The sequence below is a fragment of the Prionailurus bengalensis genome, chromosome B1 (genome assembly GCF_016509475.1).
Source record: "Prionailurus bengalensis isolate Pbe53 chromosome B1, Fcat_Pben_1.1_paternal_pri, whole genome shotgun sequence".
In the NCBI taxonomy this organism is placed as follows: Eukaryota; Metazoa; Chordata; class Mammalia; order Carnivora; family Felidae; genus Prionailurus; species Prionailurus bengalensis.
In genome coordinates, this window is record NC_057344.1 from 18,915,587 (window position 1) to 18,987,675 (window position 72,089).

Below are 72,089 nucleotides of genomic sequence, written 5' to 3' on the forward strand. Positions count from 1 at the left end.
CTTACACTCACTAGGCAACTACTTTTCTTTCCTTTTTTCTTTTTTTGCAGTTCTAATTGTTTTATCTCAAAAAAGAGGCTGTATTTTCACATTTATGTATCACTTTTGTCCTTTGAATTTTAACAGTACTTGTTCAGAGTGTTTGTTGTATGAAGTAATTGATTTCTCCTAATGACATTTGACAATTTTCTACAAGAAGGGAAAATAAATTACCTTTTTGTTTTCTTTGAAATATCTGTTTTATCTTTTTAAAAAATCTTATTTTTGTAAAGAACCATAAACAGAAACCAGATCATTGGAAATAATCTGGCTGTCGTGTTCCTTCTTGTGGAAATAAAAACAAGCAAAGCTTAAAAAAAAAAAAGAATAAAGTTATAATCTTTACATTGGAGTTTTTTTTAATAATTTTTTTAAATATTTATTTTTGAGAGAGAGAAACAGTGTGAGTGGGGGAGGGGCAGAGAGAGAGGGAGACAGAATCTGAAGTAGACTCCAGGCTCAGAGCTGTCAGCACAGAGCCCAACACGGGGCTTGAACCCATGAACCTCATGGCGTGAGCTGAGGTTGCACACTTAACTAACTGAGTCACCCAAGTGCTCCTACATTGGTTAGTAAAGTAAGGCCTGTTGGTTTTGAATTCAGCAATGGTTTTGCAAAGGTAAGTTTCATTGGTTTTGGAAATTTACATTAGGTTGTGTACACTGGGATCTCCTCACTTGCAAATGACCTAGCCTAGTTCACTTATCCTAGTCCACTTCCTAGTGGATTCTAGTATATACATGAAAGATTCTTACATTTTCCAGGCACTGCAGCAGTCAGGTAAGCCAGTCCTCTTGTGTTCCAGATGAGGAAGCAAAGAGCCAGAGGGGGTTAGGTGCTCGCCAAGGTCTTATAGATGCAAAGACTTCCAATCCCCTGACTCATGGTGCTGCACTCATCCTGCTTCCCAAGTCAGTGTCTGTCACACTTGCTCACCTCTGCATTTTTAATCACCTACCAAGTATAAATATAGCTAAAGTTGACAAGTCCAAATTTGAACTAGTTTATTTAATTTTGTGTATGTGTTTGAATCTTGATTCATGTCTTCCATCCATTTTATTATTTATTTTATTTAATTTTAATTTAATTTTATTTTATTTATATTCTCCAATTAGTTAACATACAGTGTAGTCTTGGCTTTAGGAGTAGAACCCAGTGATTCATCACATGTAACACCCAGTGCTCATCCCAACAAGTGCCCTCGTTAATGTCCATCACCTGTTTAGCCCATCCCACCACCTACCATCCCCCCAGTAACCCTCAGTTTGTTCTCTGTATTTGAGTCTCTTAGGGTTTGTCTCCCTCTCTGTTTTTATCTTATGTTTCCCTCCCTTTCCCTATGATCGTCTGTTAAGTTTCTTAGATTCCACATGAGTGAAATGTCTTTCTCTGACTGACTTATTTCACTTAGCATAATACACTTTAGTTCCATCCATTTTGGGCAACTACTTTTCTGCCCTTAGTGTAATCATTTCTCAATTTTGTTTCTAATTTTACCGTCTATGTGCATTACTTAATGATTTTCTCTCCTTCATATCTTTTCTTGTTGTGGGTTTTTCTTGTATCTTTAAGGATCTTAGAAACAGTTTATAATAAAAAAAACAAATTTTGGTTTCTGCAGTATCTCTTTTTCTGCTGGGTTCCTTTCATCTATTTGATTTTGTTCCTTTTCTGTTACACATTTGTCTCACATGTCAACTGATCCTTAGCTTTCCATTCATAAATAAGCATTATGCACTAGAAAATGTTTGGAAGTTCAGTATGTGAGTGGGCTTGTGGGCAAGTGGATTCCTTAGTAAAATGATCTTTTTCTTGTTGGGCATCATTGAACTCCAGTGTCCAGAGTAGAACCTCCCCCTTAGGGGTTATGTCTGACTGAAGCCTTCTGGGGACAGAGCAGGAAGGTGCTCACTTCCATTATGTAAAATGTATATTCTCACTTAATTTCCTAATTTTAGCCTCATATTTCACCCAGTCCACCATGACACCTGGTGTTCTGATGAGGTCTCTTCTGTTAAAATTTTCCAGAAATGGAAACCTAGTTCTCTTGCCTGGAGACCTGAGTATATGACTTCTTTGCATCTAGACTTTCAACCAATCCCCAATTTTTAGCTTCACATCTTCTGATCTACCAGGTGACTCCAGGTTACAACATTTTCTAAGATTCTTTGGGTGAATCATACTCCTTCTCTTCTGAAACTTAAATTTCAGTTTTCTTTATTTTACTAAATCAATTACCACCAGTCTGTTAAATTCATAAAAAATATTCACCTTCTTATCTCCTATTACCACTTCTCCATTCTTTTTTGTGCTTGTGGGTTTATATATATTTAATTTCCTTGCTCTCCTTTTAGTTGATTTTCTTGAGGGAGAGCAGATAACATATGTACTCAAACCACGATATTTAACCAGAATCTGAGCAGGGATAGTTCAAAGAAAATTTCATGTAAGATTTTCCCTTTTTCTTCCATCCTTTTTCTAGAGGCTCTTTAATACTTTTATTATTTATAACTTGTGTATGTGTGTGTATGCACTAAGATGGAATATTAAAATTTTTCCAGTTCCAGAGTAGTAATATTGACCTATTATTTTAGTAGTCAAACCAAACTTTAACATTAAACTATGTTTGGAAGATATAACGATGCTCTTTTAAATGAATCAATAGAGAATTAATATATTTCCACTGGTAGATACGATATTTTGCAGATGATATATTGTGGAATAGATACCTTCAACAAAAAAATGACAAACTTGTAGAGTTAAGTTACTTTTATACACTTTTAATCTAATAAACTCAGTTTATTAAGATTTTGGGATTTACCCATTGCTAGTCTGTCCTTTCCTCCCAAAGCGTTTGTTACACTGCCTCATTTTGTTGTTTTCAATTAATGAAGTCCAACTCTAAAACCACCATTTCCTCAGGTGTTAGCCTCCAGTACTATCCTCCCCACTGTCATCTTCATTCTGTCTGTTCAACTTCTCTTTTCAGGGCCATCCCAAGTTAAGGTTATTAACCTCACATCATGCTTCCCCTTGCCCACTCATTTTGTCTGGCTTGGGTAATTCCAGTATAAATTGTTTTGGTCACAAAACTAACTCCTCGCTCAAAGCATACCTTCAATCTGCTTTTTGTAGTCAGCAGTCCATCCTGGAAGGCATTTTGGAATCTTTCTGTGTCTGATGACACCTGCCTCTGCCATATCAGAACACTGCCTGCAGCTCTTGATCTGAATTGCAGTGAGGCTAGCAAGAATGGTTTTCTTGGGTCACCTGGGTGGCTCAGTTGGTTAAGCATCTGACTTCAGGGGCGCCTGGGTGGCGCAGTCGGTTGGGCGTCCGACTTCAGCCAGGTCACGATCTTGCGGTCCATGAGTTCGAGCCCCACGTCAGGCTCTGGGCTGATGGCTCAGAGCCTGGAGCCTGTTTCCGATTCTGTGTCTCCCTCTCCCTCTGCTCCTCCCCTGTTCATGCTCTGTCTCTCTCTGTCCCAAAAATAAATAAACGTGGGGAAAAAAAATTAAAAAAAAAAAAAAAGAAAGAAAAAAAAAAAAGCCTCTGACTTCAGCTCAGGTCATGATCTCGTGGTCTGTGGGTTTGAGCCCGCATCGGGCTCTGTGCTGATAGTTCAGAGCCTGGTTCAGATTCTCTCTCTCTGTCTCTCTCTCTCTGCCTTTCTCTCTCTCTCTGCCCCTCCCTCCCTCACTCTCTCTCTCTCAAAAATAAACAAACATTAAAAAATGTTTAAAAACTTAAAAAGCAAAAGAGTGGTTTTCTCTTCTTTGATTGCCCATGTCTCTTAATTATTTTAAAGGTGAAAGAGAATGGTAGGTCTTAAAGTACAGAAATAATTTTTCTCTAGTTTGATTTTAAAATATTAGTTCTGGGTGCTTTAGGACCATTTAGCTGGAAATATTGCTTCTAATTAGAGTGTATTTCCCCCACCATAAACAGCCTAGAGAACTCCTTAGGGAGATGATCTGTTGTGGAAAGAGTGTATTTTTTGAAATCAGATTGTTGTGGGATTAAAATGGGCCCCATCTCTCACCAGCTGTGATAAAGTAAGAAACTGTCTTTACCTATTTATCTGTACGACATGGATCCTATCTCCAAGCGTTGTTGAAAGGATTAAATGAGGCTATGTACTTAAAGTCCCTGATATGATAAGAAGCACTTCATAAATAGTGGCCATTTTATCATTTGTGTACATACTGAAGTTTTCTAGGATATTCTGGGATTATATCCTCTATAATTCAGTACTGCTTTCCTATATTTAGTCTGATAACACTTCCCTAGGATGCTGAAAAAATATTTCAGGACTGCCTGAGCCCTGCTTAGATACTTTTCAGCTGTTAAGGCTCTTAATAAAGAAGAAGCAGCTTATATTTTTAAAAAGAATTAGCTCATTTATTTTTCCAGTTTACTCTCCCTGAGGGGAGAGCCCACAAATCTTCCCTCATCTACAGCTCCAATAACCACGTGATAGATCAGTATGTCGAAGGCTAGGAGGGGGGCTAGGGATTTGGCAGAAATCAGGGCTTCCTGTTTTCCTATGTTCCCAGACATCAATCATCATATAAAATCTTTTTTCTTAATTGAAGTATAGTTAACATACAGTGTTAATTGCTGGTGTACAATATAACGATTCAACAATTCTATACATTTCCCGTGCTCATCGAGGTAAGTATACTCTTGATCTCCTTTATCTTTTTCTCCCATCTCCTCATCCATCTCTCATCCTGCAACTACCAGTTTGTTCTGCTTTTCATTGTCTGGGATTTTTTTGTTGTTTATCTTTTTTTTTTCTTTTTTGTTCATTTTGTGTCTTAAATTCCACAGATGAGTGAAGATGAGAAGATGAAATTATATAGTATTTGTGTTTTTCTGACTTATTTTACTCAGCATTATACCCTCTAGGTCCATCCATGTTGTTGAAAATGACATGATCTCATTGTTTTTTATGGCTAAATAATATTCCATTGTATATATCTATACCACACCTTCTTTAACATTTTTTAATGTTTGTTTGTTTGTTTGTTTGTTTGTTTGTTTAGAAAGACAGAGAGTGCAAAACAGGGCAGGGGCAGAGAGACTGGGAGAGAGAGAATCCCAAGCAAGCTCTGGCAATGTCAGTGCAGAGCCAGACACGGGGCTCGATCTCACGAATTGTGATATCATGACCTGAGCCAAAATCAAGAGTTGGATGCTTAACTGACTGAATCACCAGGTGCTCCATACCACATCTTTAATCATATATCTATGAGGGGACACTTGGGTTACTTCCACATCTTGGCTACTATAAATAATGCTGCAAATACATAGAAGTTCATGTATCTTTTCGGATTAGTGTTTTTGTTTTCTTTGATGAAATATTCAGTAGTGGAATTACTGGAACATGTGGTAATTTTATTTTTAATTTTTTCAGGAACCTCCATACTGCTTCCCACAGTGGCTGCACCAATCTGCATTCCCACTGACAGTGCACCAGGGTTCCCTATTCTCCACATTGTCACCCACACTTGTTATTTCTTGTCTTTTTGATTTTAGCCACTCTGACAGTGAGGGGCTATCTCGTTTTGATTTGCATTTCCCTGATGATTAGTGATGTTGAGCATTTATTAATGTGTCTGTTGGCCATATGTGGTCTTCTTTGGGGAAATGTTTTTTTCAGGTCCTCTGCCCATTTTTAAATCTATTATTTGTGGGGTTTATTTTGGTATTGAGTTGTATAATTTCTTTACATATTTTGGATATTAAACTCTTATTGGATATATAATTTGCAAATGTCTTCTCCCATTCAGTAGGTTACTTTGTTATGTAGTTGATGGTTTCCCTTGCTGTACATAAACTTTTTATTTTGGTATAGTCCTAATAGTTTAATTTTGCATTTGTTTTCCTTATCTGAGGAGACATACCTAGGAAAATGTAAGTATGGTCCACATCAAAGAAATAACTGCCTGTGTTTTCTTCTAGGAGTTTTATGGTTTCACGTCTTGCTTTTAGGTCTTTAATCTGTATTGAGTTTATTTTTGTGTATGATGTAAGAAATTGTTCCACTTTCATTTCTTGTTTTGGTAGTTCACTTTTCCCAGCACCATTAGTTGAAGAGAATGCCTTTTTTCCTCCATTATACAGTTTGTCTCCTTTGTTATTAATTAATTGACCATATAAGTGTGGGTTATTTTGGAGCTCCCTATTCTCTTCCATTGATTAATGTGTCTGTTTTTGTGTCAGTACTATACTGTTTAAACCACAAAATTTTAGTAATTTATCTTTAAATATGGTATTGTGATACCTCTAGCTTTGTTCTTCTTTTTCAAGATTCCTTTGACTGGTATTTTATGATTTCATACAAATTTTAGAATTATTTGTTCTAGTTCTGTGAAAAATATTGTTGGTATTTCAGTGAGTAAAGCACACGATCTGTAGACTGCCTTGGACAGTGTGGACATTTTACAAATACTTGTTCTTTCAATCCATTAGCATGGAATATCTTTCCATTTGTTAGTATCATCTTCCATTTCCTTCATCAGTGTTTCATAGTTTTCAGAGTACAGGTCTTTCACATCCTTGTTTAAGTTTATCCCAATTATTTTATTTTGGGTGCAGTTGTAAATAAGATTATTTTCTTAATTTCTCTTTGTGCTAATTTTTTATTATGTGTAGAAATACAACAGATTTCTATATATTCATTTTGTATCCTGTGACTTTACTGAATTCATTTATCAAGTTCAGTAGCTTTTTGGTGGCTTCTTCAGGGTTTACTGTATAGAGTATCATGTCATCTGCAAATAGTGAAAGTTTTACTTCTTCCTTAGCAATTTGGATGCCTTTTATTTCATTTTATTTGTCTTATCGCTTCAGCTAGGACTTCTAGTACTCTGCTGAATAAAACTGGTGAGAGTGGACATCTTTGTATTGTTCCTGATCTTAGAAGAAAAGTTCTCAGTGTTTTTACCATTGAGTACAATGTTAGCTGTGGGTTTTTCATACATGGTATTTGTCATATTGAGGTATACTCCCTCTAAACCTACTTTGTTGATAGTTTTTATCATAAATGGATGGCCTACTTTGTCAAATGCTTTCTCTGCATCTACTGATCATAGGGTTTTTATCTCTTCTTTTGTTAATGTGATGTATCAAGCTGATTGATTTGTGAATATTGAACCATCCTTGCATCCCTGGAATGAGTCCCACTTGATGTGGGAATAATTTTTTGAAATAGATTGTTGGATTCAGTTTGCTAATATTTTGTTGAGGAATTTTGCATCTGTTTATCAGAGATAATGGCCTGTAATTTTTTCTTTTGTATATTTTCATCTGGTTTTAGGATCAAGGTAGATTCCTTGTAGAAGGAATTTGAAATCTTTCCTACCTCTTGTATTTTTTGGAATGGTTTGAAAAGATTGGGTATTACCTGTTCTTTAAATGTTTGGTAGAATTCATCTGTGAAGCTCTGCCATTAATTGGTCTGTTCAGATTTTCTGTTTCTTCCTGATTCAGTTTTGGAAGTTCGCATGTTTCAAGGAATTTATCTATTTCTTCTCGGTTGTCCAATTTGTTGGCATGTAATATTTCATAATATTCCCTTAAAATCCTTTGTATTTCTGTCGTGTTCAGTGTTATTTCTTCTGCTTCATTTCTGATTTTATTTGAGTCCTCTCTCCTTTTTTGTTTAGTCTGGATAAAGACTTCTCATTTTTGTTGATCTTTTCAAGAACTAGCTCCTTGTTTCATTGGTCTGTTCTATTCTGGGTTTTTTTTTTTCCTCCATTTTATTAATTTTTGCCCTAATGTTTATTATGTCATTTCTTCTACTACCTCTGGGCTATGTTTTTTTTTTTCTTTTTATAGCCCTTTTAGGTGTTTGGTTACGTTATTTATTTGAGATTTTGCTTGCTTCCTGAGGTAGTCCTGTATTGCTATAATCATCCTTCTTAGAACAGATTTTGCTGCATCCCAAAGATTTTGGGCCAGTGTTTTTATTTTCATTTGTTTTGTGATTTCCTTGTTGATTTCTTACCCAACCCATTTATTGTTTAGTAGTATGTTATTTAGCCTTCCCATACTTGTGTTGTTTCCAGATTTTTCTTGTAATTTATTCCTAGTTTCAAACTGTTGTGGTTTAAAAAGATGCATGATATGATTTCAGTCTTTTTAAACTTAGACTTACTTTGTGGCCTAACATGTGATCTATTCTGGAGAATGTTCTGTGTGCACTTGAAAAGAATGTGTACTCTGCTGTTTTTGGATGGAATGTTCTGAATATATTTGTTAGGTCCATCAAGTTCAATATGTCATTCAAACAAGCTTCCTTGTTGATTTTCTGTCTGGATGATAGATGCATCATGGATGTATTGATGTAAATGTGGTATTATAGTCTGCTATCACTGTATTACTGTGATTTTCTACCTTTGTATCTGTTAATAGTTGCTCTATGTATTTAGGCACTCCCATACAGGTTGTGTAAATATTTATAATTGTTATATCCTCTTGTTGGATTATTCCCTTTATCATTACATAGTATCTTTCTTTGTTTCTTGTTACAATGTCTGTTTTAAATTCTATTTTGTCTGACATAAGTATTGCTACTCTAGCTTTCTTTTTACTTTCTTTTGCATGGTAACTGTTTTTCCACCCCTTCATTTTCAGTCTGCATGTGTCTTTAGGTCTGATTTGAGACTTCGAGTCATCATATAGATCAGTCTTGCTTTTTTATCCAATCAGTCACCCTATGTCTTTTGACTGGAGCATTTATTCCATTTACATTCATAGTAATGATTGATAGGTATGGGCTTGTTGCTTTTTTGTTATTTATGTTATATGGTTGTTTTTGTAGTTCCTATTGTTCCTTTCTTCTCTTGCTCTCTTCCCTTGTGGATGGCTTTTTTTTTAGTGATATGCCAGGATTTTTTCTCTTCATTTTTTGTGTATCTATTACAGGTTTTTTTTTTTTTTTTTTTTAACGTTTATTTATTTTTGAGACAGAGAGAGACAGAGCATGAACGGGGGAGGGGCAGACAGAGAGGGAGACACAGAATCGGAAACAGGCTCCAGGCTCTGAGCCATCAGCCCAGAGCCTGATGCGGGGCTCGAACTCACGGACCGCGAGATCGTGACCTGGCTGAAGTCGGACGCTTAACCGACTGCGCCACCCAGGCGCCCTCTATTACAGGTTTTTTATTTGTGGTTACTGGTAGGTTCATATGTAATATGTTATGCATATGGCAGTCTATATTAAGTGAATAGTCCCTTAAATTTGAACCCATTATGAAAACCCTAAATTTTTACTCTCCAATGACTTTTATGTATTTGTCATTCTTTGTGTCTTTTTATTTTTATAAATTCCTTAACTGATTTTTATGGATGTAATTGATTTTACTCCTTTTGTGCTTTAGCCTTTATACTATATACTAGGTGTATAAATAATATACTTGTTTATTATGTGTGAATTTATCTTACAAATGTTTCCTTTTCATAATTTTCTTACTCATAATTATGGTTTTATGTTTCCACTGAAAGAATTCCCTTTAATGATTTCTTGTAAGGCTGGTTTAATGGTGACAAACTGCTTCTTCAACTTTTGTTTGGTGAATTCTTTATTTCTTCCTATACTCTGAATGACAGCCTTGGTGGGTAGAATATTCTTGGTTGCAGTATTTTTGGTTTTGTTTTTGACTTCTAATACTATGAATATATTATGCCACTGCTTTCCTACAAAGTGTCTTCTGTGAAATCAACTCATAGCATTATGGGGCTGTGTAACTTTTATTCTCTCTTGCTTTTAAAATTCTCTATCATTACATTTTGTCATTTTAATTAAAATAATATTACATAATTATTCTGTATTTTGCTGTGAAAATCCTTGGGTTGATTTCGTTGGGGATTCCCTTTGCTTTCTGGATCTGGATGTCTGTATCATTGCCCAGATTAGAAGTTTTCAGTGATTATTTCTTCAAACAAATTTTATGCCCTCTTCTCACTGTCTTCTCCTTCTGGAATCCAAATAATGCAAACACTATTATGTGCGATGATGTTGCTGACTTCCCTTTAACCTATTCTCACTTTTTATTATTCTTTTTTCTTTTTGCTATTCAGCCTGCTTATTTTCCGTTATTCTGTCTTCCAGCTCACTGATATGTTCTTCTGCCTCCTATAATTTGCTATTTATTCCCTCTAGTATCTTTTTTTTATACATTTCCGTTATTGAGGTATTCATCTCTGATTTTTTCTGCATTTGCATCTCTTTGCTGAAGATCTCACTGAGATCCTTAACTCTTTTATCAAGTCCAGTGAGTCTCTTTATGACCATTACTTTGAATTCTTTACCAGGCATATTGCTTTTTTTTTTTTTTCCTGTTTCATTTAGCAGTTGTGCTGTGCTTTTATCCTTTTCTTTTACTGGGGACATTTTCCTCTATCTCCTCTTTTTGTCTGAGTCTGTGTTTATGTATTAGCAAAGTCACCTACATCTCCTGATCCTCAAAGTATTGGTTTATGAAGAAGTCCTGTGATGCTCTATTGCATAATGTCCCCTGTTCACCAGAACCACACCCTTCAGCTATGTCTGCTTTGTGTGTTGTGTGCACCCCATTGTTGTTGATGAGCCACAATTGTGTTTCGTCCTGTAGCCTGGAATGGCCCACTTTGTTTGTTGCTGGTGCACTGAGCAGGGTTTGGTCCCTGTGCTGTTAAGGGGCCAGTCTGGGGCTGCTGTGGTATGATAGTAGGTAGTGTCAGCGGTCACAGCAGATGCCAGCCCCAGGCCAGTCTGCCCAAGCTGCAGTCATACCAAGCTATTGGTGCTCTCCCAGCCTTGTCTCCTGAGAGGCTTTTATTGGTAGGCAGAGCCAGCAGTCAGACCAGACCTTGCACCCTTTTTTTTCTGCTGGAGCTTCAGTCACCCCACCCTTCAGGGCTCTCTCTCCATGCTTTCCCCTAAGAGTGGGTGGGACCAGCAGTCAGACCAAATGCCTACCCCCACTCTACCTGTTGGGGCTTCAGTTGCACTGGTATATGTTGTTATCTTTCCCTCTCTCCAGGGCAGTTGTCACTAGAGTGATGGCAGTCCCTGCTGGGCTGCTTGCAGGAGGAGATGGGCCTAAGCCACTTTGGAGTGACTTCTGCCAAGTGGACTAGGTTGGATGGAGTAGATCTGAAGGAAAATGCAGGGGTGGTGTGCACAGTGTTAGCAAGATAGGTGGAGGGTGTCTGCGCCGGTTCCTGCAGGTGTCCAGCTGTCTAGGACGGCGGGGGGTGGGGGCGGGGAGAGGTGCCTGCCTGCTCTTTTGTTCTTAGACAGGTTTTCTAAACATCTGTAATCCCACCATGTGTTCTGAGATTAGTAAATAAACCTCCTTCACGTATACCCCAAGTGCTTTTCTCAGACTGCTGCTTCGATGCTGTATCTTCCAGGGGGTTGTTTGTCATCATGTCTTTAATGGTGTGAACTCAGTTTCTTATTGCCCTCTGACTCTTCCAGGGCTAAGCCCGCTGATTTTTAAAGTATCTGGGGTTAAGCCCCACTAATTGTCAAAACTCATAAAGTGAAGCCCTGATGATTTTCAAACTAAATACTCTGGGGACTCATCTTCCCGGGGATGCCTGGTGTGGGGTTTGCTCCTTTCCCTTTCCATGCTTGTGGTGCCCCTCCCATTTGAGGTCTCACTGGAGTTTGGTTCCTGTCTCCGCCCCTCCTACTATTTTCTCTGTGGTCTCCTGTCTGTGATTAACTGTGGGAAGTCTGTTCTGCTGGTCCTCAGATCATCTTCTGGGTTAGTTTCACTGAGGTAGTGTTCTCCAGGTGTTTGTGAGATGAGGTGAGCTTGGGCTCATCCTACTCCACCATCTCCCCAGAAGTCCTTATATACAGCCTTGAAGTTTTTCAGTTTAGTGCTGAATATTGGGTTCTGGCTTGTCAGCCAGATCATATTTCACTAAAAGGTTACATCTTCTGATTCCAGTATCTAGGACATCAAGTGAAATCTGCAAATCCCTGTTCAGAATGTAACAAAAGTGAAGATGATCTTTTCCCAAATGGATCATCATGATGATCATAGTATTTGGAGAATAAAAGATAGAAATAAAAGCAATTAGCCGATGTGTATGTGTGTTGTATATGTTTAATTGAACATTAGGTATGTCATTTTTCAAAAAAGACTCTCATTTCTGAAAATTTTTTTCTCCCTCAAGATTGAAAGAGGAATAGCTTATTTCCCTTCAGGACATAATTTGTATTTGGTATTTTAAAATAATAATACCTTTTCAAAAAAGTTGTGTGTGGATTTTTTTGTTTTGTTTTGTTTTGTTTTGTTTTTAGTTTCTCAGAGAAAAGTCTGTGCTCTGGAATTAGATTAACCAATACTATTTTTGGTCACATCCTTATATCTGTCTGTGGTACATCTGTGTTTTTATAAAATACATATTTGGGGCGCCTGGGTGGCTCAGTCGGTTAAGCGTCCGACTTCAGCTCAGGTCACGATCTCGCAGTCCGTGAGTTCGAGCCCTGCGTCGGGCTCTGGGCTGATGGCTCGGAGCCTGGAGTCTGTTTCAGATTCTGTGTCTCCCTCTCTCTCTGCCCCTCCCCCATTCATGCTCTGTCTCTCTCTGTGTCTCAAAAATAAATAAACGTTAAAAAATAAAAATAAAAAAATAAAATATATTTAAAAGGGAAAATACATTTACTTAAGAACCTAAACTGTCTTTGCCAAGTTGAACACTTGCTGTGTTCTCATTAAATGTTTTCCTAATTTCTTTTAGGGGTCTTCGATGTCCAACTTGTCTGTCCAGACAAGTCCAGATTGTTATATTTTTCACAGTTGTGGTCATTGTGGCACGTATTTGCCTCCCTGTCTTCTTCAAAACTGCTGCCTAGATCTTGGCTATAGTGTAAGATTTATTGTCTTTGAGCTGCCTCTGCTTCTGAGCTGCTGACGCCCATTAATCAGTTTGACTTACTGACCCTGGTGCTATCTGGAACTGTGTGCTTATATTAGATAGGTTGTGGCTGGAGTCCATCCATTATATTTCCAGGCTCTAACTTCTCTGTACGATCCCAGCTTAATCATGCTGGCAAATATCACTCACATATTGTAGAACCCCCTTGTATCCCTTATAGGGATACAACCCCTTCACTTAGCTCTGAGGGGTTCTATAAGGGAAAGTTCCACATGGGCTTGGATTATACATCTGATAATTCAGAGCTAAATCTTTAAAAGCTTCAGATGTCATTTACAATCTGTAGGCACTGCAGAACTGTATATTTTAAATAGAGACATATCCTCTGATGGTCTTCTTAAATCATGGAAAGCTAAAACAATGAAACCCAAGTTCAGTGTATCTTTGCCTTAGATAAAAAAAAAAAAAAAAACAGATTTGCATGGTTGCAATTCACCTCATTCACCTGTGGTGCATTGATTCTGACATCTAATTAAATTGATCAGCCACAATGATCACTAAGGCAATTGTTTGCCAAGCATCACTGGCAAAACAAATTTAGCTTATACTTGTGATGTACTCCATTGTTTCTATCCAGAAGTGGAAACAAATAAGGAACAGGAAATTGAACATAATTTGAATTAGGAAACTGAACACAATTCTGTATCATAATTTGTACATGTATAATAACCACTGTGCATTTTCTTGTTCCTTACTTTGTGAGTCTCCATAATATTAATTTCAGGAGGCTTGCCATTTTCACAGTTAATTCAATTTTGCCAATGTTTTCTTTCAAAAAAATGTGATATTCAATTTAATTGTCTTTAAGAAAAGACTAGAATGGTCTTTCAACTTCTAACATATGTTTTTGTTAAAATCAATCTTTATTAAAGCAAATATCATTTAAACATTCTTTTGCAAACATTTAATTCAAATAGTTTAAATAATGTATATTTAGTTTGAATATTTCATAACAATACATCAATACTTTCACTCAGATTCTGATAACATATGTAAAAAATATTCTTCAAAACAATAATGAAACTCCAGAAAAAGCTGTCAGTAGAACTAAGGATGACTTTTTGGCTTCAAGTTTAACATAGAAACTAGATCCAATGGTGAAACCCAAATAATTAGCAGAAATTAAAATAAAATGGAGGGTCTTAATTTTTCTCAATAATTTTTTTAAAAGTCATTAGTAAAACAGTAAATTTATTCATGGGCATTTGTATTCTGTCCTTGTGTGAGTTAAGAAAATATGTGTGGGGGCATGTGATATATATATTTTTTCTAACGTCAGAGTAGTCAAGATATGCTTTTTTATTCAGAAACATATACAATAATTGTCACAAAAAATAGTCACTCTCATTCATCAAAATTGTCTTTATGTGGCAGGAGAATGTTTATGCATCTCTTCTATAGTCTTTCTTCCTTTTTTCCTTCAATAGGAAGGGGTCTTTGTTAGAAAGAGTGAAGGGGCCAGCCAAAGCTTCGTGGTATAGCATGCATAATTCCCAAGACATATCTTATGGGTGAAAAAGTGTCTATTTCTTCTGTAGCTGTATGTAATTTTTATTTTGAGAATCTCATTTCATTAGGTAGCAGACACATTCATTCATTAAAAGTTTTCTCTGGGGCGCCTGGGTGGCGCAGTCGGTTAAGCGTCCAACTTCAGCCAGGTCACGATCTCGCGGTCCGGGAGTTCGAGCCCCGCGTCAGGCTCTGGGCTGATGGCTCAGAGCCTGGAGCCTGTTTCCGATTCTGTGTCTCCCTCTCTCTCTGCCCCTCCCCCGTTCATGCTCTGTCTCTCTCTGTCCCAAAAATAAATAAACGTTGAAAAAAAAAATTTAAAAAAAAAGTTTTCTCTGACACTTTGGGTACCCTCTTTCTCCAGGGTGAAACCTAGATTCTTGGAAGCATTCTCTGTGTCAAGTCTATGATGTGAAGGAACCTCTTGTCCTTGGTCATGATCATCCCTGCACATTGTTATCTGCAGAGCTATGCATCTTCTCATTTGGATTCCCTGGCTACCACTGAACCCTCTCTTCTCTGCCTGTATAGCTCCTTCAGCTGTTTCTTCGTCCCCTGTTGGTAAACAGAAGTATTTGGCTATTTAGCCAGTCCTCTAGAAGCCTTAGGCCACCACGTACAGATCCCCATGAACTTTGGGTGAGAGAGCTTTAACACAGCCTACGGACATCTTACTTTGTAATTTCTGGGGTATTAGATGGGCTGCTCTTTCTCTGGACTCAACTGATGATTAGAAGACCCCTCTGATCTCATATTTACCAAATTTAACTGGGATTTCTATTATATTACTAGGAAGTAATATAATAGACTTTGTGAGTCTCCATAATATTAATTATGGAGGTAAGCAGAGGTAAGCATGGTAAGCAGAGGAGTAGAAACAAGGGGAAGATGGAGGCGGTGGGAAAGAGCTGGGTCAGAGAATGGCAGGGAGGAGTGGCAGTGTCCCATAGACATGACTCCCCATGCTTGTTCATGGGGGACTAGTCTCTATGGGCAAACAGTCTTCTTGAGGGGAAAAGTAGGGTCATGTTTTATAGCATCTTCAGGACTCAAAGGTTTTTGTGTGTGTGTGATTTGTCTTAATTTCTTTTCCTTTGAAAATTTATACCCTTCCTAAACCAGCCAGTGTAACTAAAGAAACTGAGTATACATGTGTGTATACAGACACATATACATATACATATATAAATATGTAAATATGCTGAACTCTTCTTTCCAAATTAGGTATTTTTAAAGTAGCTGATTCTAAAAAATAGGTCAAAATTCATAAAATTCTATATATTATGTATTGTTTCTATAGACTTATTACCCTTGACATCTTCAAGCTTCCTGTCTACCCTTATTCTAGTTTCAAACTCATACACATATACACATAGGTTCTAGTCACCCTGATTACTTCATGTTATCTCCTATATCAAGGACTTCTGTCTAGAACATTCTTCCCTTCTACTCATAATCAGTGCTTCACTTGGGCCATTTCTATTCATCTTTAGATCTTCATTATGGGTGATATGCTCAGGAAGTTTCCTTATCCTTAAGTTTAAGCTAAGAAACCCTTACATGTGTGTGCCCATAGTATCCAATAGCAGTTTGTACTTTATTGTCATAACATGTATAGCATTGCCTGTAACTGTCCAGGTTCTCAAAAAGTCTAAGCTCTAAGGGAAGGTTTTATGTTTATTTTGTTAACTGTTCTAATCTTGTGCTCAGCACAGGGCTTGACAGATGGTATAATTTTTGAAAAATAAATATTGAGCATAGGTGAGTCAATGCAAAAATCAGAATCAAAGAATCTAAGCAAGTCCTAAGGAAAGTTGTATTAGAATAGGTGATCTAATGACATCAAGAAACTGGCCTCAGAGAATGGAAGTGTCCAGGTCTTAGACATGAAGGACAACTTCTATTTTGTTGTTTACTGAATAGAATATAGTCAACTAAAGGTTGTATTGGTGGTTTAAAATACTTATTAAATCTAGGCCATATAGAAGATGACTTTACAGACAAGTAGTGATTTGACTGGCACCAGTTCAGTTTATCACATGTAAGTAGTTTGGCATAACATAAAAATTATATAAAGAGGATGAAAGCATTTAATAATTTGGTAATTATAAAAGAGACAGTGAAAACGGTGTAAAAATAGTTTTACTACAGTAAATACAATAAACATTTCAGTAACAACCAAGTGAAACCAAAAGAAACCTTGTCTAAAAGGTGAGAAAGGAAATTGAATGTCCACAATGAATAAAACTTCAAGTAAAATAAAAGAATGAAACTAATGCTTAATTAGCCCTTCATATAATTTCATCCCCATCCAAGTTGTGCAAATAATCATTTATTATCCTGTTGTCGCAGATAAGGAGGAAAGGTGCCAAGAATTTATTGCAAATAGAAATGGTATAACAAAAACCATGATGACTTACTGCATTCTTATCAAGTACCAGTCCTCATGTTAAGGGGTTTACAGTCATTATCTAGTATTAGCCTACTAATTATTCAATAATCTAGAACAAGGTTTTAATAAGGCTATTAATTGCCTACAAATACAGCATAAACTTTTATTATAATGTTAACTTTCCTGTCTAAAGTTTTTAATTCTTTGAAACAATTGTTTTGATTTTTAAAAAGCATAATATAAACAAAAGAGCCTATGTACAATTAAAGTAATAAGTGTGAAAAATGTGGTATCGTTTGAAAAATATCAATTTTTCTTTTCCTTCTCAAGTATATTACTTCCTTCCCAATTGCCCCAAGGGATCAGTCAGACTCAAGAGAGATCATGATTTATTACAGAAGGCATGCCAAATTAAAAAGTTAGATATAATTTAACATCTCACATGCAAAATAAGATTTTGCAGCAAAATGAGACTTACAAGCTGGACCCTGGGAAGGAATTTTCTACACTTCTTTAGTTCTCCTTTGGCTAAGCGTAATTCTGAATGATTGCAGTCATGGAGATAATAGAGTTTATTTCTCAGTATAGAAAAGCATTTTCCACTCTGAGGGTCAAGTCTTAGGTTTGTTGTCTTTACATAGAAGGAATATATGATCGAGAAGAGTGGGGAAAAGCAAACTCCTTTCTAATCTTGGAGGATGGAGAAGAGGAGAGAAACAGGAAATGAGATGGAAGGAGGAAAGATGTCAGGCAAGGAGGTGTCTCCATGTCTCTTCCTGAGACTCCAGCCCACGTAAAGGTGAGCAAGAGGAGGGTTGGGTAAGCTGAGGGAATGCAAAGGGCAGAGGAGCATCAGTAGGTTTAAGACTTTTGAGGATTTGCTCTTTAGGGTTTCAGCATCATGTGAGATGGGCCACATAGTTAAAAAAAGGATCTGTTGACCCTACAGGGAATGCCTACATTACCTTTGAAGCCTACATCATGGATATGTGTAGAAACTGGTTTAAATGATTTATGTGGAAGTATCCATTTAATCTTCAAAAAAAAATTATGAACTTGGGGAAGACATTTTTTTAATGTTTTTGTTTTTGAGAAAGAGACCGAGTGTAAGAGGGAGAGGGGCAGAGAGAGAGGGAGATACAGAATCAGAAGGAGGCTCTAGGCTCCCAGCTGTCAGCACAGAGTCTGACGCGGGGCTTGAACCTACAAATTGGAGATTATGACCTGAGCTGAAGTCAGATGCTCAACAGACTGAGCCACCCAGGTGCCCCAAGAAGACATTTTTTGTAAAGAGGAAACTTGCCTTAGGTCACACCACTAAGAGGAGAAACAGGAATTACAACCTATGCCATTTGGAGCTAGAATTTGTACATTTAATCACTGTGCTGCATGAATGGAAACTAAGTTGTCACCCCAGAATGTTAACAAAGAGACTCATTTTCTATTTATTTTTATTTTTATTCCAGTATACAATATAGTGATGCAACAATTCTGTGTATTCCTCACTGCTCATCATGATGAGTGTACCCTTAATCACCTTTACCTATTCCACCCATCCCCCCTCTGGTAACCATCCATTTGTTCTCTATAGTTCAGAGTCTTTTGTTTGGTTTGAAAGGATATATGCACCCCTGTTTATTTCAGCATTATTTACAAGAGCCAAATTATGCAAGCAGCCCAAGTGCCCATCAATATGTGAATGGATAAAGAAGATGTGGATACACACACGCAATGCACACACACATACACACAGTTACAGTGGAATATTATTCAGCCACAAAAAAATAAATTCTTGCCATTTGCAACAAAAGAGATGAATCTAGGGAGTATAATGCTAAGCAAGATGAGTTAGAGAAAGACAAAATACCATATGATTTCACTCATATGGAATTTAATAAAACACAAGGACTGTCGAAATTATTAGATCTAATCTCAGTTTCAACCAATTTAGACATTTAGTTTTTTTAATGCTCTCTCATGAATAGGACCTTATTGGGAGTGTAAAATGAATTATAAAATAATAGAAAAACGAAATTCCTGTATAAACATGTTTCCTTCACATATACACAGGTGTAATACATACACACACACACACATATACACATATATATTCATACACACACATTCACATATGCCTTCAACTTCTTTTTCCCTAGAACTCTTAGAATTATCTATTTTTCTATTTCTTAAGCAGTTGTTAGCATGGGCTCCTGAGTCGCCAAGCACGACTCTATCCAATACAAATTAAACCTCAGAATAAGTATTGAGTCTACCTGCCTTATGTAATGGTGTCCTGGAAGAGTTCAGTGATGCAATTCATCCCCTATTTATTAAATATCCTTCATGGGAAGGCACATTTCAGACTTTGGGACATACAATCAACATACATTGCAATATGAGGAAAACACACAATAAACACAATATAAAGTAAATTATAGAGAATTTTAGAGGGTATGTGTGTGATTGGAAGAATATAGTAAAAGGTAAGGAGGATAGGAATTGCACATTTGGGATTTCAATTTCAAATAGAGTGCTCATTTAAAATAATATTTTAGAGTATTGCAAATTAGATAATCTGGGACAGTAACATATATCTGGAATTAAAATAGATAGCTGTAAAATCCAAAATGTATGGGGAATATTTTCTAACTTTTAAGTTATAGCAAAGTCACTAAAATATCTTATTTTCATGAAGGATTGGGCAAGAGGATTATTTTAAATTGAAATATAGTTAACATATAGTATTATATTTTTTGCCTCATTATATATATTTTATTTCCATTAGTAGTTGTGTAATTTAATATATTACATGCTAACTTAGTCATTTTCTTTGAAGCAGAGAAAGAAGCTGATAAACATTCCAGTCCTCACATGACAATGAATAACCTTTTATCAAGGCTGCATCAATTCAAGGGCTCTCACTCTTTAATCAGGGCAAGTAGACTTAAGGAATACATATATGAAGGAGAGTTCCTTTCTTACATTCAATTATGCATTATATATCTTAACATAAGGATAATGGGATCACCATAGATATTTGAGGACCATAACAACCTTGGGTCTCCACAGAGTCCATGATCACTTGAACATACAGTATTATATTAGTTTCAAGTGTATAATAATTATAATTCTACAATTCTATACATTACTCGGTGCTCATCATAGTAAGTATACTCTTAATCCCCTTTATCTATTTTAACCATCCCCCTACCTGCCTATCCTCTGTCAGCCACTAGCTTGTCCTCTGTATTTAAGAGTCTGTTTTTTTGTTTGCTTTTTATTTGTCCATTTGCTTTATTTCCTAAATTCCACATATGAATGAAATCGTATAGTATTTGTGTTTCTCTAACTTATTTCACTTAGCATTATACCCTATAAATCCTTCTATGTTGTTGCAAATAACAAGATCTCATTCTTTTTCGTGTGTGATTAAGATTGCATTTTATATATGTTTATACCACAGCTTCTTTATCCATGTATGGTGGACACTTGGGTTGCTTCCATATTGGCTGTTGTAAATAATGCTGCATTAAACATTGGGGTGCATATATCTTTTTGGATTACTATTTTTGTTTTTAGAGGCAGATACTCAGTAGTGGAATTACTGGATCATATAGTAATTCTATTTTTAACTTTGAGGGACCTTCAAACTTTTCTACAGAGGCTGCACCAATTTGCATTCCCACTGACAGTGCACAAGGGTTTGTTTTTCTCCACATCCTCATCAACACTTGTTATATCCTGTGTTTTTATTTTAGCCATTCTGAGATATATGAGGTGATTTCTCATTGTTGTTTTAATTTCCATGATGATGAATAACAGCATCTTTTCATGTTTCTCTTGGCCATCTGTACGTCTTTGTAAAATGTCACTCAGGTCCTCTGAATTTTTATCAGATACACAGTTTGCAAATATCTTCTCCCATTCAGTAGGTTGACTTTTTGTTTTGTTGATGGCTTCCTCTGCTTGTGTAAGCTTTTTATTTCAGTGTAGTCCCACTAGTTTAATTTTGCTTTTGTTTCCCTTGCCTGAAGAGACATATCTAGAAAAATACTTGTATGGCTCGTGTCAAGTAAATCACTGCCTATGTTTTTTCCAGGAATTTAATGGTTTTAAGTCTCATACTTAGATCTTTAATCTGTGTTGAGTTTATTTTAGTGTATGGTCTAAGAGAGTGGTCCTATTTGTTTTACAGGTGCTTTCCAGTTTTCCCAGCATCATTTGTTGAAGAGCCTGTATTTTTCCTATTGTATATTTTTACCTCCTTTGTCTTACATCAATTGACTGTGTAATTTGGGTTTATTTCTGAGATCTCTAACCTTTTGATCAGTGTGTCTGTTTTTGTGCGAGGACCATATTGTTTTGATATTATAGTTTTGTAATTGATCTTGCAATCTGGGATTGTGATACCTCCAGCTTTGTTCTTTCTCAAGATTTCTTTGGCTCTTTGGGGTCTTTTGTGGTTCCTTACAAGTTGTAGGATTATTCTAGTTTTGTGAAAGATGTTTTTGGTACTTTGATAAGGATGGCATTAAATCTGTGAATTGCTTTTGGTAGTATGGACGTTTAAATAATATTGGTTCTTCCAGTCCATGAGCATGGAATATCTTTCCACTTGATTGCATCTTCAGTTTCTTTCACCAGTGTTTTATAGATTTTAGCATACTGGTCTTTCACCTCCTTGCCTAAGTTTATTCCTAGTTCTTTTTTTCTTTTTGGTGCAATTATAAGTGGAATTTTTAAATTTCTCTTTCCAGAACTTTTTCATTAGTGTGTAGAAATACAACTGATTTCTGTGTATTTATTTTGTAACCTGTGACCTAACTTAATTCATTTATCAGCTCTTTGATAGCTTTTTGATAGAGTATGTAGGGTTTTCTACACACAGTGTCATGTTATCTGCAAACAGTGAAAAAGTAATTTGGTTGCCTTTTATTTCTCTTTCTTGTCTGATTCCTGTGACTAAGACTTTCAGTACTCTGTTGAATAAGAGTGGAGACAGTGGACATCTTGTCCTTCCTGATCTTAGGGGAAAAGTTCTCAAAAAGTTTGTCACCATTGAGTACAATATTAGCCTTGAGTTCTTCATGTATAGTCTTCATTATGTTGAGGTATGTTTCCTTTAAAACTACTTTGTTGAGAGTTTTTATCATGAATGGATGTCATATTTTGGCATATGATTTCTCTCTACCTAGTGATATGATCATCTAGTTTTTATCCCTTCTCTTATTAATGTGATATATACACTGATTGATTTGCAAATAGCAAACCATCCTTGCATCTCTGGAATAAATCCTACTTGATTGTGATGAATGATTTTTTAAATGTATTGCTGGATTTGTTTCACTAATATTTTGTTGAGGATTTTTGCATCTGTGTTCACTAGAGATATTTTTCTATAGTTTTTTTTTTTTTTGTAATGTCTTTATCTTGTTTTGGCATAAGAGTAATGCTAGTCTCATAGAATGAGCTTGAAATTTTCCATCCTCTTCTAATTTTGGGGATGGTTTGAGAATAGGTATTAACTCTTCTTGAAATGTTTGGAAGAAATCACCTGTGAAGCCATCTGGTCCTGATCTCTTGTGTGCTGGAAGTTTTTACATTACTGATTCAATTTTATTGCTAGTAATTGGTCTGTTCATAGTTTCTATTTTTTTCTGATTCAGTTTTGGGAGATATATTTCTAGGAATTTATTTCTTTAAGTTGTCCAATTTCTTGGCTTATAATTTTTCATGGTATTCTTTTATAATCCTGTGGTATATTTTATTTCTGTGATGTAATTTCTTCTTCATTTCTGATTTTATTTATTTGGGTATTCTTTCTTATTTTTTTTGTTGAGTGTGGCTAAAGTCTTCTCAGTTTTGTTGATCTTTTCAAAGAACTAGCTCCTGGTTTCGTTAATCTATTCTACTCTTTTCTTTTTCTTTCTTTTTTATTCTCCATCTCTTTATTTCTTCTCTGGTCTTTATTATAATTTTTTTACTTCTTCTGGCTTCAGGGTTTCTTTTTTATTTTTTTCTAGACCCTTCAGGTTTAAATTTAGGTTATCTGAGATTTTTCTTGCATCTTGAGGTTGGCCAGTATTGCTATAATCTTAGAAAAAGCTTTTGCTGCATCTCAAAGGTTTTGGGCCATTGTTTTCACTTTGATTTCGCTCAGTGTGTTTTTAGATTTCCTCTTTGATTTCTTGGCTGGCCCATTCATTGGTTAGTAACATGTTACTTAGTCTCCACATATTTGTGTTCTTTACAATTTCTTTCCTGTGATTAATTTCTAGTTTCATACTGTTGTGGTCTGAAAATATGCATGGTATTATTTCAGTGTTTTTGAGTATATTGAGACTGTTTTGCGACGTAACATGTGGTCGATTCTAGAGAATGTTTCATGTGCACTTGAAAAGTATGTATTCCATTGTCTTGTTGAATGTTCCTTTTATCATTATGTGGTGTCCTTCATTGCTCTTGTAGTGTTTGTTTTACAGTCTGTTTTGTTCAATGCAAGTATTGCTACCCCAGCTTACTTTTTGCCTTCATTTGTATGGTAAATGTTTTTGCCCCCTTCACTTTTAATCTGCGTATGTCTTTAGGTCTGAAGTAAGTCTCTTGTAGCCAGCATATAGATAGGTCTTGTATTTTTTTTTTTCTATTTAGTCACCTTATATTTTCTCATGGAGCATTTAATCCATTTACATTCAAAGTAATTATTGATAGGAATTTGTTTTATGGTTGTTTTTCTGTTTCCTGTTCGTTCCTTTCTTCTCTTGGCTCTCTTCCCTTGTGGTTTGACTTTCTTTAGTGATAATGATTGGATATTATTCTCTTTATGTTTTGTGTATCTATTAATAGCTTTTTGATTTGTGGTTACTATTAGGCTCATATATAACATCTTAGGCACATAGCAATCTATATTAAGCTGATAGTGGCTTAAGTTTTAATCCATTCTAAAAGCACTGAATGTTTACTCTTTCCACCCCACCTTTTATGTATATGATGTCATATCTTATGTCTTTTTATTTTGTGAATCCCTTGACTTTTTTTTTTTTAGATATAATTGATTTTACTGCTTTTGTGTGTTAATAATTCATACTGGTTTTATAAGTGATTAATCTACTTCTTTCATTATGTTTATATTAACCTGTAAATTTTTTTTTCCATTCCTAATTTTTCCTTTTCCTAACTTTCTGCTTGATTATGGCCTTTATTTACACTGAAGAAATTTCCTTTAACATTTCTTGTAAGGGTGGTGTAGTGATGATGAACTCCTTTAGCTTCTATTTATCAGGGAAATTCTTTTTTATCTCTTTCTATTCTAATGGTAGCCTTGCTGGGTAGAGCATTCTTTGTTGCAAGTTTCTTTTTTTCCTTTCAGAACTTTGAAAATATCATGCAACTCCCTTCTGGCCTGCAAAGTTTCTGCTGAAAAATCAAGTGATAGACTCATGTGGTTTCCTATGTACATAATTGTTCTCTTTTATAGCTTTTAAGAGTCTCTTTTCATCACTATGTTTTGCCATGTTAATTATTATAAGTCTTGATGTGGACCTGCTTTAATTAATTTTGTTGGGGGATCTTTGTAGCTCCTGGATAGACATCCATTTCTTTCTTTAGGGAAGTTTTCAGCTGTTTTTCCTTCAAATAATTTTTTGCCTCCTATTCTTTTCTCCTTTTGGGACTCCTTATGATGTGAATGTTACTATGCATGATGATGTAATTGAGTTCCCTTAATCTATTGTCATTTTTAATTTTATTTTTTTCTTTTTGTTCAGCTTGATTGCTTTCCATACTCTACCAGCTTGCTGACCCATTCTTCTGTGCCCTCTAATCTGCTGTTGATTCCTTTTATTATATTTTTAATTTCAGTTATGGAGTTCTTCAATCTGAGGAGGTTGTTTTTTTATATTTCTCATCTCTTTGTTGAAGATCTCACTGAAATCCTCCACTGTTTTCTCAAGTCTGGTGAGTATCTTTATCAGGCATATTGCTTATCCTTGTTTTAGAGCTCTTTTGCTTTATTTTGCCCTGTTCTTTCATTTTGGGATATTCCTCTGTCTCCCCATTTTGTATTAACTGTCGGTATGTGCTTCTGTGTGGTAGGAAAATCAGTTAAATCTCCTGATTTTGAAAGTAGTGGTTTCATGAAGTGTTCCTGTGGTTCCTTAATAACACAGTATCTCCTGTTCACCAGAATCAGGCACTTCAAGCATATGTCCTATGTTGGTTGTCTGTGTCCGAGTTGTGGCTGAGCCTCATTTGCCTTCAGTCCAGTTGGTTCCCATTGGCCCACTTTGCCTGTTGTTGGCGCACCAGGAGGGTTTTGTCTCTGTGCTGAAATGGGATCTGCCTGGGGCTGTCATGGGCTAGTAGTTTGGTAATATCAGCAATCACACCAGATACCTGCCCCTTCCCCTATTTTATCTGCAGTAGGACCAATATGCAGGGTGTTCTCCCATGCCTTGTTTCTGGAGAGACTTCCTTGGTGAGTGGGGCTGGCGTCAGACCAGATGCCTTTTGCCATTCCATTTGCTGAGGCTACAGTTGAACTGATCGGCAGGGTACTTTCTCTGCACTGCCAGCTGTAAAGTTTGGCTGCTGGAACTGCAGGTGCATTAGTGTGTGGTCACCTTCTCCTCTTACCAGGGCAGGAGTTATTTTGGAGTGGTGAAAGCTGGGGCTGCTTGCAGGGTGTGTTGGGGCAGGAGCTGCTTTGGAGGACTGCCTGCCAAGCAGGGTAGGTTGGATGAGGCAAGTACACAGGAGCATGCCATAGCAGGCTATGTGGTTGCAGCAAGATAGGTGGAGAATGTTCACATAGGTTTCTGCAAGTGTCTAGCTATCTAGACTAGCGTATGGGGAGAGAAATGACACCTGCCATCTCTTTTGATCTTGGAGAAGTCTTCTAAACATCAGTTCATGTTCTGAGATTAATAAATCTTAGGCAAAAGGATGTTTAAGTCTTCAAAAATACATCTTAGCTCAGTAGAAATGAGAAAGTGATGCATACAGATATTGATAAAGAGTGCTAAGGAAATCAGGACCTGAGCCAGTGCTTCGGCAAGGCTCCAGTATGTTCACACCTCCTTGTATCCATATGTGTTGGTAGTGCCTTCTCATACAGAGTCTGTGGTTGGTAACTGCTTATTTTAATAAATATGATATGAGCAAGTAAGATGAATGCAGAAACTGTAGAAGTGCTTGTGCATTAATGCTGCTTTATTAGTGCTCTTAGACCCCTGAGACCACCAAGCAAATAAGTCCAGACTAGGCCTCTGGAGTATGATCGACACCCAACTAACAGTCATCGACCGACTCAAATATCTGAGAGGCCAGGCTGTCTCCGCTGACCCTCAAGCTGACCATGGTTATCATAGATGCTCAGATGACTGTACCTGAGACCAGTACCTTCCAGCAGAGTCTAGCTCATGTTTCCTACCCATAGAATAATGAGCTAAATAAATAGTTGTATTAAACCAGTCAGTGTGAGACAGTGTTACAAAGCACAAGCCAACTGACACTTATTTAACCACTTCAATGCTGACAGCCTATTAGCATATTTTAGCCAGGAATTACTTAACCTCAGTAAGCTTTTAGAATTTCCTCAGTTTGTAAATATTTCATAAAAACAAGCTGGTTGCTATATAAAGAAAATTACATACCCTTATGCATACATTTTTTGGTTGTTGTTACCTAGGTAGACAACCAGTAAATACAATCAAAGTCTTAGGAATATTTACAAGTTCTAGGTAGACATTTATCAAATTTTCATTATTATGTCTAGGCACATTCTTTGCCCACCACATCCTATATAGTAGTTACCTGCTAAGTGCACATCTATGCAATGCATTTGTCAACTCAGAAGAACAAGGCCAGCAGTTATGCTTGATTATACAGAATAAATACATAGTGTGAAAATTGAAATTAGACATGCTTATTAGAAAATGTGATGATTATTTCTATTCCAGGACCAAATTAAATAAAACGCCTTATTGATCTGGATTGAATTTCAATTTGCTAAGGTTGGTGCCAGCCAACTCCTGTCCTGCAATGTCTGAAGAGAAATGCTTGCAAGTCCAATAACCTATTCATCACAGGTGATAAAAAAAAAGTCAATAAATTACTTTTTACTACAGGAGAAATTTCTGCTTTATATGCCAACAAAGAGTTGAAATGCCAGAAGCAGTTGAGGACTAAATTACTAAACACTTATTTTATCACATCAGAACGTTAATGCCACTGCTTGATTACAACAAGCAATCCAATTGCATGAATTTGGACTCTAAGGCACCCAGGCTTTTATATTCATTAGAAAAGTTATTGATTCTGGAAAGTTACCACTAATAAAACTACACTATTTTCTCAGGCATGTTATATAGGCACCGACAGATTATTTGATCAATGATATTGAGCAAAGGCAAAGTACTCATTGCCTCTAATCTCTTTTCCCTCCCTTCTAAATTATACATTGGTCTCAACGGCAGCTTGATGAGTAAACATGGACCCTATGTGAGCCCAGAATGTACCCCTCTGTGTACAACAGAAGGTTCTTATTTGGCCTCACACAGCTATATATGATTTTTGATAGTAAAACTGGAGTGTTTTGATTAAAAAAATAATAAAAACCTAAAGTTAAAAAGGACAATAAAATAATATGAAATTATGTTAGTAAAAATTGTACATTTATACAAAAGTATAATTTTGTTATGATTTGGTTTTAGCAAAGTCATATATAAGTTATGCACTTGCATTTATCAGCTGCTTGAATGTCAGTGGAAAAATACTTCCTTTTTTTCTGTTTTCCTATTTTTTTTTTTTATTTTAGAGGGAGAGGGGCAGAGGGATAAAGAGAGAGACAGAACCTTAAGCAGGCTCCACATTGCACAGAGCCTGACATGGGGCTTGATCCCATGACCCTGGGATCATGACCTGAACCAAAATCAAGATACACTCAACCAACTGAGCTACATAGGTGCCCCTGAAAAGTTACTGTTTCATCGGTTAAAGAACACTAGGAACTTCTATGAATGCTAGAACTCCTAGGAAAATGGTGAGGTAGGAGGATCCTAGGTTCACCTTATCCCACGGACGGACCTACAGTATAGCCACATCAAGAACAGTAGGAGGGGGGAGATGGGGCAGGGAACCAAACTCCTAGTGAGACTAACCACAAACAGAAGGAGCACCATAAGCAAGCAGAGGGTAGAAGAGCAGAACCCAACCAGGCATCCTAGGCATGGGGGACCTGCACTGGGAAGACAAGTCCCTACAATATTTGGCTTTCAAAACTAGCAAGGCTTAATTCCAGTACTTCAAAATTCAGTGGGCTTAGCTCTGGGAGCACTGAAAGCAGTAAGAAATTGAAATTGCCCTTAAAGAGCCAGTATAACAAACAACCCCTTGGAGAAACAGCATAGAAGCAGCAGTTTCAAAAGCACCTGGGGTGTACATGAAGATTTTTTTTTCCATTCCCCAAATAATTTAATTCTATTGGATTTTCTCCTCAGCCTATAAGGGTCTTCAAACCTTGATCATCTTAAGGAAAAACAACAACAACAACAACAAGCAAATAATACATTTCCAAAACCCTTAACTTGCACTCCACTATATTCTTCCTTCTAGCTATCACATCATATTTCTTCCCTTTTAGCAAAACATCTGAGTCGAATTGCCATTCAGGCAGCTAACTTTGTCAGCCTCTGGACATCAACTTAGCATGCTATATTCTTTTTTCTTGGAGGAGGGGGTTGAGGAGGGAGTTATTTTTTCCCATTTTATTGAGAAGTCATTGATATACGTTACTATATAAATTTAAAGTGTACAGCATGATGGCTTTACCTATACTGTGAAATTATTACCTTAATAGGTTCAGTTTCATCCATCATCTTTTCTAGATAGAACTAAAAACAAATTTTTCTCCTTCTGATGAGAACACGTAGGATCTAGTCTCTTAAAAACTTTCCTCTGTATCATACAGCAATATTAACTATAGTCATCATGTTGTACATTATATTCCTAGCATGTATTTATCTTATAATGGGAAGTTTGTACATTTGAACCACCGTCCTTCGATTACCCCTCTCCCCACCTCCCACCTCTGGCAGCCACAAATCTGATCTCTTTTTCTATAAATTTGTTTTCTTTTAGTTTTTTATTAGATTCCACATGTGAGATAATACAGTATTTGTCTTTCTCTGATTTAGAAAAATGTCTTCAAAATCCAACCATGTTGTCACAAATGGTAGGATTTCTCCTTATTTATATGTGTCTATATGTATTTATATGTGTGTACATATATATATGTACATATATATAATAGGTTTTAAATTTTAATTCCAGTAAGCATACAGTGTTATATCAGTTATTAGTTTAGGGTGTACAATATACTAATTCAATTCTATCATTACTCAGTGCTTATTATGATAAGTATACTCTTATTCTGCTTCACCTATTTCACCCATCCCGCCTGATATGCTTTATTTTAAATAAGTACCCCAGTTAAAGTCATTATTTTTTTTCAACAAGAACATTTTTTTCACTTGAAACATACTTCAGAATACATGGTTCTAAAAGATATATATGTGTGTGTGTGTGTGTGTGTATATATATATATATATGGCATTCCATCCAAAAAAAATAGAATGCACATTTTTTCATGTATACACAGAAGAATTGCCTGGTTAGATCACATGAAAAGAGGCATAACAAATATTACAAATTTAAGATACATGAAGACTTATTTACTAACCTCAGAATGTGCATTGGATGGGCATGGATCTTTAGGAGAGAGTTTTCCCAGAACAAAAGATCTGGCAGGTGTCATTTCTTCCCTCTAAATTCCCATGGTAGCTAGACACCTACAGGAACTTGCGCAAGCCTCTTCCACCTAACTTGCTAACACCACAAACTCTGACCCCACATTCTCTTGCAGATTTGCCCCATCCAATCCCCCCACCACTCCTAGGCAGGAGTCCCTCCAAAGCAGCTTCTATACCATCTCATCCTGCAAGCAGCCTTAGCCAGGACTGCCACTACGCCAAAGTGATTCCTGCTTTGGGCACAGGGAAAGATAATAACACACAGAAGTGCGACAGCAGCACCAACAGTGCAGAGTGCCCCATCAATCAGTGCATCTGCAGCCCAAACAGATTGGCTGGGGACAGGAACATAATCTGACTTCCTGCACCACCCACCAACAAAAACCTCTCAGGGAATAGATAGGGAGAATAGCTCTGCAGTTTGGAGTCACTGCATCTCCCATAAATTGGACGCAGGATATGGTTTGTCTGTAGGACCATCCCACTGATGAAAACCCCTCAGGGCACAACATAGGGAGAGAGTCCTGTGGTTTGGTGTGATCACAGCCTCAGGAAATGTACTGAGGGCAGACATCCTGTCTAAATGCTGATACTGCTCAACTATAAGTCCATGGGGCTGTAGACTGGCTCCTTAAAAGCCCTGGGACCAAAAACCTGGCCCATAACAGGCAAAGTAGGCCATTGTAGCTGAATGGGCTTAAGGCAAACAAGAGCCAACCAGAAAAGCAGGGCACATGCAACCTGCATATGACACATCCATACAATGCCTGGTTCAAATGAACAGAGGACAGTGCACTACAAGGCACCACATGAACACTTCTTCAGAAGGCTGCTACTTTCAAGATCAGGAGACATAGCTGATTTCCTAACACATAGAAACACTGAAAGTTTTTCAAAATGAGGAGACAGGAATATTCCCCAAATTAAAGAACAGGACAAAATCAAGCAAAAGAGCTAAATGAAACAGAAATAAGCAATGTGCCTGATAATTCAAAATAACAGTCATAAAAATATTCACTGAACTTGAGAAAACAGTGGAGAATCTCAGACCTTCAACAAAGAGATGGAAAATGTGAACAAGAACCTACCCATGTTGAAGAACTCAAAAACTGAAATTAAAAATATACTAGAAGCAATCAATAGCAGATCAGAGCACATAGAAGAATGGGTCAGCAAGCTGGAAGACAGAGTGATGGAAAGCAACCAAGCTGAATGGAAAAAAGGAGAAAAAAATTTTAAAAAAATGACAAGAGCTTAAGGGAACTCAACAATATCAGCAAGCATAGTAAAATTTGCATAGTAGGGATCCCAGAAGAATAGTGAGAATAGGGGACAGAAAAACTATTTGAAGAAATAATAGCTGAAAACTCCTCTAATCTGAGTAAGACATACACCCAAATCTAGGAGGCACAGAGAACTCCCAGCAATATCAACCCAGGGAAGTCCACACCAATATATAATAATTAAAATGGTAAAATGTAGTGATAGGGAATTTTAAAAGAAAAGAAAATAGTTACATACAAGGGAAATTCCATGAGTCTTGTCACTTGATTTTTCAGCAGAAACTCTGCAGGCCAGAAGGGAATGGCATGATATATTCAAAGTGCAAAAAGGAAAAAAATATGCAAACAAGAACACTCACCCATTTAGACTGTCACTCTGAAAAGAAGGACAGAGTTTCCAAAAAATTAAAAGAGTTCATCACCATTAAACCAGCCTTACAAGAAATGTTAAGTAAATTCTTTCAGTAAAAGTGATGGCCCTAATCAGGAATAAGAAAATTAAGAAAGGAAAAAATGCACAGGTACAAACACAATAAAAGAGGTAGATTAATCACTTATAAAACCAGTACAGAAATTAAAGCATAGAGAAGTAAAATCAATGATAAAAATCAGAGGATTCACAGAATAAAATGATGTAAAATATAACATCATATACATAACACATGGGGATAGGGGAGTAAAAAATTTAGTGCTTTTAGAATGTATTCAGACTAAGCCACTATCAGCTTGATATAGACTGTTATATGCCTAAGATGTTGTATATGAGCCTAATGGCAACCACAAATCAAAAAGCTATAATAGATAACACAAAAAATAAAGAGAAAAAAATATGTCAGTAAGGAAAGCAATCAAACCATAAAGTAATAGAGTAAGAAAGGAACTAAGAGGAAATAGAAAAACAACCATTAAACAAGTAACAAAATGATAATAAGCATATACTATCAATAATTAATTTGAATGTAAGTGGATTAAATGCTCCATGGAAAAACATAGGGTGCCTGAATGGGGGCGGGGGGGGGGGAGCAAGACTTATCTATATGCTGTCTACAAGAAATTAACTCCAGACCTAAAGACACATGCAGATTAGAAGTGAAGGGCAGAATACATTTAACATGGAAGCAAAAAGAAAACTAGGGTAGAAATACTTCTATCAAACAAAATAGACTTTAAAACAAAGACTGTAACAATAGAGAAAGAAAGACACTGCATAATGCTAAAGGGAACAATCTAAGAAGAGGATCTAACAATTGTAGATATTTATGGACCCTGCATGGGAGTGCCTAAATACATAAAACAACTATTAACAGACATAAAGGAAGAAATTGGCAGTAATACCATAATAGTAGTGTACTGTAATACCCCACTATCAATGGATAGATCATCCAGACAGAAAATAGATAAAGCAGCAATGGCTTTTAATGATACATTGGACTATACTGACCTAACAAATATATTCAGAACAGTTCAAAAATAGTGGAATACACATATTTTTCAAGTGTGCATGGAACATTCTCCAGAATAGACCACATTAGGCCACAAAACAAGTCTCAACATATTCAAAAAGGTTGAAATAATACCATGCATATCTTCAGACTAGAAGACAATTTAGAAATCAATCACAACAGGGGCACCTGGGTGGCTCAGGTGGTTAAGTGTCCAGCGTCAGCTCAGGTCATGATCTCACATTTCATGAGTTCGAGCCCTGTGTATGGCTCTGTGCTGACAGCTTAGAGCCTGGAGCCTGCTTTGGATTTTCTGTCTCCCTCTCTCTCTCTCTGCCCCTCCTCCACTCATGCTCTGTCTCTCAAGAATGAATAAATATTAAAAAAAAATCAACCCACAAAGAAATCAATCACGAGAAGTAACTCGCAAAGAATATAAATACATGGAGGCTAAATAACTTGCTAGTAAACAATGGATTAACCAAGAAATCAAAGAGGAAATCAAAAAATACATTGAGGCAAATAAAAAAGAAAACACAAAGCTCCAAAATCTTTGAGATGCAGAAAAAGCTCTTCTAAAATTTTAGTAATATGGGCCTACCTCAAGAAGTGAAAAAATCTAAACAATCTAACCTTAAACCTAAAAGTCCTATACAAAGAAAAAAAAAACATAACCCAAAGCCAGTAGAAAGAAGGGAGTGATAATAATTAGAGCAGAGATAGATGAAATGGAAATAAAAAAACAATAAAATAGATCAATGAAACCAGGAGCTGTTTCTTTAAAAAGATCAACAATATTGAGAAAACTCTGGTCAGACTCAACAAAAGAAGAAGAGAGAGGACTCAAAAAATCAGAAATAAAGGAGGAGAAATAAACTGATACCATGGAAATCCAAAGATTATAAGAGAATACTAGGAAAAAAGTATAAATTGGACCATCTAAAACATGGATAAATTTCTGGACACACAATCTTCCAAAACTGAATCTGGAAGAAATAAAAATTTGAACAAACCAATTACCAGCAATGAAAAACTCCCTACAAACAATAGTCCAAGACGAGATGACTTCACAGGTTAATTCCCCCAAATATTTGAAGAAGAGTTAATATCTATTCATCTCAATCTATTCCACCCCCCCAAAAAAGAAGACAGAGAGCTTCCTAATCCATTCTTTGAGGTCAGTTTTATCCCAATGCCAAAACCAGATAAAGACACTACAAAAACAAAACAAAACAAAAAACAAAACTACAGACCATTATCTCTAATGAATGTAGATGCAAAAATCTTTAAAAAAATATTAGGAAATCCAAATCAAAAGTATTAAAATAATTTACCATGATTAAGTGGCATTTATTTCAGAGATTCAAGGGTGGTTCAATATTGCAGATAAATCAACGTCATACATCACATTCAGAAGAGGAAGGATAGGGGCACCTGGGTGGCTCAGTTAAGTGTCTGACTTCTGCTCAGGTCATGATCTCACAGTTCTTGGATTCTAGCCCTGCATCAGGCTCTGGGTGGACAGCTTGGACCCTGGAGCCTGTTTCAGATTCTGTATCTCCCTCTCTCTCTGCCTCTCCTCTGCTTGCACATGGTCTGTCTCTCAAAAATAAATAAAAAAGAGGAAAGATAAAAACCACGTGATCATCCCAATAGATACAGAGGAAACATTTGACAAAGTACAACATCTATACATGGAAGAACTCTCAACAAAGTAGGTTTAAAGAGAATATACCTCAAAATAATAAAGACCATGTATGAAAAACCCACAGCTAACATTAGGCTTTTTGGTAAAAAAGAATTGAAAGACAACGAGGTCCACTCTCAGCAGTTTTATTCAACATAATACTGGAAGTCCTAGCCACAGCAGTCAGACAAGAAAAAGAAATTTAAAAAACCCCAATTCATAGGGAAAAAATAAAACTTTCACTATTTGCAGATGACATGATGCTTTATGTATAACACCCTAAAGATGCCACCCAAAAGCTACCAGAACTGATAAATTCAGTAAAGTCAAAGGCTAAAAAGTTAATGTACATAAGTCTGTTGTATTTCTATACACTGATAACAAAGTAGCAGAAAGAGAAATTGAGAAAACAATCCCATTTTCAGTCACAACAAAAAGAAAAAATATAAACTTAACCAAGTTAAGTATAAAGGTCACCAAGGAGGTGAAAGACCTGTACTCTGAAAACTGTGAAACACTGATGAAAGAAATTATAGATGACACAAAGAAATGGAAAGATATTTCATGCTCATAAATTGGAAGAATATTGTAAAATGTCCATACTAGGATTTAATGCCATCCTTATCAAAGTACCAAAAATATTTTTAACAGAAGTAGAATAAATATCCTAAAATTTATACAGAACCATAGAAGATGAACAGCCAAAGCAATCTTGAGAAAGAAGACTATAACTGGCACTATCACAACCCCACGTTTCAAGATATACTACAAAACTGTAGTAATCAAAACAATATAGCATTAGCAGAAAAGAGACATACACATTTCTAGAGAGCCCATAAATAAACCTATACTTACATGGTTATTAATCTGTGACAAAGGATGTGAGAATATACAATGGGAGAAAGAGAGCTGTTAAACAAATGGTGATGGGAAAATTGGATAGCTACATGTAAAAGAATGAAATTGGACCTGAATGTGAGACCTGAAACCATAAAACTCCTAGGGGAAAAAAAAACATAAGCAGTCATTTCTTTGATATCAGCAATAGAAACATTTTTAAAAGATATCTCTAAGAAAGCAAAATTATATTATAGACAACACCAAAATAAAACGGTTTTAAGCAAGGAAGGAAATCATCAACAAAATGACAAAGTAACCTACTGAATAGGAGAAGAAATTTACAAATGATATATCCTAGAAAGGGTTGTTATACAAAATAAACAACTTTTATAAGTCAACACATATACACACAAAATAATCCAATGGGAAGAGGACCTGAATAGACATTTTTCTAAAGAAACATGTAGATCTCCAACAGACAGATGAAAAGATGCTCAACCCAATTCTAAGGGAAAGTGAAAATCAAAACAATGAGTTACCTGTCACCTCACACCTGTCAGAATGGCTAAAATAAAAAACACAAGGTATATAAGTATTGTTGGTGAGGACATGGAGAAAATGTAACTCTTATGCACTGATGGTGGAAATGTAAACTGAAGTAGCCACTGTAGGAAACAGAAGACTTCTCAAAAAATTAAAAATAGAATTATCACATCATACAGTAATTCCACTATTTACCCAAAGAAAATAAAAACATTAATTCAAAAAATATCACCCCTATTTTTATTGTAGCATTATTTACAGTAGCCAAATATGCAAACAATCCAAATGTCCTTTGATAGATGAATGGATAAAGAAGTGGTTGTATATAAAATGGAAACAGTGAAATCTTGTCATTTGCAACAACATGGCTGGATACAGAAAGTAATAATGCTAAGTGAAATAAGTCAGAGAAAGACAAATACCATATGATTTCATTGATATGGGTGAGTTAAGAAACAAAACAAATGAACAAGAAATTAGAGACAAAGAAAAAAATTCTCTCTTAAATATAGTGAGGAAATTTGGTGGTTACCAGAGAGTAGGTGAACTGGAGTGGGTGAGATAAAGGGGATTAAGAGGTACAAACTTCCCGTTACAAAATAAGTCAGGGAGATAAAAACAATAGCACAGGGAATATAGTCAGTAAGATTATAAAAATACTTTGCTGACAGATGATTACACTTGCTCTGGTGAGCACTGAGTCATGTATAGGATTGTTGAATCACTATATTATACATCAGAGACTCCTAGCAACGTATGTTAATTACACTTGAATTAAAAAATTTAAATTAATATTAACATAAGGATAGTGTGATACAGTAGATATAATGAATGGAAGTCCCCTAAAAATTCAATATGGATAGCTTAATTACTTTTTATATATTTTTTAGAAAATATGGTTTTAGTTATTCTGTGGTTATTTTCATTTTATTTAAGTATTAGAATCACCTTGCCAATTTCCACAAAAATCCTATTTTAATTGGCATTTCATTGAATCTATAGATGAATTTGAGTAAAAATAATATCATAAAAATACTGAATTTTCAAAATCAGTGAACAAGGACATACCTCATCAATATTTACCACTTTCTGTTCTCTCAGTCATGTTTGTAGTTTCCACTATGAAAATTTTTCCACATATTTTGTTGAATTTATAAATATTATAAATTTTTGATGCTCTTATACAAGGTATGTTTAAAATTTTTATTTTGTAATTATTTGTTGCTCGTATATATAAATGCAATTGATTTTTGTACATTGGGAATGTGTCCTGCAGTCTTGTTACATTCACTCACTAGTTTTAATAGACTTTTTCTAGATTTCTTAGAACTTTTTATGTGCATGAAAAAATTTAAGGTATATATTCTTCAGAAAATCAGTTAATAAAATGAAAAATCAAACCACCTACTTAGAGACAATGTTTGTAACATGTATCTGACACAGGACTTATATCCAAAAGGTATAATGCATTTTTAAAACTACTTAACAACCACCACCACCATGATTATAGTAATAAAAAGAACACTTGCAAATAGGCTAATGTTTTAAACAGATGCATAATGATGTAAGATATATGAACCACAAGCAGATGAAAAGCTGTTCAATATTATTAATTATCCGAGAAATGCAAATTAAAATCTCAGAGATATCAGTACACACACATTGAGTGAAATTAAAAATCCTAAAATCACAAGATTTTGCAAAGTTGTAGAGTTGTCAGAACTCCTAAACGTTGCTGATGAATTTGTAAATTGTACAACCACTTTGCGGAGCACTTCAACAATTCCATACTTTTAAACCAAAGGAAATGGAAATGCACGCCCACTAAAATACTTATATAGAAATGTTCACAGCAGCTTTATTCATAGTAGCCCCACAATGTCCCTCAAGTCATGGGTATGAAAAAACAAATCATGATATATGCATGCAACGAAATAGTCAATATAAAGGAACAAAGTATTGATAGTTGCGATGACATGGATCTTATGTTGTTTCAGATGTCTTTTCTAAGTAGATGGATTTTTCCCAATTCAGTAAAACAATCTTTGCTAGAAAAATGGACATTTCATTCAGTATGTTTATTTCAATGTTTGGTGTAATAACAGTCATTTTAAATTCTATGTTTTGGTGGTATTTAAAAACGTTGACTCTTTAACTTTTTTTGTGTGTGTAACGTTTATTTATTTTTGAGAGAGAGACAGAGTGCCAGCTGGGGAGGGGCAGAGAGAGGGGGGACCGAGAATCTGAAGCAGCTCCAGGCTCTGAGCTGTCAGCACAGAGCCCAACGCAGGGCTTGAACTCACGAACCATGAGATCATGACCTGAGCTGAAGTCAGAAGCTTAACCAACTGAGCCACCCAGGTGCCCCCAAAAAAACAGACTCTTGAGGCAGACTGCTTAGGTTTGAATCTTGCCTTCTCTTATAGATAACCATTTTCTCTCTCACTGCCGAAGGTTTGTACCTGTAAAATGATATAATAATAATAGGTGCCTCAAAAGATTATTGTATTAAATGAACTGGTATGGTAAAGCATGTTTCAAACATTGGCAAATCAAAGCAGTATTTAAGGTTAGGTTTTAAATATTACTGAACTTTCCCTATGTCCCAGTTTTCATGTTTCTTGTTTCATGTTTCATGTTTCATATATTGCTTCTTGGATCCTTATCTAGTGATTAAAGTTTTTAATTTTCATCTCCTTAACTGTTAGGAAGCTGTGTCTTGAATTATAATATTTTAATAGTTAGATTTACAATTTGAGCTAATATATATATATATAAATTCTAAAGTTAATAAATATTTTTACCTCTCCTTTAATTCAAAGACCTAAAATAATTTATTTCCCATCACCCTTCTCAGAGCACATTTACAATTGTCAGATTTTTTAAATTTCTAGCTTGTGTTAGAACCTACAAATAAACATTATTTAAGATTTTATGAAATAAAAAAACCATATAGATTTATCCTTATATTTCTTATTCTCCCTTCTTTGATGGATTTTAGACCTTCTTTATGGGACCATTTTCCTTCCTTTTTGACAGAATTTATTTTGTTGAGGGTTTTTTTTTTCAGTTTTTAACATTATTGTGTTCATCTTTTTTTCTTTTTTTTAATTTTTAATTTAATTTTTTTAAATTTACATCCAAATTAGCGTGTAGTGCAACAATGATTTCAGGAGTAGATTCCTTAGTGCCCCTTACCCATTTAGCCATCCCCCCTCCTAACACCCTTTCCAGTAATCCTCTGTTTGTTCTCCATATTTATGAGTCTCTTATGTTTTGTCCCCCTCCCTGTTTTTATATTATTTTTGTTTCTCTTCCCTTGCGTTCATCTGTTTTGTCTCTTAAAGTCCTGTTGGGAGTTTTTTAGAAGCCAACTTACTCAGTTTTCTTCATGTCTATTTTGTTTTCATTTTTGAAAAATACTTTAGCTGTGTAGACAGTCTAGATTGACTTATTTTCTCTGAAAACATTAAGGACTTTTCACTGTAATCTGTTGAGAAGCAAGCTGTCAGTCTAAATTGTACCTCAATATTTGTACTTCCTTCTTTCAGGTACATGTGAGCATGACAGTCCCAACTCCACTTAATATTACAATTTCCAGCTTGTATATTGAAGCTACATAAACAATAAAGATTCAGGCTCCAAACCAATGACAGGGCAGTGGATGTCAGATTAACAGGGGAAATCTATTTTTCCTCCACTGTCATTCAAGTTGAGACAGCAGTGAAGTGGATTGATTTTCCATTTCCCAGTGTTCTGGATTTATGTAGGTGGTCTCAGATAGGAAACTGGGGATTACAGGGATCTCTTTCGGGATATCTTATGGTCCGAGAAGACATACTGGTTCCCTGGTCACTTTTCTCCTTTTCTTCCTGCTTAGCTCCTGCTGATAGAGTCTTTCTTGATGTTCATCTATTACTTTAGAAGTTAGGTGTTTATTTCTGTGTCCCAGTCGAGCAGTTTTATTTGTTGTGTAGCATGATTCTAGTCACCCGATTCCTCATTTCATCCATTCCATTTCAGTTTATTAGGTTTAAAGGAAAAATATTAACCAATACGCATATGGGGTTGGTCTTAGAAACCGTGTCTATCTTGGGAGTTAGTGTATCAATTACGTAGCATAAAACATAGCACATCATAATTTCTTTGTCTTAAAAGTGTTCTTAAAAAACCAAAATCCCCATATTCATCCCCTGTATGAGGCAAAACAGTGCAAAATTATTTAAATATCATCTTTTCCTTATTTCTCGGAATATTGTTCAGTGTTTGACTTTATCTACACTTACTGCTTTATTAGCTATACCTCTTTGGTTTTTGTGTTGTTGTTGTTGTTTTTTAATAGGTTTTGCCTCTGGGTTTACAATATACATCTTTAATACAGTCTACCTTTAAATAATACCTTACCACCTCCCACATAAGACTCTTACAACAGTATGCTTTAACTCTCTCCTTCCCAACTTTAACTTACCACAGAGTACCTTCAAAATAGTTTCACTGACAACCCATAGTAACTTAAGAACCCTGGAATAGGCTTCCATTCCCCCTCTGGGTTTTAGTATTGCCATACATTTTACCTCTGCATATGTTATATATTTTGCAGTAGTTTATTCTTGTCTTTAACAATGAATTTTAGGTGCGTCTGGCTGGCTCATTTGGTTGTGACTGACTCTTGATTTCAGCCCAGGTCATAATCCCAGGTCCTGCAATGAGCCCCTCATCTGGCTCCATGCTGAGTATGGAGCCTGGTTAAGATTTTCTCTCTCTCTTTCTGTCTTTCCTCTGCATGTTGTCTCTCAAAAGTTAAAAAAAATATTAATTTTTTAAATGAGGAAGGTATTTTACATTTACCTCCATAGTAACATCCTGGTACTTTTTTTCCTGTACATAAATACAGGTTTTTGTTTGGTATAATTTTTCTTGATCCCAAAGAGCTCTTGTATTGTTCTTTTAGTGCAGGTCTGCTAGTCACAAATTATTTCAGCTTTTGTTCTTGAAAAAGGTCTTTACTTCACCATCGCTTTTGAAGGATGGTTTTTCTGTTTGCTACTTCCGTAGTTCCAGGTTGACCTTTTTTTTTTTTTTTTAAATGTTGTTTCATTATCTTTTGTCTGGCTTTATTTCTGTTGAGAAATCTCAGTCTTTGTTCCTCTGTGTGTATTTTGTCTTTTTTTCTTTTTTTTTTTCTCCAGGAGCTTTAAAGTTTTTCTCTTTATTACTGATTTACAAAAATTTCACTATGTGGAGAATTACGGTATTTTTCTGTTGGTTTGTCCTGATTTTAGTCTGCTGAGTTTGTTGGATTAGGGAGTTTATGATTTTCATTAAACCAATGAAAGATTCAGTCATTATTTGGTAAATATTTTTCTTCCTTCCCAATTTTTTTTTCCCTCTGGGATCCCAATGACATGTATGTTATATGATTTCTGTTTTCTCACTATTCTCTGAGTGGCTATTTTAAGTCTCCTTGCATCACATGATTTCATTTTTAATAGTCTCTGTTGTGATATCTTCCATTTATTGTTTTTTCCATAGTTTTTAATGTGCTCTTAAGCCTAGTTAGTGAATTTTTCCAATTAGATATTATATTCTTTAGCTCTAGAGGTTCCATTTGTTTTGTTTTGTTTTTCAATAGCTTCCATTTTTCTTTTTCACTTACCATGTTTTTTTTTTTTAATTCTTAGAGCACACTTGAAATATCTATCTTGGGGCGCCGGGGTGGCTCAGTCAGTTAAGCGTCCGACTTCGGCTCAGGTAATGATCTCACACAGCTTGTGAGTTCAAGCTCCACATCGGGCTCTGTGCTGACAGCTCGTAGCCTGAAGCCTGCTTTGGATTCTGTGTCTCCCTCTCTTTCTGCCCCTCCCCTGCTCATACTCTGTCTCCCTCTGTCTCTCAAAAATAAATAAACATTAAAAAAATACCTATCTTAAGGCTCTTATCCATCATCTCTGTTTTTTCTGTATCTGTTTCTATTGACTGATTTTATCCTAATTATAAGTCATATTTTTTTTACCTGCCTAGCAATTTTGATTGAATGCTCTGATTTATTAATGTTATACTACTTAGTATATGAGTTTTGTTGTCTTTAAAGTATTGACATTATTTTAGCAACTATTTAAATTACATGTAGATCAGCTTGTTTGAAAGCTAGTTTTCAAATTTTCTTAGGTTTAGATCTTCATCTCCTAGTATTTCATCAATAATTATGGTAAGTTGCATGGCAGAGAGGCTTTGCAGATGTAATTAATGTTATTAATCAGTTGACCTTTAGATAGTAAGATTATTCTAGATATTCTAGGTGACCTCGAGCTAATCACATGAACCTTTAAAAGATGAAGCAGAAGAGAATGTAAGATTATAAGTACAAGAAAGATTGAACATGCCATTATTGGCCTTGAATATGAAGGAAGCCACAAGCTGACCATTGTGAGAGGCCTCCAGAAGCTGAGAATAATCCGCATCCACTAGTCAGCACAGGAGCAGAGACCTCCTTCCTACAATGTGGAAATGAAATCTGCTAACAATCTCAATGAGCCTGGAAGCAGATTTTTCCCCCAGAACCTCCAGACAAGAGTGCAGATGAGTGGGCCGCCTTGTGAGACCATAAGTGGAAAACCTAGCTAACGCACATTATGCCCCAACTTGTGATCCATAGAAACTATAAGAAATGGGCATTGTGTTATGCTCTTAAATTTGTGGTAATTTATTATGGCAGCAATAGAAAACTGTATTCTCAGCGACAAGTCATTTCAACACGTGTGGTGAATCTTTTACCGTCACCATGGTATAAACAACACACCTACTCACATGCACATGCAGAGATACATGCAATCTCAGAGCTCTCAATTTGTGGTTGTTTAGAATAGGCTCTTTCTTTGCTTTTCGTGCCTTTGATTCTCAGCATTGTCACTGAGACTTGCTATTAGTTTGTATCATTTTACATTAATCCTCTTTACTGTATGTCACCCTCAGCATTTTCCTGTTTTACTTTTTTTCTCTTTTCCCCACTTCTTTCTCTTTCTGTGTATGTGATGCTTCTCACAGTCCCTTGGTTTTCTGTTAATATAATAACATAATTATATGCACAACTAATTAATTAACTCATGTGTATTTTTGTCTCAGTCAAGAAAATGCATTGCATTTTGTGAGGTGTTTGTATTTTCATTGCATACTTAACCGCAGAGTGACATGTGGATGCTTCTCTAATGTTGGATAACTTAACAGAAAAAAAAATCACTAGTGGTACATGATGCTTGAGAATGAAGAAAATTTGGCTTCTGAGAAGCTTAATTATTACCATATTTGGTTTTTAGAATTAGATTTGATATGGTTTTTATTTTATTACCATCAAGAGAAAGGTTAACACCAACACTCATAATTTAAATGTGGTTTTAAGTGCTTTGTTAACAGAGGGATTATAATGCATCAGTCTGCATGTTTATGTGAATTGAAAATTTTATTTTTTTCTTTTTTTATGTAGCTTGCTTTATTTTGTAATTACGAATATAAGCCATAAGTTTAAGAGTCACTATAGATTCCATTCTGTCTTTCACATCTAAGGACTGGTCCATCCCTGAGAGAGTTCATGTTTTCCTAGATCTTTACTATTGACCCCAAGGAAGAAAAATAGATTTGATTATTAAGAGCTATATGTTAGCTGCTATACCAAAAAAAAAAAATTAACCATATACACTTTACAGAGATCTAACTTGCCCTTTCGAGGAAAATGTTTCTCCTTTTACTGGCATTTGCTGACTAGACACTTGATGGGAGTATCACAGGAAGCATGCTGACCTCAAATGGTTGGTTGAAGGGTCCCTTTCAGACATGGGCATCTCTCGTTCTGTGATCAACCTCACTGCTTACACAGTTGTGAAGAGCTGCCTTTCAAGAGCACCTTGAGTGCTCTCAGAACACGTTTGTTCATTTGTGGATTCTTACACTGGCACAGTCCTTTATGAGGAGAAGGGCCTCAGGAAATAGTTTTGAATAAACTGAATAAACTTTTTAGGCATTTTCACTGATTTGTTATTTAAAGCATATTTTGAACCTGTTGGGTAAATTTGGCATAAAGGAACATTTTGACATTTTAACAGAATCTGATCTGCAGATTCAGTTGACAACTTGAAATAATTGTCACTACTTTTTTTTTTTAATTTTAGGAGGAACAACACTTTTGTTTTCACAAAATGAAACTTTGAACTATAATGCAATTAATGTATGATTGAGGCTTTTGCTTCTGATTTATTTGAAACCTGCGTTAGTTTGGCTAGAGTTTGTGGTTGGAGCAAATCGTCAACTAATGTAGTGCGAATGAGCTTATCAAATGTAACTCCATGAAATAAAATATTTTATTAAAACTAGATGAAGTCAGAGACATTTGATGTTTTCATTCTCTAAAGAAAAAAAGTCTGTTGAAATCCATGGACCTAAAATGTAGTCTCTTAAGTTATCAAAAAAGCCTATTTTAATACAGCTTGGAAATATTTTATCTACCCAATATTTTTTCTTTTATGAGACTAACTCTGCAGAGAGTCATCTTCTTTTATGAAAATAACTCAGGAAAAGTCATTTTTCCTTCCTGTCAACATTTAAATGTTGGTAGCCCCATCTTTATTGAGTTACATTCAGCTGGTTGTGTTTATGAAGCTAATCTATAAGGTTAAAAAAAAGAAGAGAATATAGGAATAGTACTAAAAGCTAATCTATAAGGTTAAAAAAAAGAGAATATAGGAATAGTATTTAAAACATTTCAAATGTCTTATTAGTTAGAAACTAAATCTATTAATATTGTTCCCAGAAATTCATTATTGCATTGGATTCCTCTCATCTGAGCATAGCTTAGATGTATTATTAAGATATCGGGTGAGAAAATTCTCAGTAGTTAATTTATTCTAATTAATAAAGGCCTATATTCTAAATGTGTTTATTGGTAGGGCTCCCCAGGCTCTGATTCAGTAATTTCATTCAAAAATCATATATTAAATGACTATTGTCTGTCAAGCCCTGTTCTGAATATTAAGGGAACAATAAAAAATTCAAATTCATACCCTCAGAGAAGCTATATTGTAAGGAAGGATATAGGCAATGTACAGACATATAGTAATGTCAGGTAGTGATAACTTTGAAAAGAACAACAAACAGACATTAGGGATAGGAACAGGTAGAGGCAAGTAGAGAGTCATGGGCATGGCCAGGGAAGACCTGTCTAAGGAGGTGCTATTTGAGTAGACAACTAGACGTGGGGGAGAGGGCCTGCACACTCCTGAAGAGAGAGGGTCCGGGGGAGGAGCAGCAGCTTGTCAGGCAAGATGGTGTGTCTGAGGATGAGGGAGGAGAGGCCAGCATGGCTAATGCTGAGGGAGAACATGGGAAGAGGGAGATGAGGTCAGCAAAGAAGCCAGGCATTTCTAAGCCATCCTTCCTATAGAGTAAGCTTCCAAAACTTATAAAGAAATTAAGTCATGCGCTCATTTCAAACCCATCAGCGATCTTCACTGCTGTCATCTTAAGACCCAAAGACCTCAGCACAGCACATAAGGTTGTTCCTTTCATTAACTTTACAATTTCCTGACCCAACCTCTCCCTTTTCCTTTAATTTAGTATTGCAGATACACCAAACTAATTACACCTTCAAATGTGGTGCTTTCTTAGTTCAGAGTGCCCTACTTCCCCTCTTATTATTACACACTGTTGATATATTCTTATGAGAAGCTTCTCTAATTTTCCAAGTCTGAGTTAGATGCCCTCCTATGATGACCCAAACCATGTGCACTCACCTATTATAAAAGTATCTCATTGTCCTATAATTGCCTATTGACTTTTATATTTCCTCCATTGGACACTATGTACCCTAAAGCCAGAGACTTTTTTCCCTATAATTTTATAATCAGGACATAGTATAGTACATGGTTCATACTAGGAGCTTGATAAATGATAGAACATTCCATGAGTAAATGAAAATTGTTACACAGCAGAGAATAAAGTTCCTACAAAAGCTATGTAGAATAAAAAGAGCACAAGGTTTGGGGAGCACCACTATTTAAGGAATGGGGAGGAACAAAAAACATGAGGAAAAATACAAAAGGAATAAAGATGTAAGGAGAATGTGCAGGGTACTGAATTGCAGTGGTCCAGGAAAAATAGAATTTTGAGAAATGGATGATCAATAATGTTAAATGGATATAAAAGTCAAGAATAATGACTTTAAAATGTCCAATAGATTTGGCTATTAAACAGATATTGATGATTTTATGAGAGGAGTTTCAGTATGTTCATGGATCCAGAAGACAGACCATGGAGTACTGTATGGGACCATGGAGTAGTAAATGGGACAGAGGAGTTTGGTGACAGCACAGCTTTGCTGTAACATGGAAGGAAACTTTTTGTGTTCTTCGTTATCCTACCCATTGCCTTCTATGGATGGTGAATTCTGGGAACTAATTGATGTTTAATTCCCTGAGTGGCTAGGTCATGACTTTTGAACATTCAGGACAATAATGATGGATGTTGCAAATTTGGATGAGCTTGCAGAAGAGACCAGAGAAAGGAAGAAATGTGGAAAGACTCCAGAGGGGGAGAGTTCCCAAGTAAGAGTAGTTTGAAAGACTAGATCAAAGGAAGGTTCACTGGGTGGTGGGTGGCACTTTGCAATGGATCCTGAAACAGAGAGATTGAGAAGAGATACCTATCCATGGTGGCTGTGAAATTACACCTCACAGGTTTCTAACTAGAGACAGAGTTACTGACCTAGAGCCTGGCTCATGAGCTTTGAAATCCATCTTGTGTTTGTGCTGTGGATGCACATGCCGTGGATTGCTCTCAGCCACTGCTCGAGGGCAGCAGCAGGGACACTAACCAGCCTGTTCCTGGGAGACGTGAGCTCCTCATGGCCGACTGTGGCTCAGGGTCTCCCCGGTGGTTTTGATGCAACTTGCTGAGGCTGGACAACAGTCTAAGATGCTTTCCACAGCCTTCCCTGGGCACTTTATCATTTTCCCTCAATTTTACCTTACCTTTACCATTTTCCCTCAATTTTACTGTAATAAAATCCTTGCATACTTAATCCTGCATTAATAGTTGCTTTCCAGAAGACTCAGACTAACAGGTGAATAGTCTGTGACACTGCCTTTCCCATTCATGTTTCTTCAAAATATATTTAATATAATGTCAGTTTATCCCTAAAGCTCATTGAAACAGGTTCTTCTTTGTCAGGGAGTGATAAAGTGAAATGATGACAACTGTTCAGGAATGCCATAGGTTAAGGATAGAAGCTGCTCACAGCACAGAGTCACATGTAGATTATGCAGTGATATGAAGTCCTCCATATAAGTAAAACTAGGAGTATCATAGTGATGCTTCTTAAGCTGAAGATGCAATTATGTCATCCAGGAATCTTATTTTATATCTCAAAAGAAATGATGTGTTCCTGATTGTGAAATATCCTAAAAAGTAGAAGGCATATAATAGTATAGTAATAGAACAAAATAATACCATATAGGATTCAGTCTCAATTACATACTAGAACCACAGGGCACTTTAGTGACCACTTACTATCATCTCCTAATTATATATATAAGAAATGAACAAAGGGTAGATGCCTTCCTCCAGGTGTTGCAGACTGCAGTCACTGAGCCAGAAACAGAAGCCATTTCTCCTCCTGTATCTGACAGATAACTATGGTCTAGTGCTCTTTGGAACACACTAGAGAGAGAAACTGTAGCCCATTGAGATTCCACAAGATCAAATATACAAACAGAAATACGACTGGATCCAGGAATAAAGAACTACATTCACATGTATTTCCCATTTAAATAATAATATACATTATTGATCAAAGGATAACTATATGCCTTGCCCTTACTATACAAGGACTCAGGAATTCCTCGAACAACTCACAAGAGGTAAATAATATTCTATAAAAATGAATCATCCAAGATTACATAGTACCCAAGGTTACATAGTACCCAAGGTTACACAGGTAAGCCCTCTTCCTCTTAACTTCAGAATGGGGACTGGCTAATGAATCTGAGGTGTTTTTTGAACTTACCTAATTTTCTATCTGAAAACCTACCTAAATTGACTTTAGATACTTATGCATACTTATTTTTTCATATAATTTGTTTTATCACAGAAAAAAAAGTAACAGATGCATTTAATGGTTTTGAAAACATTTAAACAGGTGGACCTCAAAATATATGAAATGAGCATATTGCTGTTGTTTACTCTTGTTTCCCTTTTTTCTGTTTTTTTTTCCAAAAAACTCAAGTGCCAAGTCCTATGAAAACTTAAAAAAAGTGGGATTTGTTTTGTTATGTTTCTTAATATAAAAAAATTGTAAAGCATTGATTTATGCAGTGACCAAAATAATAATTCTAAACAATAAAAGCAGATGTTACGAACTCTGGACAAGATGTGGGAATGTACTGGACCGCCTTACAAATAAGCTGCTTTTGTTCAAATCAAGTATAAAAATTAGTTTTAAAGCTTCATTTTAATATACATTTCTGATTTGAGCATTACCAGTAAATATTATTTGTAACTGTTAGTTTTCTTTCTGCAACTCTCCTGGTTATATATTTTATTGAAGCATTCACTGTTATCAAGAGAAGAAAGAGTTCAATAAACCATGTGTTCAGAAATGCATGGCCATAGGCCAAGAAGTTAAGTAAACTAATCTGTTTTTCCTTGTGCTATAGCCTTAATTTTAAAACTCTATTGTTATTACTTCACAATTTATGAGATGGATAACTCTATGCACGTTCTGTAGCAAGGTAGACCAGAATCTTCTCATCCTGCATCTCTTATAATGTCACCTGTACTTTTACCTCTTCAGCCATAGATATCTAGGGTAATAAACAAGGTGATTGAAAAGATGAGGAAAGAGCTTAGAGAGGTAATATTGTCCTGAAAGTTTGTGTTATCATTTTTGGTCAAAGTCAGCAAGAGGAAGTTTCTGTGCCTGGTAGATGTGTCCCTGTAAGTTTTGACGGAAAGAGCAGATGGCTGTCATAGTCTTGTGACATGAGGTTGGAAGCCATTTCTACTAGGTTTAATAAGGGATGACCCACATGAAACTGAATGGGCCTTCTGAGATGGAGGAAAAGAGAAAAAAGTGCAACTCCATGGTGACAGCCAAGAGGCAGAGAGACTGAGGGAGGAAGTGTGAATTGTGGGAGAAAGAAGGCAGGAGCCAATCCACTAGACCTGCTACAGAATAGATAACTTAAGGAAGTTCAGGAAAAGGCATTTTGAACTATTTTCTGGATTCTGTGGTGTATTTGATTTTATAATAGATACATGTTTTCCTTCCTTTCCTTCCTTCCTTCCTTTTTAAAGGTTATGCCCATGAAAGTGTTTCAGAATTGAGACATGAGTTATTTTAAACATAAATGACTTTTCTAAAACCTCATATAATTGAGGAGGACAGGAATTTAGATACCACATCCAACCTTTTGAAAAAACTTATACTCAAAGAAGTGAAGAGATTTCCCCAAATTCGTAATGTCAATATTAGTGAATACAGGACAGGAACCCATCTGATCTCCAATTTGTTTTCTTACTGCCATAAGTTGTCTTGTTTTGGGCTGCTGTAAAAGAACACCATGGCCTGGGTGGCTTATGAACAACAGCAGTTTGCTTCTCATGGTTCTGGAGGCTAGAAAACTAGAGATCAAGGGGCTAGTATATTTGGTGTCTGGTGAGAATTCACTTCCTGGTTCATGCATCACTATCTCGCTGTGTCTTCACATTGTGGAAGAGGAGGGAGTTCTGGGGCTCCGTTTTATAAATCCTGTTCAAGAAGGCTCTACTCTCATGACCTAATCATTTGCCAAAGGCCCACATCTGAATACCATCACTGGGGATTAAGATTTCAGCATAGGAATTTTGGGGGGATACAAACATTGAGTTCATAATAGAAGGTAATTTTTTTTTCTTTGATGAAACCAACCAGTTAAAGTAAAGCTACCAAACAAGCAAACAAAAAAAAACTAGTTTCAAAGGGGATCCACACACTACTTTAAATAATGGAGTAAGGAAAAATAAGACAAGAAGCTGATGAGTCCTCCAGCTTAGAGAGTTGACACAGTTGGCGAACACAGATGGAAATACAGGTGGCATGTGAGAATTTAGGGATAGAGTATTCTATCTGGATAGAGTGTCAGAGGGAAAGGGGGGGGAGAGAGAGAGAGAAGTAATGACCACAAAAATCAGGAAAGCCTCTAGCAGGTGATATGAGTAGGGGTATTTGGGAAAGAGATAAATGCCAACCAGGCTTCCTATAGAGCTATCTACACATAGAATGTTCTATGCAAAACACTGGGATGGTTACTGGTCTGGCATTTTGCTCCAGTACTCCCTTTTTATGCTGTTTTCTGTATCGCAGGGGCAGAATATCTACACACTCGCTTTTCCAGACTCCCCTAGGGCAGATTCCTAGTAAGTTGCTGATAACGGGAGACACTGGCAATAGATTGAGAGGTGGGAAGAAGGGCAGACCCTTATTTTCAGCCAGTGTTTTACTCCTGGCAATGCACTTGGCAAGTGACGAGTGCCAGCCTGGGTTCCTGCATTAGCAGCACTGGAGGCTCCAGCAGCTTTGTTAGCCCAGTGCTCCTGGGCTCTGACTCCTGCAGTGTCACAAGGAGTGTGGGCCCCTGGGTCCATCAGCAGAGGCTCTGGAGGAACTGCAGCATCCACAGCAGCACAGCCATGAGGACATGGGGTCACACCATCTCCCTTTTGTGTCCTTAGCCCCGGGAGTAGTAATGGCATCCTGCAGTTACTAATAGCAGTAAATTATGCAGTTACCACTGTCTAGGGGAACTTCATCCATTCTTTCTTTCTTCATTTTGTTGATACATTTTTTTTGGTTACTTTTATAACCAGTTTTCTAGTCGAATCAGTTTGAAATACATGGAGTTGGTTTTCTTTTCCTAACTGGACATGGGTAGTCATAAGCAATGTATAATACTCCTCCATCCTGCTCAAAAATAATACAGGAAAGTTTTAAATTATTCACCAAGTGTTGTGCTGTTTCTGGGACAATGACAATATACAAAGACTAGTTTATACCAAGCCCTGGAATCTGCCAGCTTATTTTTTTTTAATATGCTGATTTCTGTAGACTGTGTAAACAGTGAATGCAAATATTACTCTTATGATTAAGTAACTATGCATTTTCATATTAGAGCTCAGAGTGTTACTTTCTTAGTGCAAGTTATTTCTGTAAAGAACTTATGTATATATGTATATACTGTGCAGTATAACAGATCAGCTCCAGATAGGTTGACAGCAATATACCACATGAACATAAGGACTTCCCTAAATATGTTTACTTGAGCCAAACGTACGCTGCAATTGAACAAGGTTGGATATTTGCTAAGATATATGGAGCACAGAGGGGTTTATCTTTATTTGCTGAGTACTAGAGGAGGGCCCAGTGAGGGACACAGAGAGATGGTAAGAGGTATACAACTGTCATTTGGCCGGGGGGGGGGGGAGCGGTGGGCAAGAACCAGCATTGAGCAGAGTGGTTCCCTGGAAAGGATCAAGGGAGACTTGTGAAAGGACACACAAACCAACCAACCAAAAAAAAAAACCCCAAAAACAAAAAACAAGCGAGGTGACGGAAAGCCAGGGCCCTGTTCAGTTTATCTGTGTGACTCAGCATAGACAAGTAGGTATGTAAAGGCATGATAAGAGTTATTTTTTGGCATTGATGATGATTTTGAATACAGACATACTATGATTATGATGATCTGTTCAAAGATTATGCTGTGAGAAAAAAACACCAATTTTCATGTTCTCTCTCAATGGGAGGTTAAGAAAACTCAGGATATTCCCCCATTTACCTTTTGGTTGATTGAATAATTGAAGAGCAATGAGTATAAAACCTAATATCTAAATCCTTCATAGCCATAATGATATTTTAAATCTCACTTGGATAAATTTTCATCCCAAACTGTATTCTGTTGCTTCATAGGAATGTATTAAAAGCATTGCAAAGATTAATGAAAATAATGAAGCATATTTAACTTGAATATACATGTTTCATATTACCATTTCTTGGAAGTGTTATTTCTGAAAAAAACAAAAGGTCCTAGGAGACAACTGTGGTTGATAGCACATTTTGAGCTACTCCACTGTTCCAGGACCCTGCAGAAGGCAAGGTGAAGGGATGGTGGAAAGAGATGCTGTGGTATGGGAAACAGGCACATTTGAGAAGTTCAGAGAACCTTCTCTTAACTGCTCCTGCATGTTCCCTTCTTCCAAGCCTCCTTTCTCATGTCGAGTCCTTCTCTCAGGTCTGTATCTCTCTATTGGAAGGATAGGAAAGAATTTAGGTTGTTACCGTCAACCTTTTAAAAGAAAAGGTAAGCAATTCAGACAGCAAAATGGAGTTTATTCAGAAATAGCAGAGGAATTGCAATTAGAGACAAGCAGACTATGGCGAACCATTGGCAAGTCCAGAGAACAGAGGAGGAGCATGTCCTTTTATAGAGGAAAGGAGGAAGTTGGGGGAGGGGGGCAGTTGTTTGAACAAAAGTTCACTGGAGGAAAATAGGAGTTTGAAGTGGTGACGGTTTTTCATTGGCCGCCGGGGAGTGCAGCTTGCTGCTGCCAAGTGGATAGGAAGTCTTCCTTCTTCCTGCTGAACTGTGCAAGCTGCAATGAGTGATACCTGCGTGAGAGCCCTCCCTTCACGGGTCCCTGCTTCCAAGTTGAAGTTAGGTTTCCTTATACATTTTCACATTAGTAGTCTATCCAGGGATAACTAGCTTGCTTTGTTCCTCAAAGTTCCGGGCCTTAATCCGTAAGCATAGGTGAATGGTAAGCAAAGGCCACAGAGGATAATCCACCTGTGTCTTTCTTACCTACCATCTCAGCACACACCTAAGACATTTCTTGGTGCACTCCTCTTGCACACGCTGCTTAGACTTGGAAAGGAAATTTCAAAGGAGTGACTCATGAAGCAGTTCCCGCTTGGGTGGTAGAAAGCAGACACGGGCTTTTTACTATTTTTGCCTTGGAAGAAGTCCAAGACTTCTTCACTTGTTCAGTGTTTTCAGGCATCTGGCCCACGTGGTGCTGACGGCAACTTCCTCTACTGGCCCTGATGTAAGGCTTTCTCTAGGTAGCATTTTGTGCAGCCTTTGTGCAGAGCACAATGGCTCTGAGCATTGTGCTCTTAGAAAGAGAGTCGTCACCGTCAACCATGTTTACCCACTTGAATACTATCTTTCTTGTTGAAAGTGGGGTTAGAGGTTAATGAAGGACATTGTGATCTTTAACTCCAGGGTGACTATGTTATCCCCTTGTCTGTGGATGAACACCTCCACACCTCCTAGGCTGCACCCCTTACTTCCTGTGTCTCACTATTCCCAAATATTCTAAGAATAGAAAAGTCTTTACAACCTTGACTCTGTGTGACATGAGATAAGGGGTGATGGTCTGTGTAAAGCATACATATATTTTCTTTTTCAGGGGGTGTCTCGACCCCAGTCTTGTCCTCCCAATCAGTAGTACAGTGCCTCAAAAAGCCCTCAGAACCACGTCTGCCTGCCAAGGTAATACAGAATATGTCTTCCATTTGTTATTCAGATAGTCAGTTCTTCTTGCAATTGCTATTTACTGATTCCCATCTGTTAGAGGTTTTCCTTGTACCCAATGGCAGTTGAAACAGATTGTGAATGTAACAGAAAATGTTTTCTTGGCACAGAAAAGGAGTATTTGTTTTAATTGACAAGGTGTAACATTTATGAGATAAAAATGAATTTTAGCCATCTCATTTATTTTACTTCAGTGTATTCAAGACAATTATTGGCATTTAGGTATATATAGAGTAACCTTAGGAAATTTGGGAAAAGAGAGAAAAAGAACTCTCAGGAAACTCATTTCAAGCTTGCTGATTTGAAAACTTTCAGGGAAATAGCAGATTTGGAGAATGGGGAGGGAGACTTAGGGTGGTAGAGGAAATTCTTAGTGTCTTATGTGCTGCTATAATTATCTAGTTTTTTTTTAGAAAATAAAGGAGTGTTATTATTTTAGAAAAGCAATTTCCCCTGCTCGGCAATGATAAATAAATCATTTTATTACAAATGAGCCTGAAGTCAATGCTTTCAAATGAGAAAAAAAAAATCAATCCCCTATTTCTCCTTAAGAATGATCATTTATTTGATGAGTATCTTTCATCTGATAATGATTTTTTAAATCTTATTTCTTGGTACCCTCATGAGTAGTAGAATATATTGAACAGTAAAATGCTAAGCAATTTTTGAGGTTAGGCACTTATCCCAGTTAATAAGTGAACTGAGGGTACCAGATTCATACTGGATTAGACTATTTTAAAGGGATATTAGGAAGATGCCCCCCACCAAAAAGTATTTTTAAAAAGTAAAGTTGAAATGTAGTAGAAAGAATTAAAGTTGAAATTAACTATTCTTATCAATGGAAAGGCCTTGTATTTTTCCCAAAGGAAATAAAGTGATTTCAACCTTATGAGATCATTTTATTAGAAAGAAAAAAGGAACACAAGGGAACATGGTTCTATCCCATTTGTAACCCAGTGAGGCTCATTAAATCATTATATGATGCTAAAATGAGAAAGAAGTATCTATAACGCATCCCACTTTTCAATTTTGGAAAACATTTGGTACAATTTGAAAGAACCCAAGGCAAAGGTACTATGGCACAGGAAGCATGATTTTGATAGATACTAGTATTTTTAAGCCCCAAGGGACCCATCAAATGTCCTTTGAGAGTCAGAGTATGAGAAAACACCTACTATATATTCTGTCTTCATGTCGCAGTGTTATCCAACCATTTCCCTGCCTCCTTGAAACCTTTGTCTTCATCTGACAGACCATTTGCCCAGAGCTGCTAACCTACTTTTCTAATTGGTTTAGGAGTGAGGGTGCCAAAGAGGAGCATGAGGATGTAGGACCGCAGGAACCCTCTGAGAAGTGCCCCCTCAGTAATCACTACCTTTCCTGACTAAGCAGACAAATGCCCCTGTGCGTGCATGCTTGCAAATTTCCAAAAGCAAGACTTCTTATACTAAAATAACTTTTCCTCAATGGCATATACAAATACAGGATTTTCCCCCTGTCACTTTGATTAATGCTGTTTGGATTCTCATAAACCACCTAATAATTGACAAAGGGGGAGGGGGAGTCAGAATGTCTACAGGGATGACCCTGCACATTCCAGACCTGGCTTCACGGGGTGCTGGCATTCAGAAAATGTTCTTTAATCTGTTTCCCATTGACCTTTCAAATCCTGTTAATTGCTTGTACAGTAAGCATTAAAAGTCAAGCCTGGCAAAACCAAGAAAGCTGAAAGTTTTCATTCAAAGGATGAAACAAATGACAGGAACCATGTCAAATGTGGGCCAGGTGGGAAACATGGGACATTGGCTAGGAGACTGTTCAGTAAAGAGGAAATGGACTCATTCAGGTTGACCCCAAGGGGAACTCAGGAGACAGTAGTCGTCTCTGGGAGAAATTACTGGGACCCTTGACACCTCAAATCTGTAACAAAGATAAACTATCAATTCATGGAAATACTTTCAAGAAGATTCAAATATCAGATGGTATTGGGTTATTTTGTACTTATTTCTAACTTCAAGCTTCTGTATCCTATTCTGAAATTACTGTTTACTTCAAAACTTATCTTTAACATTCTATTAAAAATTTTGACATGAGTTTGAATTTCAGTTTATAAGGAAAAATCAGGCATGAGTGATTTTTTTAAAAAATCACATATCCTACTCCCTGGTACTTGCCACATAACATTTATAATGTTCCTTCCTATAAATTGGTTCAATATTCCCTATCATTAAAGGGAGAATTAGTGAATGTTTTACCAAATTATTTTGGGCTTAGAGTCTGTTCTGCCACATTTCAAAATTTGGACAAAACTGACTTTGGCCACAGAAAGTAGATAGCTATTGGGGCACCAGGGTGGGTCAGTCGGTTAAGCATCTGACTTCGGCTCAGGTCATGATCTCATGGTTCATGAGTTCGAGCCCCACATCGGGCTCTGTGCTGACAGCTCGTAGCCTGGAGCCTGCTTCAGATTGTGTGTCTCCCTCTCTCTCTGCCCCTCCCCCAAGAGAGCTTTGTCCCTCTCTCTCTCTCCCACTCTGTCAAATAAATAAATAAATAAATAAATAAATAAATAAATAAATAAATAAATAAAACAATAACTCTGACCCCACATCCCCACTCTGACCTCACTCACCACAACACTGCAGCACCTGGGGATTGTGAATCGGCACACTCAGGGGTGCCCTGCTTCCCTCCCTTGTGCCAAAAGATCAGGAGCCACTGAGCCACAAGGTAGATGGCTTTATTCCTGTGGAGGGAGGAGACTCTCCTCTCTGGGAGGAGAATCTAAACACTCAGACAGAAGCATGTTATTGAAATGGAGCTCCAGAAAATTACAGCTTTCCAGATGCTACTCTGTGGGGCTTTGCTGTGCATCCTCATTAATAATTAGTGGGTAATAGAAGAAAACCATCTGGGCACTGAGACCTATGATCTATGAAAGGTGCTGTGGAAAAGCAAACTGTGATATAGGGATTTGAACTGCCTGTGCCCCTTTCTTCCACCCCCATCCAGGCAAAAGCAGATACAAAAGAAGAGAAGTCACATGACATTATCTCCAAAAGACTCTGCTTATCTTGAATACTTGAAAAACAGAATGAGTCTTGATGAGGAAGAATTACAGTCTTAGCATATTCAGGACGCCCTGGCTACCTCAGTAAGGCATGTTGAATAGGGCATCTGGTGAGAGATGGTGAATCCTTCAAGCAGCCACTGTTCATCTTGCTCCCACCACATGGAAGCCACTATAATAGACATTCAGACAAATAAAGAGGAAGATCGATATGAAAATCTCTGTCTGCAGTGAGTTTCTTTCTTTTCCAATTAGGTAGAGGAGAGAGCAATGTAAGGCAGTAAGTGTAAGAAAGAAAGATAAAAGTTACGCTCTGATACAGGCAAAACAACAAGCAGTGGAAGATCAAAGAAGGGAGGTTAATTTCGAATAAGGGTAATGGTGGAAACTTCAGTGAGAACATGCCGTCTGAGAGAGATCTTGCAAGGTGATGTGGAAGAAAAGAGGTAAAGATAGAATAAGGGAGAGCATGAGCAAAGGATGAGTTAGGAGTTTTCTTAACATTTTAAGGAAACGAAGTTCAGTCCTCTTTTGTGCTGGAACACAGAAGAGCTAGACAGAAGGATCTGGAAAGAAACTTAGAAAGGTAGAGTTAGGGCAAATTATACAAGACCACAAGATCTGGAAAATAAGGCTAGGACTTTCAACATTATACCACAAGCAAGACAAAGCTAATATGGTTTTGTATGCGTGTGTGTGCTGGAAGTTTAGCTTAGCTACCTGATGGTATTGCTGCCTCCGCATTCATTTTATTTGGCCAAGCAGGCTGTGGTGACCTTAACCTGATACTAGTCCCTCAAGCACATGACCTAAATAGCAGCTCTCAGAGTCACCAGGTAGAGAGAGAGGGAGTGAGGGCCAGATGGAGACCACACTAAGGAACACGAGGATTTGAGCCTAAGCAACCAGGCTTGCTGTTACTGTGATAGGCTAAGTAGGGCTTAGTGAGGACAACGGTAATGTGACTACCACAGAGAAAGTCAATATTAGGTAAAGCAGAGACACTGAGATATGAACTCAAGAGAGAAAGGGTGACGCTGAACTTGAGTTTGGGGAAGGAGAAAATGGCAGTACCATCAGTTGCAAAACCAAACCCCATGAAAGAGCAGGATCAAAGAGGAAGGTGATCTTTGAACAGGCCCACTCCCCTTACAGTGTTTAACTTCATGCTACAGGATCACCGTTGCTGGAGCCCTCCCTCAGAATGAAGGGGCACAGCGGCATGGAGTCTGTATACTCCACTGTATTACATAAATCTCAAAGAACTAGAGAGAACTGTTATTAAAGAGAAGGGAGGAAGACTGATAGGAAATTTTTAAAAGGAATAGGAAAGTTATAGGTAGGAAAGTTATAAAAATGAACTTGAGTGATTTAAAACTGGTTAAAACCAGCATGCTGAAAATTGTTACTAAAAATTTTAAATGAGACCATATTGAGTAGATCTCTCCAAAGCAGAACAAGAGAACCACTAATCTCCCTTCTGATTGCATGATTATATAATTTTATGAGAGCAGGTTAACTTTTGCTTTAAATATAATTGCTGGGTAATAGGAGTATGAACCAAATACAGAGAATTTGAAAGAAAAAAGCGTCTGTATTCCCAACTCCACAAAATCTGTGCCAACTGATTATAGATAATAAAATATTTTATGTATGTATTTAAAAGAAGATAATAGATGTAACAACTATTGTCAAATTAGCCAAATTTATACTCTTGGTTTCCAATTTTCACTTCTCTCTAGAAAGTAGAATTATTCTTAGCAGTTAGTAACATAAGTCTCAAAGGATATATGAAGTCTTTACTTTGATTTATAAGCTTCAGTGTTAATTAAACTAATGCCAACTATGCCAACAGTCTGCAGATCCTCTGACAAATAGCAATGTAAATGACAGACCTGGCTCATGCACAAATAGATGGAGGCTTGCCTGATTTTTAAAAGGTATTTCACAGATTTGGCCATATAATGCTTAATCTATAACTGCTCATTTTATCTTGGAAAATGCTGTCTATAAAATCCTGGAGAGAAATCACCCTGGAGTACAGACTGGCTTTATTTGGAATAAGCCAATTGTTCCTGAGAAAAAGTGCTATTGAGGATGAAGCCCAGACATTACAGAAGCAACCTGAGTTCCATCAACTCTTCCTCCCATCCTCCCATGCATGTGCCCTTATACACTTCAGTCGTTTTTTTAGTAGTGGCCTTTCAATGAACTCCATCCCAACTTGTGCATCCCTCCTCTTACAGGGACCTACACATCAGGGCAGTTTCATAATTGCCTTTTGCTCCAGCTATCTCTTAAACACGATCATATATGCCAATTCTTGAATTTACTTATTTTTTTAAAGATTTATTTCATTTTTGAGAGAGAGAGAGACTGCAAACAGGAAAGGAGTAGAGAAAAAGGGGATCAGAAGATCTGAAGCAGACTCTGTGCTGATAGCAGTGACCCTGATGCAGGGCTCAAACTCACGAGTCGTGAGATCATGACTTGAGCTGCTCAACAGACTGCTCAACAGACTGCTCAACAGACAGTCAGCTGCTCAACAGACTGAGCCACCCAGGTATCCCTTGATTTTACTTTTTAAATAGCCTCCTACCGGGGTGCCTGGGTGGCTCAGTCCATTAAGCTTCTGACTCCTGATTTCAGCTCAGGTCATGATTTCACAGTCATGAGATTGAGCCCGTGTTGAGCTCCACACTGGCTATGGAGCCTGCTTAAGATTCTCTCTCTTCCCCTCTCTCTCCCCCTACCCCACTCATGCAGGTGTGCTCTCTCAAAAATAAATAGCCTCTTTTCTCACCATGTCAGCAGTTATATTCAATATTATATTAATGATTCTAAAAACAGGTTTAGAAAAAGGTATATGCTACATTTTGGGTGGCACAGTGGGGATTTAGTCAAGAAAACTTGTATTGGTTCCTGGGTGTGCTACTTCCTAGAGGTGTAATTAAATCTATTCCATCAACCCATCTCTTGATTTTATTATTGCATTATATTTTCCAACTAATAGATATGAACAGAAGTATAAAATAGTAAAGTTAATATAAATACTAATGAACCCTCAAAACTAAGAGTTGGTTCCTCAAACATATGACAAAATTGACAAACCTTTAGCTACAGTGATGAAAAGAGAGAGAGGGAGAGGAGACTCAAATAACTAAAGTCAAAAGATTTTAGAGACTTCTGGGGAAGATGACCTAATAGTAGGAGGACCCTAAGCTCATCTTGTCCATAGATACAACTAAATAACAGCCATATCGGGGTAAATAACCCAGAAAATGCCCCAGAGACTGGCAGAACAGACTATCCACAGCTACATGTAGAGAAGAGGCCACATCAGAGAGGATAGGAAAGGCAGAGACACAGGCTCTAAAGGGATCCACTAGACGGTCCACAGGAGGGAGGGACACCACAGGTTTAAAAGGAGGAAGTAACAGACCCTCACCTCACGCACTGGGAGCCCACGTGGGAAAGACAAATCCCGATAACATTTGGATCTGAAAACCAGAGGGGGGAGTTTCATAAGTTCTTACAGTCATCGAGGCTTAAAGCCTGGAACTTTAAAAATCACTGGTCTCACAGGACAGCTGGTAGGGCAAGAGGAAACTGAGTCCCAGCCTTTAAAGAGATAGCACAACAAACAGCCTATGGAGATGCAGCATAGAAGCACCAGTTTGAAAATCACCCGGGGTATATGGGAAGGAGATATGTTCACTAATCTCAGAGCATGTACTGGAGGGGCAGGAATCATTGGGAGACTTCTCCAGGAACAAAGGAACTGGTAGGCACCATTTCCCTCCCGTGCCTCGCAGCCTACATGCATAGACACTTACAGGAACCACCATGGTGCCAGCACTTGCCACCTGGCTTGCTAACAATGCACCCCACTGCCATGTTTTCTTGCAGCTGTCCCCCTTCCAGCCAGACCTCAGATTCAGGTCCCCAATCACAGCTGACCTGCACAAACCTTCTAACACCATGTGTCCCAGCCCACCTGCTTTTGTGGATCTTCCTTCTACGATCCAGCCTGCCTTGATCCCCTGTGGCTTCAGGTCTCCCCCTGCTGACGTGGACCTTCCTGACACTGACTGACCCTGTGCTCTCCTGCAGTTTGCAACTACTGAATCTCTGGCAAATGTCTGCTCTGACTCAGTGTAAGCACAAGGTGGCCCCAGACTGGTCCACTGAAAACACAAGGACCAAACCCTATGACAACAGCCAACACATCTGATATGCAAGGTTCTGGTGAACAGGAGACATTGCATTGCAGGGTACTACAGGATCTTTTCTTTTCAAGGCCACTACTTTTTTTTTAACTTTTAATTTTTATTTATTTTCAAGAGAGACACACACACACGGAATCCAAAGTAGGCTCCATACTCTGAGCTGTCAGCACAGAGCCTGATGCGGGACCCAAGCCCACAAACTGTAAGATCATGACCTAAGCCAAAGTCAGACACTTAACTGACGGAGCCACCCAGTGCCCCGAAAGGCCACTACTTTAAAAAAAAAAATTTAATGTTTATTCATTCTTGAGAGACAGACAGAGCATGAGTGGGGGAGGGGCAGAGAGAAAGAGAGAGACACAGAATCCAAAGCAGGCTCCAGGCTCTAAGCTGTCAGCACAGAGGCGGATGCGGGGCTCCAACCACGAAGTGTGAGATCATGACCTGAGCCAAAGTCCGATGCTTAACTGAGCCACCGAGGCGCCTCCACTACTTTTAAAGGCAGGAGATGTAGCTGACTTTCCTTATACATACAAACAGACACAGAGAATTAGAAAATAATGAGGAGACAGAGGAATACATCCCAAATGAGAGAACAGCACAAAATCACAGCAAGAGACCTAAACAGAGATAAGTATACTCTGATAGAAAAAGTACTGCTCATAAAAATATTCACTGAACTTGAGAAAAGAGCTGAAGACCTCAGTGAGAAGTTTACCAAAAATATAGAAAACATAAAAAGAACCAATCATAGATGAATAACTCAGTAACTGAAATTAAAAATACACTAGATGTATTTTTATGCCTGGGTAGCTCAGTCCGTTAAGCATCTGACTCCTAATTTCAGGTCATGATCTCACAGTTTTGAGATTGAGCCCAGCAATGGGGCTCCATGCTGGGTGTGGAGGCTGCTTAACATTATCTTTCTCCCTCTTCTTTTTCCCCTCCTCTGCTCACATGTGCATACACGTGCACTCTCAAAAAAAACCAGAACAAAACAAAAAAACAAAAAACTCACACTGAAATAAAAATACACTAGATGGAAGAAGAACAGATCAGTGACTTAGAGGACAGAGTAATGGAAAACAAGCTGAACAGGAGAGAGAAAAAAGTAATTAAAAATGAAAAGACTTAGGGAACTCAGGGACACCATCAAGCATAGTTAACATTCACATTATAGCGATACTAGAAGAAGAGGGGAAAGGGAGCAGAAAGTTTATTTGAAGAAATTATAGCTGAAGACTTCCTGAATCTGGGGAAGGAAAGAAACAAACAGATGCAGAAGGCACAGAAAGCCTCCCAAAAAAATCAACCCAAGGAGGTCCATCCCGAGACACATAGTAACTAAAATGGAAAAAAGTAGTGATAAATAGAGAACTTTAAAAGCAGCAAGTGAAAAGAAAATAGCTACATACCAGGGAAACTCGATAAGGCTATAGGCTGATTTTTAGCAGAAACTTTGCCAGCCAGAAAGCAGTGGCATGATATATTCAAAGTGCTGAAAGAAAAAAACCTGCAGCCAAGAATACTCTATCCAAGAAGAAAATCATTCAGAACAGAGAGAAAGAGTTTCATAGATAAAAGTTAAAGCAATTTGTGACCACTAGACCAGCCCTACAAGAAATGTTAAGGAGATTCTTTGAGTGGAAAGCAAAGACAATAAGTAGAAGTAAGAAAATTAGGAAGCACAAAAGCAGTAAAAATAAGTATATTTATAAAAATTAGTCGAGGGATTTACAAAATAAAAAGACATAGTATGACACCATATGCCTAAAACATGGAGGGGAGAAGAGTAAAGAATGGGTTCAAAATTAAGCGACCATCAACATAAGGTAGACTGCTATAAGCAGAAGATGTAATTTACATACCAAATGGTAACCACAAATCAAAGAACAGTAATAGATATACAAAAAATAAAGAGAAAGGAATCCAAATATATCACTAAAGAAAGCCAAAAGCCATGAGAAGAGAGAGCAAGAAACAGAGAAGAACTACAAAAACAAGTAACAAAATGGCAATAATTGTGTATCTGTAAATAATTTGAAAATAAATACACTAAGTGCTCCAAACAAAAGGCATAGAGGATGACTGGTGTGCCTGGGTGGCTCAGTTTGTTGAGCGTCTGACTCCTGATTTCAGCTCAGGTCATGATGTCATGTTTCATGGGTTCAAACCCTGTTTTGGGCTCCATGTTGACAGTATGGAGCCTGCTTGGAATACTCTCCCTATCCCTCTCTGCCCCTTCCCCACTTGACTTGTGCTCTCTCTCAAAATAAATAAATTTCAAAAAATTAAAGAATTAAAGACACAGGGAGACTGAATGCACAAAAAGAGCAAGAGCAAGATCCATGTTTCTCCTGCCTGTAAGGAATTCACTTCAGACCTAAAGACAAAGGCAGATTGACAGTAAAGCAATGGAAAAGCATTTATCATGCAAATTGAAGTGAAAATAAAGCCAGCATAGGAATACTTGTGTCAGAAAATGTGGAATTTAAAACAACAAGAAAGACTTTAACATCAAAGGAGATCACCATATGGTAATAATGGGACCGATCCAACAAGAAGATACAACAATTATAAATATTTATACGCCAAACACAGAAGCACCCACCCAAATTCATAAAGCAGCTACTAACAAACATAAAGGAAGTACTTGATGCAATACATTATTAGTAAGGGCTTTTAACACCCCATTTTCATCGATGGATAGATCACCCAAACAGAAAATCAACTAAGGAAGCAGTGGCTCTGAATGACACAGTAAATCAGTAATTGAAAAACTCCCCCACAAAGAAAAATTCAGCCCAGACAGCTTCATATGTGAATTCTACACAACATTTCAAAAAGACTTAATACATGTTCTTAAACCATTCCATAAAATAGAAGAGGAAGGAAAGCTTTCCAACTCATTCTATGAGGCCAGCATTACCCTGAATCCAAACCCAGATAAAGACACTACAAAAAAAGAACACCAGGTGAATATCTCTGATGAACACAAATGCAAAAATCCTCAACAAAATATTAGCAATCCAACTATGCATTTAAAAAATCATTCACCCAAATCAAGTGGGATGTATTCCTGGGATGAAAGGCTGGTTCCATATTTGCTAATCAATTAGTGTTATACATCACATTAACAACAGAAAGGATAAAAACCACATGACCATTTCACAGACACAGAAAAAGCACTTGATAAAGTACAATATCCATTCATGACATAAACATTCAACAAAGTAAGTTTAGTGGGACACATCTCAAAGTATTAAAGGTCATGTATGAAGAAACTACAACTAACATCAGACTCAATGGTGAAAAACAGTTTTTCCCCAAAGATCAGGAACAAGACAAAAATGTCCACTCTTACCACTTTTACTCAACAGAGTACTGGAAGTCCTAGTCACAGCAATCAGACAAGAAAAAGAAACAAAAGAAAATTCAAATTAGTAAGGAAGATGTAAAACTTTCACTCTTTAGAGATGACATGATACTATCTATAGAAAACCCAGAAGACTCCAGCAAAAAAACTGCTAGAACTGCTAAATAAACTCATTAAGGTTGCAATAAAAAAAGCAACGTACAGAAATCTGTGACATTTCTATATACTAATAATGAAGATATATAAAGACAAATTAAGAAAATAAATTCCATTTCAAATTACACCCCAAATACCTAGGAATAAATGTAACCAAACAAATTAAATACCTACACTCTGAAAGCTACAAAATTCTGACGAAAAAAGTTACAGATGAAGGAACAAATGGAAAGATATTCCATACTCATTGATTGGAGGAATAAATATAGTTAAAATGTCCATACTACCCAAAGCAATGTACAGATTTAATGAAATCCCTGTCAAAATACCAATAACATTTTTCATAGAACTAAAACACATAATCCTAAAATTTGTATGTAACCACAAAAGACTTAGAATATCCAATGTAATCTTGGAAAAGAAGAACAAAGCTAACAGATAGCAAAATGTGATTTAAAGATATATACTGCAAAGTTGTAGTAATCAAAACAGTATGGTAGTGAAACAAAAACAGACACATAGATCAATAGAACAGGATAGAGAGCCCATATATAAACCCATGATTATATGATTAATTTGTGACAAAGGAGGCAAGGTTAGGAAATGGGAAAAAGTCTCTTGAATTAATAGTGTTGGTAAAACTGGACATCTAAATGCACAGCATAAAACTGGACCATTTATCATACCATACACAAAAATAAACTCAAAATAGATTAAGGACCTACATGTAAGACCTAAAACCATAAAAGTTCAGAAGACAGCACGGACACTAATTTTTCTGACATCGGCCATAGCAACATTTTTCTAGATAGTCTCCTGAGGTAAGGGAAACAAAAGCAAAAGTAAACCATTAGGACTACATCAGAATAAAAACAGAAGGAAACAATCAACAAAACTAAAAGGCAACCTACTGATTGGGAGAAGGTATTTGCAAAGGGCATATTTGATAAGTGGTTAGTATCCAAAATATATAAAGAACTTCTACAACTTAACACCAAAAAACCAAATACTTCAATTAAAAAATAGTCAGAAGACATGAATAGACATTTCTCCAAAGAAGACATAAAGACTCCCAATAGATACATGCAAAGATGCTCAGTATCACTCATCATCAGGGAAATGTGAATCAAAATCATAATGAGATTATCACCTCACACCTGTCAGAATGGCTTAAAATACAAAACATAAGAAACAAGAAGTGTTGGGAGGATGTGTAGCAAAAGGAACTCTGGTATACTACTGGTAGGAATGCAAACTGGTATAGACACTGTTGAAAGTAGTGTGGGGGTTCCTGAAAAAATTAAAAATAGATCTACCAAATGATCCAGTAATTCTACAATTGGGTATTTACCCAGTGAATGCAAAAACACCAATTTCAAAAGATATATACACCCCAAATGCTTATAGCAGCATTATTTATAATAGCCAAAATATGAAAGCAACCCAAGTTTCCATTGATAGATTAATGGATACAGAAGAGGTGGCACACATTTGTGTGTGTGTGTGTATACACACATACAGTAGAGTATTAGCTACAAAGAATGAAACCTTGCCATGTGCCACAACATGGATGTAAATAGAGAGCTAATGAAATAAGAAGGCAAGATAAATATAAATACCATATGATTTCACTCATACGTGGAATTTAAGAAACAAAACAAAGAGAAAAGGCAAACCAAAAAAAGAGACTCTTTACCGTAGTGAACAAACTAATGGTTACCAGAGGGGTGGTAGGATCAGAGAGATAGTTGAAGGGATTAAGAGTACACTTATTACAATGAACGCTGAGTAATGTATAGAATTGTTGAATCACTATATTTTACACCTGAAGCTAATAGAACACTGTATGTTAACTATAACAGAATTAATAGAATAAAATAAATGAAAAAATAAAAGAGGAGCATTACTAACAATTTTATGGAAATAAAAAAGGATTCTAAGAGAGTACTATGACAATTGTATATCAACAGACTGGGCAACCTAAATGAAATGGACAAACCTACCAAGACTGAATCACGAAGTAATAGAAAATCTGAACAGACCTATTAGTAATAATGATATTGAATATGTAACAAAAAACTTCCCAACAAAGAGAAGTCCAGGACCACATGGTTTTACTGGTGAATTCTAATTTAAAAAGAATTAATATCAGTGCTTCTCAGACTCTTCCAAAAAATTAAAAAGGAGTGAATACTTCCCAAATCATTCTTTTAGACCATCATCATTGTAATACCAAAGGCAAAGACACCAGAAAACTATGGACCAATATCCCTGATAAAATAGTAATGCAAAAATCCTCCATAAAATACTTGAAAACAGAATTTCACAGCACATTAAAGGGATTCTGCAACATGAATGAGTGGGATTTATTACTGAATGCAAGCATGGTTTATGATGTGAAAATCAGTAACTGTATTATACCACATTAACAGAATAAAGGAGGAAAAACCTACATGGTTATCTTAGAGTAGACAAAGTATTTGACAAAATTCAATACCCTTCCCAGATTAAAAGAAAAAAAGTTAATAAAATAGGAATAGAAGGAAGCCACCTCAACATAATAAAAGCATCTTTGTAAAACTCAAACTAATATTATACTCATTGGTGACAAACTCAGTGCTCTCACTCAAAGGACAGGAAGAAGACAGTGATGCCCACTTTTGCCACTTCTGTTTAGCATAGTATTGGAAGTCCAGCCAGAGCACTTAAGCAAGGAAATGAAATAAAAGCCATCCCAATTGAAAGGAAGAAGTAAAATTCAATCAGAAAATATTATGTGATATATAGAAAACCCTAGATTTCAACAAAACCATTAGCATAAATTCAAGAGCAAGTGCAAGATACAAAATGAATGCACGAGAATCAGTTACATTCCTCTATGCTAGCAATGAACAATTCCCAAAGGAAATTAAGAAAACAGTTCCCTTTAAAATAGCATTAGGAATAAACTCAACTAAGAAGGTGAAATGTATATACACTGAGATTATACAATGTGGCTCAAAGAAATTAAAGACACTGGTAAAAAGAAAGCTATTCTGTGTTCATGGACTGAAATATTTAATAATTTAAGATGTTAGTACTACCCAAAATGATCTGCAGATCAATGCAATCCCTATCAAAACTCCAATGAGTATTTTTAAATACATAAAAATTCAACCTCAAAGTGATGTAGAAACTTAAAAGACCCCAAATAACCAAAACAATCCTGAGAAACAAAATTGGAGATCTCACATTTTCTGATTTTATAACTTCCTGCGAAGCTGCAATAAGGCAGTGTGGTGTTAGCACAATAAGTAGTGTGGTATTAGCACAATGACAGACAAAGGACCAAAAGAATAGAGAATATAGAAATAAACCATTTTATATATATTATATATATAATATATAATATATATAATATATATAAAAGTATTATGTATAGATTATAAATAGATTACATATACATAAACAGACTATATATGTAATCTATTTAAATTTTTTTTTTTTTATTTTTTATTTTCAACGTTTATTTTATGTTTGGGACAGAGAGAGACAGAGCATGAACGGGGGAGGGGCAGAGAGAGAGGGAGACACAGAATCGGAAACAGGCTCCAGGCTCTGAGCCATCAGCCCAGAGCCTGACGTGGGGCCCGAACTCACGGACCGCGAGATCGTGACCTGGCTGAAGTCGGACGCTCAACCGACTGCGCCACCCAGGCGCCCCTGTAATCTATTTAAATGATTTTCTTTTTTTAACTTTTTTAAAGTTTATTTTGAGAGAGACAGAGTGAGTGGGGGAGGGGCGGAGAGAAAGGGGAGACAGAGAAATGCAAGCAGCCTTGAACCCACAAACTGTGAGATCTTGACGTGAGCCAAAACCAAGAATCAGACACTTAACCAACTGAACCACCCAGGCACCCCTATATAAATGATTCTTAGCAAGAGTACAAACAGGTTTCAACAGGAAAAAGATAGTCTTTTCAATAAATGGCATTGGGAAGACTGGCATATTTACAATTAGCATGAAGTTGGACCCTACTTTACACCATCCACAAAAGTTAACTCAAAATAGATCAAAGACCTAAATGTAAGAGCTGTGAGTATATAAATCTTAGAGGAACACAGAAAGAAAGCTTCATGGCACTGGGTTTGGCAGTAATGTCTTAGATATGATAATGAAAATACAGGCAGCAGAGGAAAATGGATAAATGAGGTTAGACCAAAAACACAAACGTCTGCACATAAGAGGACACAATCAACAGAGTGAAAAATGCAACTTACAGAATGGGAGAAACTCTTTGCAAACAGCATTGTATCTGATAGAGTTACTATCTAGAATATATAAAGAACTCCTATAATTCAACAACAGAAAAAAACCCAATTAAAAAATGGACAAAGGACTTGAATAGACATATCTCCAAGTAAGATGTACTAATGTCCAATAAACACAAGAAAAGATGTTTAACATCACTAATCATTAGGGAAATGTGAATTAAAACCATAATGAGATAATACCTCACACCCACTAGTTGACTACTAATGACAATAACAAAAACAGATATAAACAAACCAAAACAAACAGGTACAGGAAAAGATGTGGAGATATTGGAATAAATGTGTATTATTAATAGGAATATAAAGTACAACTACAATATAAAACAGTATGATGATTTCTCAAAATATTAAAAATAGAATTATCACATGATCTAGCAGTTCTGCTTCTGAGTATATACCCAAAAGAATTAAAAGCAGAGACTCGAAGAGATAATAATATGCCCATGTTCATATAAACATTATTTACAATAGCCAAAAGGAGGAAATAAGCCAAGTATCATCAACTGATAAATAAATAAACTGGTCTATACACAATGGAGTATTATTCAGCCTTAAAGAGGAAGGAAAATCTGACATACACTACAACACAGATGAACCTTGAGGACATTACACTAAATGAAAGAACATAATTACAAAATCACAAATATTGTATGATTCCACTTATAGGATGTAAAGAGAATAGTTAAATTCATACAAACACAAAGTGGAATGGTGGTATCTGGGACTGAGGGGTGGAGTTTGCTGAACTGAAATGGTAAAACTATTGATATCTGAGGCTTGGTTCTTCATGCATCCTGTTAATATCATTTATGTAGTAATTTAATTGTTTAAATTTTACATTTTGATTTTGTTTCACAAAAATACACTCAAATGTTAAAATTTAATATTGATAAATTATACCTTGGGAAAAGAATTTTTAAAAACTTACATTTACCTGATGTAGTTAACACACTGCAGAATCTTTGGCAGTATGTTATAATGGAAAGAAATTTTGGTCAAGAGTCAGGAAAAGTGCCTTCTCATTCTAGGTTCCAGGATGAGTTCTATTCTATTCAGCTGTCCTTGAGCAGAACATGTAAATGCTTCCTTCTAATGTAAATGTAAATGTAATGTAAATGTAAATTCTACATTTGCCCAATGGAGATGATAATATTCTATCATCATATGCTACCCATGCTGTAAGCTTGCTTTTTCCAAATCATGAGACTCAGTATAACACAGTAGTTTAAATCACTTAATAGTTTTGTGATCATAGGCAAACTGCCAAACATCTCCATCTGTATAGAGAGATAATATAGAGAGTACCTGCTTGCCCCAGAAATGGACCCACAAACTTATGGCCAACTAGTCTTTGACAAAGCAGGAAAGAATATCCAATGGAATAAAGACAGTCTGTTCAGCAAGTGGTGCTGGGAAAACTGGACAGCGACATGCAGAAAAATGAACCTGGACCACTTTCTTACACCATACACACAAATAAACTCAAAATGGTTGAAAGGCCTCAATGTAGGACAGGAAGTCATCAAAATGCTTGAGGAGAGAACAGGCAAAAACCTTCTAGGTCTTTGCCGCAGCAACTTCTTAGTCAACACAGTTCCAGAGACAAGGGAAACAAAAGCAAAAATGAACTACTGGGACCTCATCAAAATAAAAAGCTTCTTCACAGCGAAGGAAACAATCAGCAAAACTAAAAGGCAACCGACAGAATGAGAGAAGATATTTGCAAATGACATATCAGATAAAGGGTTAGTATCCAAAATCTAGAAAGAACTTATCAAATCAACACCCAAAAAACAAATCATTCAGTGAAGAAATGGGCAAAAGACATGAATAGACGCTTCTCCAAAGAAGACATCCAGACAGCCAACTAACACATGAAAAAATGCTCCACATCACTCATCATCAGGGAAATACAAATCAAAACAACAATGAGATACCACCTTACCTGTCAGAATGGCTAACATTTACAACTCAGGCAACAACAGATGTGGCAAGGATGCAGAGAAAGAGGATCTCTTGCATTGTTGGTGGGAATGCAAGCTGGTGCAGCCACTCTGGAAAACAGTATGGAGGTTCCTCAAAAAACTAAAAATAGTACTACCCTCTGACCCAGCAATTGCACTACTAGGCATTTATCCACAGGATACAGGTGTGCTGTTTTGAAGGGACATGTGCACCCCCATGTTTATAGCAGCACTATCAACAATAGCCAAAGTATGGAAAGAGCCCAAATGTCCATCGAGGGATGAATGGGTAAAGAAGATGTGAGATATATATACAATGGAGTATTACCTGGCCATCAAAAAGAATGAAATCTTGCCATTTGCAACTACGTGGATGGAACTGGAGGGTATTATGCTAAGTGAAATTAGTCAGTAGAGAAAGACAAAAATCATATGACTTCACTCATATGAGGACTTTAAGAGACAAAACGGATGAACATAAGGGAAGGGAAACAAAAATAATATAAAAACAGGGAGGGGGACAAGACAGAAGAGACTCATAAATATGGAGAACAAACTGAGGGTTACTGGAGGGGTTGTGGGAGGGGGGATGGACTAAATGGGTAAGGGGCACTAAGGAATCTACTCCTGAAATCATTGTTGCACTATATGCTAATTTGGATGTAAATTTAAAAAAATAAAAAATAAAACAGTTAAAAAATAATAGTACCTGCCTTCTAGTTTATTATGAGAATCAAACCAATTAACATATATATGTATGTATATATATATATTTAAATGTATATAAATATATATATTTAAATATATATATTTATTTTTATTTAAAAATGTTTGTATTTTATATATAATATATATTTATATAAAACATTATATATAAAACATTTATTTATATATATTTTATATATAAAAACATTTAAAAATATATATATTTAAAAACATATATATACATAGATATATATAAAGGCACATAGTATTTGGCACATAGCAAACACTGTATAAGTGTTTGTGAAATAAAAGTTTACATGCACACCTTGAAAAGTATAAAAATGTATTTGTAATATGAAGGTCAGTTAGAATTTTTCCCTTAAAATACTACTTTAGTTCAGTATATGCATTTCAAGTACTTCAGTCCATTTCCACATTTGAAAAAATGGATTAAATTATGTTTATTTAAGTTGTGTTTCTGACTTAAATGTTCTTACATCTTCCATGCTCAGTAAGATAGGAGTAAATATAGAAATCTTCCTGATGTTAGAAATTAAGAAGGTATATTTTTTTCTTCCCCATAAAAAGAGGGACACTTTTAACTAGGAAAGAGAGAAGACAGTAAAGATGACTGAAACCGACTGGTTTATACAGTGTCTGTTGTTCAGTCCATGAAATTCTCACATGGGCTCTTCAGAGTGACCTTTGAAAAAGAGGAAAGAATCCATGAAAACCACAGTCAATAAAAGATCTTCCCATTTCTTTTTTTCATTAAAATTTTTTTTATGTTTATTTACTCTTCAGAGAGAGACAGAGACAGAGTGTGAGCAGGGGAGGGTCAGAGAGGGAGACACAGAATCCGAAGCAGGCTCCAGGCTCTGAGCTGTCAGCACAGAGCCTGACACGGGGCTCGAACTCACAAACCGTGGGTTCACGACCTGAGACGAAGTCAGAGGCTTAACTGTCTGAGCCACCCATGTGCCCCAAGATCCTCCCATTTCTTTAACTACACCTGACCTGACTGACCATGGACACAGACTGCCTTTGGGGAGAAATACCATAGTGTGGCCAGAAGAAGGGAGGGTCTGCCTTGAGCAAAGTATAATTGCCATGACCAACAACAGAGTCGTTAGATGCTAGTAACTAGCCACTACTGTGCACAATA

The 72,089-nt window shown here is 36.6% G+C and overlaps 1 long non-coding RNA gene across 2 annotated transcripts; it reads left to right on the forward strand.

The window, feature by feature from the left end:
- Window positions 1–17,513: 17,513 nt before the first annotated feature.
- Window positions 17,514–56,398, forward strand: LOC122471153. Of its 2 annotated transcripts, none has more exons than XR_006294139.1 (4): window positions 17,514–17,693; window positions 26,854–26,982; window positions 52,986–53,068; window positions 56,123–56,398. It is a non-coding gene; the product is annotated as an uncharacterized LOC122471153 (long non-coding RNA). The 2 variants fall into 2 exon arrangements; XR_006294136.1 differs by lacking the exon at window positions 17,514–17,693 and adding an exon at window positions 24,435–24,850.
- Window positions 56,399–72,089: the final 15,691 nt, after the last annotated feature.